This window comes from Peromyscus maniculatus, chromosome 7 (assembly GCF_049852395.1).
Source record: "Peromyscus maniculatus bairdii isolate BWxNUB_F1_BW_parent chromosome 7, HU_Pman_BW_mat_3.1, whole genome shotgun sequence".
NCBI lineage: Eukaryota > Metazoa > Chordata > Mammalia > Rodentia > Cricetidae > Peromyscus > Peromyscus maniculatus.
In genome coordinates this window covers 25,363,666-25,422,483 of record NC_134858.1, presented here as the reverse complement: position 1 = coordinate 25,422,483, position 58,818 = coordinate 25,363,666, and the positions used below count along the sequence as shown (strand labels likewise).

General features: G+C 42.7%; 1 pseudogene; it reads right to left on the bottom strand.

The window, feature by feature from the left end:
• Positions 1–6,839: 6,839 nt before the first annotated feature.
• On the bottom strand, positions 6,840–52,777 carry LOC121831040 (non-selective voltage-gated ion channel VDAC1-like; annotated as a pseudogene).
• Positions 52,778–58,818: the final 6,041 nt, after the last annotated feature.

Here is a 58,818-nt window from a genome sequence, read left to right as displayed (position 1 = left end):
TCCTGTGAGTCGATGGATAGAACCCAGGACTTCTCACCATCAGGCAAATGTTCGGCCACTGAGCTCTCAATAAAATTTTCAACATGCAAAATTTATGTCCTTCAACTCCGGGGATTTTCATTCAATTTCTGTATTGTCTTTGAAATGTTCTCCTCTCTATATTTACTAGTTCTTTGTGGGATTCCTGTTAAAGTGGAGGCAGTCATGTGGTTTGATTTTCATATACTTTCTGCTTTCCTTTTCATCAAGATTTTCTTGACTTACACTTTTTACTGACTTAAAAATTATACTTTCAAATTGTTAATTTCAAACAGTCTTCCCTGTTGCCTGATCTTCATAGTGTCCTATTCTTGTTCCTGGCTACAGTATCTTCTCCCATCTTTCTGAAGATGTTAATTAGGTTTTCTAAGTTTCCTTTGGCTGCCGGCACAGTCCCCGCCTCTCTCGGGGCCCCTTTTTCAGCTCATCTGTGTTAGTCTTTGTGTTTTATGCAGGAAGGCTGCCTCAACTCTCTCGTGATCTTTGGCCTTCCGGTTATATTTCAAGAAAGGCAGTGAAAGGCTGACTGGAATCTCTGTTCTTCCTTGGAGCCCATCTACTGCTGGGCCCTTGAAAGATGAGCAGGCAAGGAGCTGTCCTTCGGCTCTTTGCCTGAATGACCAAGGGCTGTTGCTAGAGGTCTTTTTATCTTGAGCCAGGCAAGTTTCTCCAGGCAGGAGTCCTTCCTTCTCTTGCCAGGAGGCTCCAGTCTTGGCTGCCACAGTTCTGGAGAAGGCCCAGTGAGCATCACCTTTGGGCTCTACCTTTCTGTCTTCAATCACTGTGTCAACTCTCTCCTTTGGTGGATCCTGGGGGCCTCTTTTCAATTCTTTCAAATACTGAATCTCTCCTTCATGCCAAAGTGGCAGAACTGGAGGGTTCTGGGGTCAGAAATGTCTCACAGAGAATTTCCTCCAATGCATTGCTTTCAGCACTCCTGATTTCTGTCCTCTAAGATACCCTGTATCTCTCTTTCCTGGGGCCGCCCTATGGTAACAGCTATGGTAAGAGTCGTGGGGATAAATCTATCCAGCTCATGTCCTTCTGCAGACAATCACAGCAACCTTTACTAAACTGTCACCTGCTCTTGCTCCTTTTCCAGAGAAAGGCCCACCTCCTGCCCACTTTTATTTCCTCTTAATAGATTTCAAATCCTTGAAGCTTATGTCTTTCAAACCCTTTGCTGTCCTTCCTAAGAGGTTTCTGAAGACACTAGAGGTCAGGCCTCCACGTGAACTGCGTATTAGTCACATTCCTAGTTGTCATTAAGCAGAAGAGATGACAAACACAATCATATGAATACCTGGAACACCAGGCTTCCAGGGGTACAGTGACTGTCTGACCGATGGGTGTCGCCGGCACATGAGCGAGCTACAGCTGCTGAGGTGTGCAGCAAAGATGTGGATGGCAAGGGTCTCATCTATTTGCTTCCCCCACATGAAGCAACACAGAGGAAGGGTTAATGAGGCCCCCTTCCCAAAAGGCAAAGCAAAGAGAAAAGTACACCCCAGAAGCCAACAAGTCAAAGATTCAAGTGAGGACAAAAGCCTGAATTCCAACAACTTCCTCCACTCACTACCCCAACATAAGTATTCCCTTTGATTATTGCTACAGAGGTTACTGACCACATTAGCAGTATCCCAGTTCATGGATGGTCCAGAAACCAGGTAGACTTGCTCTAGCAAAAATTATAACTAAGCTTATACCTTCATATAATCTTTCAGTTGATATGTGAGCCTGACACAAGTTTAGGTAAATACAATCAGCCCTCCAGACCCAAGGCTTCACTTCCCCAGAACAGAAAACTTCAGGAGGAAAAAAAAAAAAAAAAAAAAAAAAACTACGACTATGTGAACACGTGCAGACTTTCTTTCTTCTTGTTCTTATTCCCTAAGCAGCATAGCATAACAACTATTTGCATAACATTTACATTGTATTAAGTGTTTTAAGTAATCTAGAGATGATTTGAAATCTACGGTAGGTAGATAACATATGCAAATGCTCTCCCATTTTATATCAGGGACTTGAGTATCTGGGATCTTAACATCCACTGGGGTCCTGGAACCCAGCCCAGTGGATACTAAGGGGCAACTGAATTAAAGAAAATCACACTAGGTTTTCATCTTTGTGTGAATCCCCACTGCCAATAGTTCTTAAGAAAATTTAAAATATTTTATCAAGTAGAGAGATGGCCACTCCCCATTTCCCATGGTGAAGAGGGAGGGAGAGGGAGGGTAGATGAAGGAACACATACAGCTGGCAGTGAGGGAGCAGGCAAGGCCCAGCCCAAGCAGGCTCCTGCCCCTGGTGCTTCTGTAGCTTCCTGATTGGCTTGCTCCTCCCACTCCTTCTCAGCCTCTTAAACTGCCCTCATGTTTCCTGCCCTCCTCCCCTCCCTGTGTGGAGCTGCCTCTCTCTACCCTTCTCCCCCTTCTGGAATGAAAAGGCTACTCTTCTCTCCTTGACTGTCTTGTTAGACAGTGAATACATGTCTATTGATTTGCATTAGGCTGCAGAAAAAGGAAAGGGAGGGGGAGGGGAGAAGAAAAAGAAGACTACACAGTCACTCACTCCCTGACTTCATGTCTCCCCAGGGGGCATGTTCAATCAGTAGCAGAAAATTTCAACTGAGTCCCTTCCTTTCTTCCCAATCCCATTCTGCCCCTGCAGGATACCAGCTGCTGCCAGGGCTTTATCAACCCAGGCCCAAGTCCTCCATAGAACCAAAGTGCTTTGCCTACTGCTCACTTACCCCTCTCTGTCTTTGTGGCTGGCACATCCCCACGGACAGTGACCCTTTGTGCAAGGCACTGGACCACTGTAGCAGAGCAGAATGACAGGGGATGCAGGAGAGCTTGCTATTGGCAAGAGCTGTCCCTAGAGGCTGAGTGACAATGATTTTAGTATACTGACTGCTTTTGCCAATTTTAAAAGAAAGCTTGAATGATTCGAGAAACCTGCAGTGAGGACCACACACCTCTGTTTTTGTTTAAGTTCTGCTATTCTCTAGCCCCACTGCCAAGAGCAGCAGGGAGTCACATGTTCCTTAAAGAATTATGTCTGCATCTGTCCCCAAGCTCCACAGAAGCAGGAGGGACTCTGCCTGGTCCCTAGCATTGCTGGGACTAGAGTAATCTTCAGTGTTATTGAAAGGGGCTGAGTAGTTTTAGAGGATCTCACTCCAACTCAATATGTATCTTTGTACATGGGAAATTAAGTCAGCACCTGTCCTTGTGCCACTTACCTTATTTTCAAGCAATGTTTGCTGAGCAGTGTATCTGTGCCTGAGTGCCCGTTATGCTCAGAATAACATTTCATTCAGTGCGAGTAGACAGAATGAAAACTTAAGAAGGGAGACAGTGGTCCGGATACTGATTCCAGGTTGTCAGAGAAAGGAAGGAGAAAGCCAGGAGCTCTTGGGTCAGTGCAAATGGCCATGCAAATCCCCACTTCTCTGTTGTAAGAGCTACAAAGAAAACCTCCAGCCCAATCATATCTGAGTATTTATTGAGAATACACTGACTATTTGGCAAAGATATTGGGGCCATTTAAATGAAATCAACCAGGACTGTCTTTTAAATAATCCATGCTCTGGTTCAGTCCACATGCACACTTTTTAAAACAGAAACACTGGATCGGGCAGTAATGATGGGGGAAAAACAAACTCAAGCTGTATCTATTTGTACTGAAATCATGGGAAGCTGCACATTGAAATGAATCTGATTTCCCTCCTCAGCGAAGAGAGGGTTTCCTTGCTACACCGTGGAGGCTGCACTTACATGAAGATGCCCTCCTGCAAAATTAGATTCTTCAAGCTTCACTAGGTACCCGTGTTTGACACACTCGCTTTTGCTTTTGATGTTTCCTTGAAGGATGTAAGAGCCTCCAAGGCCTCCAAAGTCCAGTTCAACTAAAGACGCACAAGCTGGGCTGTTAACCCAAAGACTCCAACCATTAAACTGAAATCTCAGAAATAAAGTGACTGTTTGCTTTTTCTTCAGGACTTAATTCCTCTCTCTTGATTTTTTTTAAATGTGGGGGTTATGCTATGTGCTCCGGGGAATGAAAGGGTCTCCCCAAGAACACAGATACTGATGCAAAATGAAAAAAGGGAGTTCAAGTAGGTTGCCTGCACTTTGAGCCAGTAGATCTCAGAGCAGCTTTGAGTGGACTTCTGCTCATTTCTTTAAGTCTTCAACATGAAATCTGAGGAGCTCCCTATTTCTACTACCAAAAAAGGTTTCAAATGGGCCAAGAATGTTGGGACTGAGGCCCTGGCAACTGTGGAACAAGGAAGATTATTAAGCCAATCAGTTTATTGACCCTCATACCCTTTCCAGATGAAGCTCTTGTTGCCTGGCACCAATAATTGCAAACTGCATATATTCCTACTGAGATGTGTGGGTGGAGAAAACAGCATGGTTAATACTGTGGCACAATACCAAAATAGGCAGTCAGGGGGAGCTTGTAGCTAAGTATACACACAAACACACACACATACACACACACTCACATATGCACACAAACAGCCTCTGCAAGCATCCCTTGCCACCAACATACCCAGGACACCTCAAGATGTCACTGCTGCATGTCCCTTGATAATTATTTGCTATCACAGTCCAATCTGAACCCCCTAACAACACTAGTCCTGAATTAGGACTCTTGTGGCCTGCTTCCTCCCTGCTATCCTTTCCAGCATAGCATCATGTTAAGATGGATTTCAGGTAATGAAGTATTTTGTCAGGACCCGTGGTGTCAGCAATGAGGAATACAGACATAGACACTTTAGAGCAGAGGGTATAGCTGTGCTTTGGGGTCCCCATGCCCCTGCCTCTCCCTGGCTGCAACTTTTGACCCATAATTTGGAATATGGGTGCCACATGGTGCCTACATTCTGAGGTTTGACAGCAGCAGTGACATGGATTTTTTTTTTAACCACTGGAGTCTCCACAGGTACCTTGAGTAACCTCTTCAGTCACCTTCCTTTTAAGAGGCCTTCAATCAAGGTCTACAGCTTCAATCAAGGTCTACAGCTGGGGTCTGTCTGTCTATAGCGTGTGCACCAAGGGCTGCCAATAGGCAGCCTGAGTGATGGATTTGCCCCTGTGCCATGTGGTTTTTGTCCACAAGCATTTTGTAGATGGAGTATCCTGCCGGTATTTAAACATCTGCTCATCCAGATTTTTAGTTTCTCTGAAAAAAAAAATAGGAAAAAAGCAGAAGATCTGTTTCAGCTGGTTCTTCCCTCTATGTGAATAAAAACCACATGATCTCTACTTGTAACCCCATCAGACCCACTTCATTCATATACATTCATTCATATACATAGTTGTCCTTCCCTGGACCTGCCATTTGCTCTGCCTTCTTGATCCAAGAAAACACTACTGGAGTATTTGTGTTTGTCTGTTTTCAGTTGCTATACCAAAATACCTGAGACTGGGGGCTCTGTAAAGACAAGAGGTTTAGTTAGTTTAGTTGGGCTGAAAATCCAAATTGGGTAGTCCCATATGTTGCACCTCTAGAAAGAACTGGATCTATTAACTGGGTTGCAACATGGTGTATGGCATTGCGGCAGGAGGATGTGGGAAACTGAAGGATCATTGGTGAGTCTGGGAGCTGGACTGATTCAGGAGCCAGGCTTAAGCGTTTTGTTTCGGGGTTTTTTATTTTTCAATATTCTATTCAAGTCTTATTTTGAATTATGTTAATTACAGCATTTAAAGGGGAGACCTAATTCCATCCAAAACGGAGGGCTCTAAAATGTACCCATTGGATTGCTAACAATCAGTGGCAAGAAAGTAATGGAAGTCCAGTTCTGATCCCTAGTGCTGCCACCAAGTGGATACCAGCTTGGAGCCATAGACCCTGGAAGCTGTCTTACACTCCCATGCAACGGCAGGAAGAAAAGGAAAGAAGGAAAATACCCATTACATCATGAAGAGGAACTATGTCCTAAACTATTGGCATCGTCACACCATCCACTCTCACCCCAAAACGGTGCAACAGAAACAGCTAACCACGCCCTCCAGACTATTTTTGGTGTAAAACTGGTGCTAATGTGGTCAAAGAGAAATACAGCATGGCAATCGTTCTAAAACATTCCTTTCAGATGGGTGGTACAAACTACCAAGCTTGGAGCTTCTTAGCAATTAGAGTTAGGTCACCAATGTTTGATGCTCACAGTGCAGATGTATGAAGGGCCTATATACTATCAGCTTTCTCTTGAAGCCATTTAAAAAACAACCAATAAAAAAGAATGAAAGATGCCTGGCATCTCTTGAAGTACTTCCCTCCCCCACCAGCTGTATAGGTGAAAAGATAATTTGGGGAATTGGATTTCTTCTGTACCTTTGAAAATTTAATGCCTTAGAGCTAAGTTATCCTTAACCTGGAGGCCTAACATTGCTTAGCAATTCCTCCATCCTTGAAATATAACATTAAAAGGTACACTAAATTCTGAAGGTAGGTGTGAGGCAAAATAGCTTAAAATTAACTATTGTACTATATTCAATTATGCTTGAAATTCCGGTCTAGAACAAGTTTGTGGTCCTCTGGAGTGTGGCTCTTGCTGACCAGCAGAGCTAGCGGTGTCACGTTGATTCTTGGCTTTAGGGTCTGGAGGAGACCTCAGTCAATCAGGCTGGAGTCATTCACTTGACCTGAAAGGCAGACACAAGGTCAGTTGGTTGTTATTCCAAAGGAGTATCATTTTTTTTCATGTTATCCAGGTGAGGCTGACAACAGTGTCCAGCTTTGTTTTTACTACTGGTAAATGGAGCCACCAAACTCTATCCTGCCATTCATCTGTAGTCAACTGCAATGTTGTTGCTCTGGGTAACTCTGGTCTCAAAACCCATCTGGTAGCCAGCCAACCAGCTATCATAGTCTAGCACCAGACAGAAAGCCCAGAGCTGTAAAGGTCCATGTTACAACCAGATATTTTCTCTCTCTTGTATCCTGTCTTGATTTTAGCATTGTTCCCCCACCTCCATCTCCACCACCCAGTGTTAGAGCAGATAAATCAAAAGTCAGATTCAGTCTTTGCTCAAGCAGGTCTTCCATATTGGTCTTGGTGCCTAGAGTGTTGTAGGTCCACTTCTCCATAGATGGGCGATGGCAGACTGTATTTGGCCCACCTGCATTTGGTTTTCAGGCTGCCATTCACTTAGGTAGTCTCCATGGTGGCTGAATTCTCAGACTTTGTTTTTACAACATATATTATTAAGCCAAATCTATATCTCTTGGTGATGATGATACCCCCGGATGGATTTGCCTAAATTAGCACACACAGGCAGCACCTACCTGATGGGGATTGCTTTGAGGGGGGAGGAAGTGCCCAGCTTGAGTGTTTATGATATCCATCCTCAAGTGAGCTAACAGGAGTCCCATGAGAACCATACTATTCTTTCCCTGGGGCATTACCGTCAATGATCTAACTATTCATCAGTTGAGCTCATGTCATAAAAATTCTATGATGTTGGCTACACTAACCTGGCCACCCAGCTTTCGGCCATCCTAGTAAGCTTGTTTTGCAAGAGCTTGAGGTTATCCATCCGAATATCAAAGTACACTCATCATAAAGCTTTCATTGAAATTCTACACACATTTTTAGATAATACTGGCCTCCCTAGAGGTTAATTCATGTTCCCTATAACTTGTAAAAAGACACATGGATAGGTCAAAAGTCCCCTGTGACCTATAAAGGCATCTGTTCATCAAGGGCCCAGCTGGAAGACATAATTTCTATGCCTCTTTCAGGGCAAGCCAATGAGTTTCAGTAGTAGCCAAGGCAAGGAAGCAGTATGGTCTGATACCAACACCATGCTCTAGAATGCAGACAAAAAAAATGAAAGAATAAAATTCTTCAATGGCATATACAAATCCTTGTACAAAGAGCTGAGCTGGTAAACTCTACAGAGTGCCTTCCACTTATTCTCTATGGTGTTTCATCTACCTCATGGGCTTGGAGGAAGGAACAAGAAGGGCTCCCCTCGCCTTCCCATCTAACTTCAGATGGCTTTTTTTTCTTTCTTTCTTTCTTTTTTCTGAGCTCCAGATCTGTATCTTGGTCCTTAATGTTCAAACAGGGCTCTGGATTGTTGTTGACCCCATGTTATCCGGATTGTCTCTTTGTCTTCTCCGATGCATGAAAACAAAGCAAAAAAAAAAAAAAAAAAAAAAAGTAAGTACGACAACATGCATCTACTTCAGTCAGAGATAAACTTTTATCTTAATAAGTGAGAATTACACTCCAAATGCCACCATAGAAATTAGGCCATTTTGGACAAATGGGCCAGGTGTTGGTACTGCAGAAATGGTAGGGTCTCATCAGAGACACCCAAACAGGCCTGGATCTAAAATCAAGCTCTGATATTTAGTGCCTCCAGGTATGGTTCTTGCTTCTCTCCTTTTCAGTTGCTTCACTATGTGACCGAGATAAGCAAGGTCATTATCTCCTGTGGTTGTTAGAATGCAATGACAATTCATGTTTACTACTGAACAGTATCTGCTACCTAGAAAGGCCCAACTGGTGTGAGCCTCTGCCATCACCGGAATAGTATCCAGGGCTGAGAAGATGGCTCTGTCAGTAGGTAAAGGTGTGTTCCACCAAACCCATTGACCTGAGCTCAACCTACAAGGAGCCCATGGTGGGAGTGGAAACCTATAGCAAGTTGTTCCCAACCTCTGCCCTTATCCCATGTCATGAATACACATGGGGGCTGGGGGGTGGGAAGGAATGTCCAATTAGCATCTACTAAACCTCTCTAGAACTAAACTTAGCCCTTGAGATAAAACAGAGATTAGCACCAGATGAGGCCTCTGGCTTCCAGAATTTATGGTCTTAGGGGAGTTAAACAACTATTAAGTAACCAATCAGACAAACAACCAAAGTCATAAAGGTAACAACTGCCTAGATATAAAGATGCATTGTGATAAGAAATGAGAAATGGGAGGCTTGGCCTGGTTTGATGGGATAAAGAAGGCTTCTCTGGTAAGGAATGATTCCATCTGAGACCCAAAGAATGAGCCAGTGCTGAAGGGCCATGGCACTGATAGAAAATGATCATGATCCATTTCAGAAAGTGAAATAAGGTCACCCAGTCCAGAGACAAAACATGCCAGCCCAGCAGACACAGTAGAGGAGTTGAAGGATACCTGATCCTCAGACATTGCAGGTTCTGCTGATTAGCTCTTCTCTCTATGGGATGCTCTATGGGTACACAGGACCACTCTAGGTACTGGATACAGTACAGTGTGGAAGGCGTGAACTGGATCTGGAGGAACACTGTAGTCATCCAGGTAAAAGAGAGGAGCTCAGCCTGTAGATTTCAATGATGGTGATGGGCTTGGAGAGGTTCAGTTAATACCGTCTTCAGGATTCAGTGGCAATGAGGGGTTTGAAAAACTGACACCGTGAGTGCTTGTTATATTCCTGGATGCTAATGATGTTAGTGACTGAGGAAGGATGCACTCAGTTCCAACCCAGCTGGAGAGAACAGCTGTGGTCTAGGCTGAGAAGTCAGCACAGTATTGCAGCTAACAGATGTGGAGTCAGGCTGCTGGCTGGCCACAGATCCTCATTTTACCACTTGATTTCACCCATGACCCTCATCATCGACCTCAAAGCGCCAACAGGAAGGTCTGATGTTAGAGCTCACATGGGGCTGCTATACAGTCCCTGACACACAGGACAAACTCAGTGCTAGGCTGTGCCTTCAGGACAACCTGGCTGGTGATTACATTTGAGACATCCAATCAACAAGTTCCATCTATAAAACTAGGGCTCAGAAAAGAGTTTTAACTAAGGATAGCTTTGTCAGTGTGGGTAGTAACGGGGGGAGTTGCCTTCACTTGGCTCCAGATTTCTCTAGCTTTGTGTAATAACATCTGTCCCTTCTCAGAAAACGTTTTGAAATAAAAATTTTGTCCTGCTTGCCTTCACTATCCTAAGCACCACTGAAACACACAGAGAAAGGGGGGATGGGGAGAGATGGAGAGGGTGAGAGAAAAGGGATGCTATATAATACATGCCATGAAAAAGACAAGGTGGCTACCTACTTTCTCCAGAGAGAAGAAGAAGACAGATTCATTTGACTGGAGAAATGATAGAAGTCTGAAATGCCTAAGCCCTTGTTTCTCTATTAGGCAGGGTTAATGCAGTTTTCCATTATCTGTAGTCATGTGTATTTATTCTTTTGTTCCCCCCCCCCTTTGTTCCCTCTTCTTCTCTGTCATGTTACCTTGTTGTTTTTTTTCCAATGGTCCATGTGTGATTGCTTCCCTGGACGGTCCAATCTGCTGAGTAAGACAACAACTACAGCTGACAGGTCAGCTGGCCTGTGGCTGAGTGAAGACAGCCATTTGGGAGAAAGAAAGACATGAAATAAAACACTCTTGGTGGGTACATTGGACATGAACCACTGTTCCCCTTCATAAACTTCATAGTTATACATCCATTTGACTTGGTTTTTCTCAACTGCTTCAGGACTTGGTGGGGAGAGAAACTGTAATCATGCCCATTAAATCAAATGGTCATGGGAGCTATCACTAATGTTCATGAAACGAGTTCCCAAAAAGTGAACCCAGGAATAAGAGAACAGAGAAGTGAACCTGAAAGAACTCTCTGAAGAAACCAAGGATAGAGGGAGGGTGATAAAGAGACTGCTTTGTCACCAAATCCACATGGAAAAAGTCCCCAAGAGGATGACAACACAGGCAGCCACCAAAACCCAAGGAAAATATATTTTAACGTTCTTCCAGGAGATGACTGTCAGTGGGAGAGCATTACAGGCTATAGTCAAAATCAGGATATCAAAGCCAGATTTCTGTGGCTTGGGACATAAATGTAAAGTGAAGAAGGAAGAAGTACAGAAAGAGACTCACCTATGAAGAGACAGGGTGGTACCTACTCTCTCCAGACAACAAGCCAGATCTCTGTCTCTGGGAGCCTTCATGCCAGCATTGCAGCTGGTTGGAAAAGCTGGGTCCTGAGAATGCCATTCTCCTACCCCACACTCCCTTCTAATCACTGATCCCTAGGAATGGTACTCACAGAACTGTTGAAACACAACCTCCTGCATTAACGGACATCCCAATTCAATGGACAAATTTACCATGAAGCCCATCCCATTGAACTTCTGCCATACAGTGTGAATTGGGCTGTTGTGGTTTGCTGGTAAGGATCATTAAGAGTTGTCTACTTCTTTTCCAGGATGTGGGATATCCTTCACCTGCTGTATTTCCTGTTAGAGCACATACTAAAAAAAAGAAAAGAAAAAAGAAAAAAAAAGCTGTATTTCTTTATGTTTCTCTGTATACACTCTCAGCTAGCAAACTTCTCCAGAGCAGGACATTTAGTCATTTGCACTTATCTCACAGTAGGGACTCAGTAAATGTTTGACAATAGTGACAAACAGGACATCATCCTCACTCATGTTCGTGGTCATGCTTGTTTACAGAACTGTACTTCTGCTTGAGACCCAGTCCAGGGAAAACTATAGAAATGTGGTGATGAAATTCCCATGATGTCTATGGTGGTTGCCTGGACCAGGAGAGACTTGGAGAAAAGTGATGAATGCACTCAGGTGACCCACCCAAAAGTGCTGACTTCTGCTTGTATGTGTCTGAGCTCTTATTTTCTAGGAAAGGTCAAGATCTACAATCCTCTCCTTCAAGGCACTCCAGGACAACAGCATGAAAGGAGACAACTCCTTTACTATCTCCCAGTGAAACAAGCCAAGCACTTAAAAAAAAAATAACATTTAGGAGGAGTCCCCCTCATCTCTAGGATTCCTACCTAGTTTTCCTTCATAGAAGATTATTTAAACATGAGAAGGTTTGAGTTTGGCCTCCTGTTCAGAATTTCCTTCTCATTTCTCAGTGTTGCTGTGAAGAATTTATTCATCAGTATGGCAGAGAAGGTTACGTGAAATACCTTCAGTGAAATAACCTTTGTTATAAGCACATGTATCTACCATGCCTGTGTACAAATAAAAGTCTCCCAGGAAACTATTTGCACGGGAGCAGGTGAATCCTGCAGCAAGAACACACACACACACACACACACACATACACACACACACAGCAGAGAGGGAAGCGGCAGCAGAAGAAATCCTTAGGTGGTGCTAGAAAGTAATAGAAGATCCTGTTAAATTCTGATACTAAACATATGCTCATGTCCAAATGCAGGTTTCAGTGGCTTGCAAAGCTCACAATAGGAACACAATGGCAGTGGCAATTTTAATGCACAGTGTTTACTCATCATTTGATATGCAGTAGATATTGAGTAAAACATACTGTGTTCTATCATTGCAACCTAACTGTGGCCCTGTGGGTTGGTGCTAGTGTTATCATCATTTTAAAGGTGAAGACAAAGAGGATTAAAGAGATTGAGTAATTTGTTCAAGAATATTAAGTGGCTAAGAAGAAACATGCTTAGTTTTGAATACCAATCTGGCTAGAATGTACAATCTTGGGCATTTTGTCATATCACACCTAAGCTTGTAAAGCTAGCCAGGTACATAATCTAAGTCCTGGAGTCCACAGGGAGCAGCCACACAGCAGGAGTGGCCCTTTGTGGTGATCTGAACTAAAATGGCCCATAGCCTCATATGTATGAATACTTGGTCCCCAGTTGTTTGAATTGTTTGGGACTGATTTGGAGATGTGGACTTTTTGGAGGAGGTATATTACTGGAAGTGGGCTTTGGGGTTTCAAAAGTTCATGCCATTCCCTGTTAGTTTTCTCTGCCTTGAACTTAGGGATCAAGACATAAGCAAGCTCTCAGCTACCACTCCAGCACCATGCCTGCCTGCTTGCTAACACCACGTCCCTAGCCATAATGGCCATGGACTCACCCTCTGAAACCCCCAATAAACTTTCTTCTGTAAGTTGCCTTGGTCAGGGTATCTAATGGAAACAGAAGAACAGTAACTAAGACACTCTCTGTGCTGTTCACTTAGCTCACCATATGCGTGTTATGGAGGAGGTGGCAACCTATACCAGTGTGAATGCTCAATGCCGCTCCATCACACCCCACCTCCCTTCCTGACCAAATCCAGAACCCTGGGCCTCCAGAATCCTCAAAAATTCTTCTGGGTAGAATCTTGCTACCCACATGTTTCTTGAATTATCCTGAATCTGAGGCATTCTACTTCCAGAAAAACTTACTTGACTAGTAATGTCACCCCAAATCCTTATTTGCAAAAAGCTATATAGACATAGCAAAAAAAAAAAAATTATATAATCATATTTGTCAGGCAACATGTTAAATAGTGGGGATACAAAGATGATAAGCCCTGCTCTCTTATAGTAAATTGATGCACTAATTAACATTAATAGCTTAATTGCTAATGATGGCTTAAAGCTTTACACCATCTAGTTATGATGTTATCATTTTCACAGAGCCATTCAATGGTAAAGTTCAAAGAAACAACTTCATGTGGTTTTTCAGCACCCTTGCTAGATTACAGGAGAGAAGACAAAAGCATTCTAATCCTGTTGTGTTATGAACACGTCTGAGTAGAGGAACCTGGGAGACACCTCTCACCCTGCTTGTGTGCAGTTTCTCTACCTCAGAGTCGAGAGAGCTGAGGGCCACAAGTAGTCACACGCACTTAGTAACCCCAATTCGCTCAGACAGACATGCCCATTAGAGGAAGTCCTGGAGAACGGGGATTCCCAGACTCTAAAGTGCACACTGCACTTGGAGATCTTGCCCGAATTCAAACTGATTCCTTCGATCTCAGTGGAGCCCAGAATCACATTTCTAACAAGCCTCCAAGGACTTCTACTGCAGCTGGTTGACTGCACTTGGCAAAGCAAGTCTCTAGTGTCCTACTGTCACCAAGTGTAGCATGCTTGGATATAGCCCCATGGGTTCCTCCACTCACGGGCATCTACTACCTCTTGAGGGAGCTTTTCATTCTCTGAACTATTTCTATCACTAGAAGATCCTCCTCAGACCAAGCGAAGGTATTATCTCCTCCCATTAAAATTGATCTGCCCAAAGATCGATGGTTTCCTTATAGTCAAATTCTCAAGTACCTGTGATGGACAGGAGTTGGGGAAATCATTTCTTATCAGAAGGTTAAATGCAAACACTCACCAGTTATTTCCACGAGCTGGGGCTGCTTCTTCAGGCATTTGACTCAGGAAAGGCTGAATCATGAAAGACTTCACCTTCAGGCAAAGAGGGTCTCCAACAGGCATGTGTGGCTCCTTATGCCTATATTGTTCTACATGAGGGTCTGAAAACGTATTGCTGAATGTTATAGCGTCTTCAGTAATATGGAAAAGGCAACTGGAGTGAGGAGAATAGAGCCACTTGTAGAATGTGGGTTGTGTGAGCACTTACACAAATGTTGGCCTGTCCAAATTAGTGAACCGTTTTGCTCAGTGTGAGAGGAGTTGAGCTCCAGAGTAGCATGTGAGTCACCTGGTCTGATTTCACATTAAACCCCAGTTCACAAGGAACTGCTGAGGGTCAGTGATATCACAAAACGCATTGGCTTTGGATGAGGGAAAAAAAAACAGCAGTCAAACTCGGGGTCAAAACATAACTCACATCTGTCCAGAAACATCCAGCATAACTGCTGTGCTCTATCTGAAGGCTTAAAAACTTAGCTGAGCTCTCAGTGAACAGATGATCACGTGGGAGATAAATGTACATGCAAACAGGATTGATATCGGACAGGCAGGCAGTATCTAAGCCATAACTTGGGTTCATAGGTCACATCTCTACTATCCAGCTAATGGAGACACTGGGGTGCATGCAATCAGTGAATCAGCAAGGCTGGACTTGAGGCTCCTAGGCATGGGCAGCTTCTCATCTCCATTTTTCCCCAAAATAAGCTTTGAGAGGATAAAGAAACAGAGACACTCCAACCCTATCCCTTAACACTTACACTCTCATCACCAGCCTGCACCAAATGGGAACATTTTCAGGCCCCAGTTATGATTGAAACGAAGCACACCGCACCAATATTGTGTGGTGCCATCTGTTATTTTATATTTCATGAAATTTGGCCAGTTTTGAAATATTATAATTATATCTCCTCTATTACGTATGCAACGCAGACATTTTCTGAAACATAAATACAGTATGTGGGAAATGTGACTGTATTTATAGCCATTGGCTGGTGGGAAGCAAAGGGCAGCTGGCACCATGAAGATTCTGGAGAACATAGCCTGCCAAAGGAGCAGGGCTGGGCCTGGGAAGTTCACCTCTCTATACCACATCCCCTAGGGACTCTCTGATGCTCACATGACCCAGGCCCATATGTACTTCCCAAGCAAAGCCAAATACGCCATACTTCAAATGCTGCAAGGTCAAATGTGTCTTTCTCCCTTAGGCTGTAGTGACTGGACACAGATGTAGTCGATGACACTGAGTCCAGAAACAGGCGCAGAAGGCATGTATCCCTGCAGTGCTGTGTGGGAAGAGAAACATGGTAGAATGACGGCAGGGACTTCATACATAAGGACCAGCAGGCTGGATGGAAGCAATCCCTGTCCAAGGAACCATCATGCCCAAGTCCTTGGACTCTCTCCTTGTTTCTTTGAAGACAAATTTACAGCATAATGGCTCATTTAGTTTATGTGTCAAGGGGTGTGGAGAAAATGGTCAGATGTACTCAGAGCCTCAAAGGGTGTGTTCTGGGATTGATTTCATCTTCAAAGAAAATAGTGTTGTTTACTTGAGTGTTGTTTTCTTCAAAATGCTGCAAAGTGCTTTGCAATAGCAAAGAGAAGAAAGCAAATGACAAGTATTTGAGATTCCCTTTCTGTCTCTGCAAAACAAAGGCATTATTCAGTGATGGGAGCTGTTGGGTAACTCCAGGTACTTCCGCTCCTGTCTTTACACTCTTCCTTAGGACTCGCACCGATCTGCCTCTGAGAGCATCCTTCTACTACCCAGACAATCTGGCCAGTGAGAGTTTCACCGGCACTGCATTTTTTTTTAATTATTTAAGTTAGTTGTAAGAATTTAAAAATCAGAGATTTCACATAATATCCAGTTTCTCTTGAAAAACCGTAAGAGCTGGCATCACGGGCTGTGTATTTATGCCCAGCAGCAATCTGCCTGCTCTGAGTAGCAGCTGCCCCCTTTGGAACACAGCGTTCCTCCATTTACCCACTCTCCACCCCTCCTACATGCCCCCCACTCACTCATGTCAGCCGCCCAGCCCATAGGCTCTTGTACTTGTGACTTCCTAAAATAAGCAATTAACTCTTATGGAGAAGCATAGGAAAAGAAATGAAGACAACTTTTTCTTGATACGGGTTTGGTAAAGTATTACAATATACCTAGAAATGCTCTAGCAGGAAATTAAAGTGAAATTTACACGCCTCTATTTTACCATGCTTTACTCCTCTGTTTACTTATCACTCTTTACCAACAAGCTGTTGGCATTTTGTAGCAGGAGACACGTTCATTTCTCTTTGCACACCAGTGTAGATGGCAAGTTGGTACCCAGTAGACCATGCTCTCTGGAAGAACGAAAAGAAGAGTCATCAAAGCCAGTGGTCCTAAGGGGCCTGGGTCACCTGAAGCTTCCACACCCACAGTCTGGGTTCTCCTGATTCTCTAAGCTCTCCAACACAGGGAAGTACATACCCTGTTGCCCCACAATTGAGATAAGACTCTCTCCCACCAATAAGCTTGGCTGATCCTTAGTGACAATCATGGAAGGCAGACAAATGCCTACCTGGAAGCAAACTCCAGCCTATGGTTTGATGTGTAGACAGCAGCTTCTTTACTAATCACCACCTGTCAGATTCCGACTTGGTCTCAGTAAGAAAGAAACAGCTCTGAGTGAAATAACCCTAAGTACATGAACCCTGAGGATTACATGGGTTGAGAGAGGTGACTGGATACTCCATGCTGCTTCAATGAAGTAGCCCCAGGAGGCAATAATAAAAATGTTCTTGGAAAGTCCCTGAACTCCCACTGATCTCCCCTGGGAATCTAGCAAGCAATGAGAGAGTAAACTGAGAGTCTTCACACCCTTGACTCTTATAGCCAGGGGGAGACACTAAATGTAATCTATTAATACATATTTTAAAGCATCCGGTTATTCAGTGTATGGATACATGTAAGGCTTCACAAACTATATCAAGAATAGAAATGAAGACAGACAGAGGAGATGGCTTGAAAAGCACTTGCTGCTCTTGCAGAGAACCTGGATTTGGTTCCCACATGGTGACTTACAACCATCCATAATTCCAATTCCAGGGGATTCCATGTCTTCTTATGACTTCCAAGGGCACTAGACTTGCACATGGGGTACACATGCATATGTGAAGGCAAACCACCACTCATGCACATAAAATAAATAAATCTAAAATTTTTAAAGAATAAAAATATTCTCCAATAAGAGTTTTGATAAATAGGGTAAACTTGGCCATACTCTCAACATACTATTTTTGTACAAACCCAAGAGTAACATTGAGGAGAAAGAAGAAACTTTCCCCCACGGATCCTACCTGCTCCAGCTTAATCTTCTCAGTTGGATTTCTGGAGCTTGGAGCCTGACTTCTATTCTTGTTTCCAATACTGTGCCACTGCAAACAAGGTCTTCATCTTACCATTAGATTAAACATCCGTAAGACATCAGTCTGATTATATTTTCACCTTCCCACTTAAAACTATTCACTGTTCAAGCACCCTCTCCACCATTGCTATGAGTCTTAGCTGGGGACAATCTTGTGAATTCCTGGGGTTTTCCTTTTCTGCAGATTTTTCCCTATCCCCTTAAAATGGTACACTCTGTCAAGATATCTCTTCGATTGCTCTCCCTCCCCATCTCTCTCCCAACATAGCCATCTCGAACCTTCATGTTTCCACTACCCATCACTAGCCTTCCCCTACACTTGGATTGGTATCTTCCCTAATTGTCATCATAGAACCTACATCCAGTGACGGATGGAAGCAGATGCAGAGACCCACAGCCTAGCACTTGGCCAAGATCCTGAAGTTCAGTTGAAGAGAGGGAGGAAGGATTACAGGAGCAAGGAGGGTCAGAATCATGATGGGAAAAACCATAGAGAGAGCTGACCCAAGATAGTAGGAGCTCCTAGACCCTGGACTGACAGCCGGGGAGCCTGCATGGGACTGACCTAGGCCCTCTGAATGTGGGTGAAAGTAGCATGGCTTGATGTGTTTGTGGATCCCCTAGCAATGGGACCAGGACTTATCTCAGGTTCATGAACTGGCTTTTTAGAGCCCATTCCCTATGGTGGGATGCCTTACTCAGCCTTGATGCAAGGAGGAGGGGTTAGTTCCAGCCCTAACTTGGTATGCCAGCCTATGTTGACTACCCAACCTCTATGAGGAGGGGATGGGAGTGGGATGGGGGTAGGTAGGGGGAGCAGGAAAAGGGGAGGGAGTTGGAATAGGGGTTGATATGTAAAAGAAAAGAAAAAAATTTTAAATAAAAAGTAAAAATAAACAAATAAATAAATATTCACTGTTGCCCAGAGCCTGACATTCATAGAGCCAACAAACATTTATACCTAGTGCATGCTAGACATTAAGAGCAAATGCCCACATTCTTTAGTTTAGGATCTTTGGCCATTGCCTGTCTCTTCTACGTGACCTTCCAATTCTTACCTACATTGCTTTATGCATTCTTGTCAAGCCAAACTACTTATACTCTCACAAATCATCAGCTGCCCTTGAGCCTCTACACATGCTGTTACTTTACCTGAAATATGTCTGCCTGGCATCTTTCTCTACCACATTCACACTTCTTAATCTTAGAAACTGGGTGTAAAAATTTCATGTACACACAGAATCACATGTTCAAAAAAGGACAAGTATGTCACTTTTCTTAGGTTCTTCCAAATGCCTAGTACATTGTACTCATCCTGAATTGGAGACAAGAAAGTTACACTTGTCTTCAACCCAATTATCTTTTGTTTTTGTTTTTGTTTTTGTTTTTCATCCTGCTTATAATCTTTTGGTCTCATATGTGATAGATGATGTCAACCAATCTTGAACTTTTTTTGTACCTGTTCTCAAGTCAGTCCCTAACTGTCCTGTTGTGTTTGCTTAGAATGGGCATCACAGTTGCTTCCCAGACTTGGAGTAACCAATGTGTAATATCTTTCTTTTAAAAAGACTTATGTACTTTTATTTTATGTATATTTTATATACCCCTACAGAACATGGTGTTTGCCTGCATGTGTGTCGGAGCATGGCATGCATGCAATGCCCACTGAGTCCAGAAGAGGGCATAAGAGTCCCTAAAACTCAAGTTGCAGACAGTTGTAAGACGCCATAAAGGTGCTGCAAACTAATCTCAGGTCCACAGCATAAATAGATAGATAGATAGATAGATAGATAGATAGATAGATAGATAGATAGATAGATAGATAGATAGATAGATGGATGGATGGATGGATGGATGGATGGATGGATGGATGGATGGATGGATGGATGGATGGATGGATAGATAGATAGATAGATAGATAGATAGATAGATAGATAGATAGATAGATAGATAGATAGATAGACAGATAAAAACAGCAAGTGCTTTTAACCATTGAGCCATTTCTCCAGCCCCTATAATGTCTCTTTTTAGAGATAGCTTTCCATTTTTTTTTTCAGAAACTTTGACCTAATCCAATCCATAGAACTGTGTGACACTTGTCTTCACACCCATCCAAGGGATAGACTCTACCTCCTGGCTCAGCTGAACTGTACCTTCTAAGCTTGTACCTTTTAGTCCTGACCAAGCTATTTAAAATAGTAGGCATTGCAGCTTTATTACTCTCTAGCCCTTCATTAGGTTTTACTTTTCTTCATGGTGTTTATTAGTTTCTCACATAATATGTTCTCCTTCTGACTGTGTGGCTTCCCCACTAGGACAATTTCCCTTCTGCATGGAGCATCTTTGTAGTAGGAATCTTAAAAAGTTCTTATTAATAAAATCAAACCTGAGCCAGGTATTGAGGTGAACACTGGAAGATCGGAGAGACAGAACAAGCCACAGCCACCTCACCTGGCCAACTTCTCAGCTGATCTTGTTTCCTTAGACTGGAAGCCTCTGTGTCCTCATCACAATGGCTCTCAGCTGAACTGTGCTGCTCGAAAGCCTGAAGCTTAACCAGCCAAATGCTTAACCAGCCAAATGCTTCTAGTTTCTGGTCCTCACGCCTTATATACCTTTCTGCTTTCTACCACCACTCCCTGGGATTAAAGGCTCGCTTTTTGGGATTAATGGCGTGAGTCACCATGCCTGACTCCTTGAACAGATGGTTGTCTGCCTCTGGAATACTAGGATTAAAGGCGTGTGCTACCACTGCCTATCCTCATGTTTAATATTGCGGCTGTTCTGTCTCTGACCCCAGATAAGTTTATTAGGGTGCACAATATTTTGGGGAACACAATACCACCACACATCTTCTACCCATAGAAGATACCCAAGAACAGTTGCTGAATTAATCAGTTGACATGAGCACAAGGTGAGGTACTGACAATTTGATGGAGGTATTCTACAGAAATCATCTCTGCCAGTGTGTATGGTATTCTTACTATAAAAAGACTCCTTTTCATTAAAAATAATACATCTTCCACTTAACTAATTTAAATGATATATGGTTGGGATGGTTATTTGTACTTTCTGTAAATATTTAACAGGAAAGAGAAAGCCTCATGATCTGCAGAGAATCAGTTCACTGAACAAGGCATAATGGTTCACACTCATAATCCTAGTACCTGAGAGGCCAAAGCAAGAGGATTATCTTGAGTTTGAAGATGACATGAATGACAGTGAGTTTCAGGCCAGCCTGGGCTACAGAGTGGAGCCCTGTCTCAGCAAAAAAAATCAAAATGACAATAAAAAGCTAAGCTTTGATCCTCAGCCAATACACAAACGATACACACCCTCATTCAGAAGTCTCTCATCAGTCCTGTTGACCTGGATTATGAAGTCCTTCTGGAAGCCTGCACAACCTCATGGAAATATCTCTATAGAATGTGATATTTCCTCCATGTTCTTCCTTCCCCATTCCCATGGTGGCCAGAGATGCTTGGGTAGAGGGGATGGCTCTTTCCTTTTCATTGCTAGCCAGCTGTTGGTGACTAAGAAATGCACTGAACTGGAAAACCCTGAAGCTTGAGTTAAAGTTGATGCAATAGAAAGAATATCCAGCTGAACAGATTTATGCTCATATCTTCTAGCTTGCTTCACTTGCTCCAGGGAATGCTGAAAGGTCTTTCTTCTCTGATAAGGTAAATTAGAGTGCATTTCCTATTCCTGTACCTTTACTTCCAGGTGTGGTGGCATGACTTCAGGCTGGCAAACTCGGGCCTAGGGAAATGGCTTAGTGGGTAAGAATGCTTGCTATACAGGCATGAGAGCCTGAATTCAGATCCCGGGCACCCATATAAAAAGCTGTGTATAGCCAAGGACCTGTTATCCCAACACTGAATGAAGGGTATGCGAGCAGGGAGACAGGAAGGTAATGGGCTTGATGGCTATAGAAACTGCAAACTCCGGGTTTACTGGAGACTTCTCCAAAAGAACAAGTGAAAGAGCAATAGAGGGCACTCAGTGTCTTTCTCTAGCCTCTGTGCATGCCATGTACACACACACACACACCCCACTGGATAATTGGATGCATACGCTTGGAACTTTAACCATTAAAGGAGGGAAGCAAGGCTGAGGTTGTAACTCGGTGGAGAATGCCTGCCTAGGACAGGCAAAGCCCTGGGTTTGAGCCTCAGACCTTACAAAGTGAAATAATATACAGAGACAGAGGTTAGCCACACAGGAACAGAACAACAGTCCAGTTAAGACAAATCCCAATGTGCACAGTTGCTCTGTGGTGGAATTGGGGAGTCCCCATGCTATAGCCTAAAGTGGTCCCAGCATGCTTATTCATCCCCTTAGTGTCTACTTTGTGTGTTCACCTTCCTATTGACACTGTACTGCACGTGTCTCAGTGGGAGTTCCCACAGTTAGTTTCCATGACACGCAATCTTTCTGGATCTCAACTTCTCAGCACAGTCAGAATCAATAATTCGACCTCCTGAGGTGGTGGAGAGTTAAGTGACGTGAAGTATTCAGATGAGGCCCTTCAGCAAGTGGGGGAGACACATAGCGAACTGCTGTATGTTTGAATTCCTGAACTGTTAAAAAAAAAAAAAACTGTTCAAGAGCCAACCAGCCAGAGGAAATGGGTTGAATCAGTTGCAGTTAAAAAAGATTGCTTGAATGTTTGTGAATGGTAAAACAATGTTTACCCCTCTGCTGGCAGCACAGGCTTAATTAGTGTTTGCAAACTACTTGACATCCTTGAAAGAAAGGTGCTACCCAAGCACAGGCCATTATCATAATCAGCTGGTGGCACACAGGCCTGCAACAAGAAGACAGACAGAGACACTCAAGATAGAATGGACTGTGAAGAGGCCCAAGGGACAGATTTATTGAGACAGAATTCAATGGCCATCAATATATTCATTTAAGATGTGCAAGTCCAATGAAGCTTGGTATATACACAAGTGCATGTGGCCATTGCTATAGTCAATTTTAGAGCATTTTCATCACCTTGAAAAGAATGCATACCTTTCCCACTAGCACCGTCTCTGTCCTATGTCTTCCCAGCTTAAACACTTTCTATTTCCCATCTTCCTAGATGGGCAGCAAGCCTAGGTTGTTCATATAAATGAAATAATACGTTTGCTAGTTTCTTTTTTTAAATCAATTTGACATAAACTGGGGTTAGTTGGGAAGAAGGAACATCAATTAAGGAACAGCATCCATTATATTGACCTGTGGGCAAGTCTGTGGGGCATTTTCATGATTGATTGATGTAGGAGGGCCCAGCTCACTGTGCATGGTTTCACCCCGGGCAGGTGGCCCTGAGAGATATGAGAAAGGTGTTTAAACACAGACCAAAAGTACAAGGCAGCTCTCTCTGTTGGTTCCCATCTCTCTCCTGCTTGAGCTCCTTTCCCTGACTTCCACCAAGGATGGACTCACTAGTCATGGAAGCCGAATAAACCCTGTCCTTCTCAAGTTGCTTTTGGCTGCAGTGTTTACCATAGCAACAGGAAGCAGAACTAGGACAGGATGTTATCTTGCCTCCTGTGCTCTGTTCGCTTAGCTAACATTTGCCAGGTTGACTCCTGTTGCAGGGAACACGGGTGTGCATAGCCCTTTCCTATCTTTTTGTCATTAATATTTTGAGACAGGGTCCCACAATGTAAGGGAGACTGGCTTGGACTCCTGAGCCTTCTGTTGCAGTATGGCAGGCATATGCCAGCATACAGCTGGTGCTTTGTATCTTTGAGGGGGCCAAATGATGTCCCTTTCCATGATGCCCACTATATGAGTACACATGGGATAAACACACCTGTCTATACCATTTTGATATTATGAATAACGATGTTATGAACTTTTGTGTACAAGCTTCTGTTCAAACACATTTTTTACTTCTTTTAAGTGCAAACCTAAGAGTAGAATTTCCAGGTCTTATAGGCACTCTACATCTAACTTTTGAGCAACCACTAGAACGTTTTCCATAGGGGTGGCACAGGTTACAATTCCATAAGGCTACTGTCTCTTTGATCCTGTAAGATGTGAGCATTTCCTTGCACTTGCAAGTATTTGAGTCTCTTGGATTTTTTTTTTCATTTTCCAGGAAACTGTATACATTGCTACACTAATGCATCTAGTCTCGTGTGACTATTTTGCTGCTCATGCAGCTGGCACACTGACACACTGAGACAAACATTTTGACTCTGGTTGTATGAATATTGGGGGCTATTTTGTCCAATCTCACTCTTTCCACTCTGAGCTTTGCTGCATACTCCATGACTCAACATGCACCCTGGTATGATGTGCCTCTTCTCTAAGCCAGCCAACACCAGACTGGAACTCTCATGGTCCATTGCTATCATACCTAACTAATGTCACTCTTCTGGGCTACAATAAAAGAAGAAACGGCATCTCTAATTTGGCCTCAACTAGTCCACCCATATCTAAGACTCTGGTTTGTAGTTTAACTTTTACCATATATGCTGGATAAGATGCATATGGCAATTTATACATTCCTTACTGGGATAAGAGAACATTGCTTACAGACATGTTGCAAAGGGCCATGAAGTGGCATTAAAGGCATTGATTCTGCAGTGTCTAATAGGACAGGCTGCTCCAGTTCTCTCTAGGCCCTACAGCTCTCCATTACCATTCACTCTGCTCAGTTCACACTTTAAAGTTCCTGGTTTTCCATTGCTGTGATAAAGACCATGATCAAAAGCTGCTTGGGAGAAAAGGACCTATTTGCCTTTATGTCATGACTCTAAACATCATTGAGGAAAGTCAAGGCAGGAACTCAAGCAGGACAATAAATGAAACAGATCATGGAAGAATGCTGCATACTATCTTGCTCCTTGTGGCTCACTCAGTTTGTGTTCTTATACATCCTAGGATCACCTGCCCAGAAACAGGCCACCTTCAGTGGACTGGGCCCTTGTGCATTAATGATTTGCCCAAAGACCAATCCAATGGAAGCAAATCCTCAAATGAGGCTCCTTCTTCCCAGATAACTCCAGTTGGAAACACAAAACAAAATAAAAGCCAAAAAAACCTTCCCAATGCTGGATACTGTGGAATTGGAATAAGGGGTCTCCTAGACTGTGTTTCACTTCTTAGAAAAATGTAACACATCTGTGCCTCACCAGGCCCTTTAGAAGCATTAGGTTCAGAGCATTTTACATGCTAATTACAAATTCTTCCTTAGGGACACGATCAATGAACAGGCAGCCACACTCATTCAGTCAGATATGCATTTTAAACCTTCTTTTCATCCCCATAGCTGCATGAGCTCAAAAAATTACTTTGCATCTTTGAGAATCTGTTCCTTCATGTGGGATATTGGGATATAATAGTAGAAACTGCAATGGGGTCATACGATTAACTAAAACAGGAGATATTTAAATTATATCCCTTTAGTACCTTTGGTCTCCTAAAGATTCTTACAAGGAGAGATGTAGCCATACATACATGAAAACAACCAACATGGAGAAAAAGAAAAGAGATAGGAGTATGGATTCCTGGCTGAACAATGAAATACTGCTTAGCCTCTATTAGGATATTCCAACCCTTTATAAGTCTATTCCCTTTCATTATAACATCTAACACAGATTCACACCATGTAGAATGGCATTTATTAGATAGATGAAACTGTTGATGGGGAAGGAAAGTGAGATGGCCCCAGTGGTCTACCTGACTTTGCTCAATGGCAATGTGTCACAGGGGAGTTAGTCCACCACTGCAATGGGCTTAGCTGGTCCTGCCAATGGTAATGGTGAAAATTAAAAATATTGCTTCCTTTGTAACAGCAGGTAGCATCCCCCCCCAAAAAAAATATTGCTTCAATTTTTAATGTCATTTCTAGATTTCTTTTTGTTTATTATTTTGTGTGTATGAATTTTTCCCATGCAAGTATGTATACACATTACATGTATGTCTAGTGCCTACAGGTCAGAAGAGAACACTAGGTCCCTAGACCTGGGAGAAATGTAGTTGTTAGCCAAGATATATGTCTAAGAACCAAACACAGGTCTTCTGTAAGAGCAAGTATTCTTAACCACTGAGCCATCTCTCCAGCTCTGAAACTTCTGGTTTTGTTTTGTTTTGTTTTGTTTTTGATGTAATAGAGACTTTACATGATCCATTAATTCGCACTGGAATTAGAGTGATCTTTACCACAGTTGCCAGATATTTAGGGAGTTCTATTATTTATTTATAAGTACTCTGAAAATTAAAAAAAAAACTGTAAAATCGAAGATGTGCACTAGTAGTAACAGGTGCTTTTAAAAACAATGATACTATACTTTTTGCATAAAATCTGTGACAGGCTTTTGCTAGAGAACTCAGATCGTCTGTGTTGAATGCTCAAAGCAGGCACCAGCTGTCTTCTATTCCAAGGGGATCTCTCCAGTGGAAAGCACAGGATTCTGCCACCTGGTGAGAGATGGGCCTCAATGTAGTCACTGAGGATGGACAGCCCAAATGACTTATCCCCTGCTAGGGAAAATGCCAAACCTCCATTTCCAGAAGCAAGTGATGCTCGTGGATGTGTACATATTAGACTTAATCAGAAAATGGCTCTTGGGACATGCAAACCAAAAGTGCATCTGGTGGACCACAGTTCGAACCACAAAGCATCAGATTCTTGCAAAAACTTGGGGAAACTGAGGCTCTACAATGCCTCTGCTCCATTAAGCATCTTGTAAGCAACAGCCTTCCAAGACAATAAATACATCAAAGGAGTCGAGCATCATGTGAGCTTTCTGTTTGGGTCTGCCTCTCGATATCTCTCTTTGCAGTGCCCTGCCATTGAATTAAATTTCCTACAACCTAATGTGTGACCTTGTCATTGCTCACACCCCTTCAGTGGCCCACGGAGTTTTCAGCCTTACTTTAAAAACACCTAGCACTGGACCCAACAGATGTCCCTCACTTATTTATGGCCCCACACAAATCTTCAACCCTTAGGTCTTACCACTTCCAACCTTTATTTATAGCTGCCTGAGAGAGCAGCTGTAGCTCTATGTCATCTGCCATGTACACCAGCCCCAGTTCTTCAGCTTTAGTGGTACCCGCTCCAGCCACCTATCTTCAGCATTTCCTAGAAGCTCATAATATATTGCCTGTTATCCTCCAGTGATGCCCGATGATCAAGTGATCCTATCCCTGGTGTCTGAATGAGACAATAAGAACCATAAAGACAAAAACCTGACTTCTTTTTAGTTTTATTCCAACTAGGAAATAAATACATATGGTATGGTTAACTGTTCCCGGAGGGAGGAAATAGCAGGAGTGTTTGTTGAGAAGAAAGAACAGGAAAGTCTCTTACACAGCCCTAGCACCTTTCCCTTGTAACAGTCAAATAATTCTTCCCCTGTCCCTTATGCTCTTCTCTGTGGCCATCGCCAAGATGCTCTGGCCTTCTCTGCCTTCCTCAGAACATTAGTGGGTAGGAGATGGGAGCCACACAAAGGAACTGAGAGCTGTCATGTAGATGATGCTCCCAGGAGGTGGGACATTGCCAAATCCACTTTTCCCTTTCAAAACATCTGGCTGGAGCCACAAATCTGGTGGTCAAAGCCCATCAGAGAAGCAACCATTTCAAGCAAAGGTCCAGATCTCTGAGAGGGGAGTTTGATAAACCCTAGTTGTCACGGTAACCAGGCTCCCAGCTTCAACATTTCCTGCTTTTGTTTTTTAGTGTGGGGTTTATATTTTGGAAAGGTTTTTTTTTTTCCTATCTTTTTAACCTACAAATTTGTGAGAAAATGTCTGCCATGGGAATTAAGAGAACACACTGCTTAGAACTGAGTAGGAACCATGGGGATTTAAAGGTCTCTCTGACTGAAAAATATCACACACAGGACTTGGAATCTAAGCAACAGAATATTAGGACTGGGTTGGAGTCTGTCTCCCAGGCTTCCTGTGTAGCCTCCTTCTTTATTCAAGCAATCCTTCTTATACCACAAAGATCACATAGCATTAAAAAAATGAGCACCTTGCATTTGGGGGTGTGTGGCAGCACTTTGAAGAGCAATGAGCTTAAGTCACATTCAGTACAGTCATTTACCCCATGTTTAGTCCCCCGTTCCTTCCACTCTTACACACCAACCTTAAAATACTATCAGTCATCCACCAGATCCCTGAAGCCAGCTCTCCCCATAATTCTTGAGGACAAATAAAAAGAGGTGAGACCAGAGGACCTGGGGACCCAGGAGTATCTGTGGGAAAGGTGAGTCCTCCTGGCAGACCTTTCATTTTCCAGCTGAGAGCTCCTGCCCTGGCTCTGAATGGCTAGTCAGGACGAAGCCAACAATTCAGATGAAATCCTACCAGATAAGGTTTTGTCCCGCATTTCTGTGCCAGCAGGGCAGTTTGGGCAGATTTAAAGTTGTAATAAAAATGGAGTGCCTAACTTTGCCAATTACAGGAAGAATGCTGCTTATCTCTCCAGTTAGCTGCTAAGATGCCTTAAGGGTTTAGATCAGAAGACACAGACAGAAGGAGACAAGAGTTATTAAATTTTGAATCTGACACAGAAAAAAATTAGAGATAAACAGATGAGAAATAGAACATCTTAAATCGAAGCTAAGAGATCAAGGTGATGAAATCATCAGCAACCATAGGCTACATAAATAGCAAGCTCAAGTGTATTGTGTGTGTATGTGTATAAAATAAGCTCAATATAAATATATGTTACAAATAATTATACATATATGTATGACCATTGTACATGTAATATGAACACATGTTGTCATGTACTGAAGTAGCTATATGCAGATGAAGACTTCAAACAATGTTCTTCTCACAGCACAAAGTTGCACACGCATGACATGCATCATTTCTGGAGAACATAATAATAACCTATGCATTTGAGAAGCTGCATGGAGCTCAGAAATAGTCATCTCAAACATACAATGACAAACACATCAAGATGGAATAGGAGAAACACTTTCCTTTAAGAAGAATGGCAACATGATGGGACTTGTTCTCCCGTGGTAGATGAACAGCACAGACATAATCAATATTCCATAATAAATTGTCTCTTAATTTGAGCTCATATACATTGGCCTGAGAGATACCTCTGATAGACTCATGAATTTGTAAGTGCAATTCTGACTTTTAAAATAAATGTTTGGTTCTTCAGGCCTTAAGGGTTTATAGATGAGTTCTCTGAGTCTTAGCAAAGATGTTCCTTATCCTACCACCATGTGTTGGCATCATCTTTACCATTGTGTTTTATCCTACACTTGATGATGTTTAGGAAAGATCATCTCAGGTTTTAAATAGAGATGAATTTTAATATCTCAGAGAGAGTTTGACATCAAGCTATTTCTCCTGATGGCTTCCTTTAAGTTATTACTACTGCCAAAAGGTTAAAAAAATTCAACTCCTTATTGTTTTATGTTCTGTGAATAAATGGGGCAATTTATAATGATATTACAGTGGAATTATTTGAAAACAGAAGAAAAGAAACTGGTGGCACATAACTATAATCTCAGCACTCTGAAGTTGAGTCGGTAGAATTGCAAGATTGAGATTAGCCTGAGTTATATACTAAAATGATGTGAGTGCATGTATGTGTGTGTGTGTTTGTGTGTGTGTTTGTGTTTTTGTGTCTGTCTGTCTGAGAGACAGAGAGAGAGAGGGAGGGAAGGAGGGAGAGAGAGAGAAGAAAAGTACTGGATGCTTGCAATTTTTTTTGATAAACTCTATTGGCTTTAACACAATTTATCAATACTATATTGGGTTTATATTACATCAAGTTTTAATGGAGGCAGATGAAAATTTAAGCTGCAGTTTTGACATATTTGCCTTTCATGTCTCTTAAAATGAAGATAGGAAGATGGTAACAGGTGCCTGAGACTCAGTGAATTAATTTGGAGACTCTATAGATGTGAAGACCTCAACACTTATTTCAAAATTCTAGTTCTACTCCCAAATTTGTGATCTTATTGCCAGGTATCTCCTGGATTAACTCAGATTAGCCCAAGTAAAAGACTTTTTTTTGAAGGTTGGGAGAACTTTTTCCACCCACTCCAGTGGTTAGTTGTAACTGTCAACTTGACACAATCTAGAATTCCCTAGGAAGAAAGTCTCAATGAAGGATTAGCCTGTGGGAATACCTGTTAGGGGCTGTCTTGATTATGTTAGCTGATGCAGGAAGACTCAGCCCTGGGCAGGGCAGTACCATTCTCTGGGTTTGGATTCTGAACTGGAGAAAGGTAGAGGAAGTAAGCTGAGAAGTCAGAATGGTGCATCCATTCTCTCTCGGTCCTCAACGGTGGATGTGGCTAACCGCATCAGACACCTGCCTTGCCTTTCACCACAATGATAGACAGCAACCTGGAATTGTAAGCTGAACAGATCCTTTCCTCCCTTGCTTTTGTCAGGGTATTTAATCACAGCAACAGGAAACAAAACGAGGATGCTGATCATAGAACCAAGAAAATAGTTTTATTTATGTTCACTTCATTGTCTTGTCATGCTAATAGTGTCATGAAACCATCTGTGCCATGACAATACAGTATATGAAAACCATGTTCATTCCTTCAGTACTTGCATTTCATTTATCAAAAGATGCTGTCAGCCTTTGTCTTTTATGGAAAGAGAAAAGTTTAGAGTAAGCAAAAAAATGACCAGATCTCAGGAGCTCTCCCGTAGAGGCCTTGCCAGGGGCGAAAATTATATCAAATTAGCTCTCCTTTGCTGGCACTAGGCCTCTGACTTCTAGACACTGATCAGTTCAAAGCGGAATGCACAGTGGTTTGCATCGGGAATGCAAGTTGTTTCCAAGAAGCGGGATGTGCTGTGTTGTCCTTCCAAAACGCCCTGTGCTCTTCCTTGTCAGTGCTTGTCATATGTTTGTGGGTTTTTATTTACACTTTTGTTTCACTTAGGGGAACTTTTCTTTCTTTTAGTGCCTTCTTTCCCTTTTAACCATTATCTCCTTCTTCCCTCTTCTCTACATCAGGTATTTTTAATTTTACCTTACTTCTTTTCTAATCTTTAAAACTTTTTGGAGATTTTAATAAATTACAGCTTTTTCTCCTTTCTTTTCCTTCCTCCAACCCCCCTTTCTCTCTTTTAAATTCATGGCCTCCTTTTTTTTGTAATTGCTGGTGTGTGTGTGTGTGTGTGTGTGTGTGTGTGTGTGTGTGTGTGTGTTTTCCTAGATAATTAAATGCAACCAGCCCACTCTAAACAATGTTACTGACATGTGTGTTTTCAGGACTGACCATTTGTCATTGGATAACCGATTGGTGTGCTCTTCCCTGGGGAGGACCATTTCTCCCACTCTCAGCATTCTTTAGTTCTGAATACTTTTATTCTTTCCTTTTTTGTCCCTCTTCTTAAGTTTATTTAAAATTTGGTTTTGAGCTTTTACATCATTTAGAATTTTTGGTTTTGACTTTTTCCCTAATCTCTCTCTCTCTCTCTCTCTCTCTCTCTCTCTCTCTCTCTCTTTCTCTCTCTCTCCTCTCATCTTCTTCTGTTCCTTTCCATAACATTCTTCTTCTTTCTTTTATTGAACATTTATTCTCCTGTTTCTCCCTTTCCTCATTTCCTCAATTTATCTCACTTACTCACTCTTTCTACACTTACCCTAAATAACTGTCACCTTCCTCTCATAACCAATGTTAGCTTTGCCAGTTTCCGTGGTGTCGCTGATGATGCACTACTGGGCTATTAACTGATTTTTAAGTATTTTCTATGCTTTCTATTGTGGGATGTTATTTATACTATAGAAGTTTGTTTTCTCCTCACTATATTGGAGATCAATCCTTTAAGCACAGGTTACTCAATAAGAACACCTATCCCCCAAAATGAGAAAAAAATATACAAATAATGGATGCACAGTGACAGCAGAGAAACCTAAGAAGAACCAGAAGAAAGTAAGATGGTACAGCTGTTCCACATGACCGTCGTTCCTCAACTACTGAACCCAAAGACATCGAAAGAGGTAGCATGCCAGATGAAGGCTTCAGAAGTTGTCTAGTAAAAATTATCAATGGCCTGATAATATAAACAAGCAGATGATTTGAATCCAGGACTGGAGAGGGAAATCAACAAATCAATGAGAAAATCAGCAATATGCATAAGAAAGTCAATGGAATGGAAGAAAAGATCAGCAAGAAAATTGAAAATTTGAATAGGGAATTTCAGAAATGTTAAGAATTAAAACTCAATCAAATAAAAAGTCAGAAGAAAGTGTCACCAACAGACATGAGAAGCAGAGAGAAGAACATCAGGGAAATGTTGAGGAATTTACATCAAACACAAACACAGGAAAATGAGATGAACGAGTATGACCACAGCCTCCTGCAGTACACAATGAAGAGAGACTTATGAATCCATGAGATAAAAGAGAAGCTGAAGGAAACTGTCAAGAAAATTACAGTAGAAACCTACCCAGGTCCAGAGAAAGAAACAGACATACAAATACAAGAGACATTCAGGACTCCAAATCAACATGACCAGAGAAGACCCTTTCCACAACATATAATAGTCCAAATACCAAAAATAACTATAAACCAAGACTGCTATATATAGCAAATTTATCTTATAAAAGTGATAGAGAAATAAGGACACAGACTAAGCCATGAAGCTGGCTCTGTGGAAGATTTTTAAAGGAATAGTATATACAGAGGATGAAGAAGTACAGTCTTAATCATGGTGATGCAGTAAAGAATACATTCCTAGCTGTAGTGGGTAGCCATTCCAGCTTGGTTCTGGAAGTTCCAACCCCCATTGAGACTCTGGCAACTGTCACGCCTACAAGGCGGGGCGAGGGGAGGCGCCTGGGGAACCGAGAGCTGGATGGGCCAGCGCTCTCGCTGGGCGCTCTCTCGGTGCCGGGACGCTGACCGGTGCAGATTGACTGTGCAGAGCTCCGGAGAACACGGCTGGACTGCGTTACACCTTCCCCAGACCCTGCGACCTACCCATTACTTAATTTGTGAGTTACACCATTAAATAAATATCCTTTTAACTACGTGGAGTGGCCAAAATAATTTCTCCAATACCTAGCTGAACAAAGGATAACTAGGAAGAAATCTATTAGGTCCAAAAAGTAAACAGGCAAGTCTTTAATAACAATAGAGGAATAAGAATAATAACCCAGCCAAGTGTGAAGATGATCATAAAAATTATAGGAATAAGGAAATAGCTCTCAATAATAATCTACATTAGAAACAGTTTCAACTTCCAATAAGTATCCAGACTGACTTACTAGATTAAAAAAACTAGATGCAACTATCTATCATCACAAAAAAAACACACCTCACAGGCAAAGAAACTCACAGACACTTAGAAAGTGAATGTAAACAAAAAGCAACCTGGTATAGCTATTCTAATACCGTATAAAAGAGACTTCAAACCAAAATTAGTCCAAAGAGAGAAGAGGGCCACTAAATGCATGAATAAAGAAAAAAATCACCTAGAAATGACTGTAAATGCACAGGTAACAAAGTCTAGGTCCCAATTTGTAAATAAATATACAAGTAACAAAGCCGAGGTCCCAATTTTATAAAAATACAATATTAATCAACATAAACATCAGATGGGTCTTGATACAACAATAATGGGTGTTTCAATACCCCACTCATGTTTAGATAGGTCACACAAACTAAAAGTCAACAAAGAAACCTCAGACTTAAACTACATCCTATATCAAATGCACTCCACAGATATACCCAGAACAATCCTTCTAACTAATACAGACTTATACATTCATCTCAGCAGCCTATGGAACCATCTCTAAAATAATTCATTTTTTAGACCACAAATAAAGTCTTACAAAATACAAAAGAATTGAGATAACCTCTTGTATCTTATCAGATCATTGTGTAATAAAACCAGTATCTACACAAACACATGGAGTGAACAGCATACTCTTGAATGACAGTGGGTTATTGAAAAAAGAAAATTAGGAAGAAATTTAAAAGTTCTTAGAATAAATGAAGATGAAATAAAAACTTCCCAGAACCTTTAGGATACAGTTAAAGTAATCCTAAGAGGGGAATTTATAGATATAAGTGCTTCCATTAAAAATTCAGAAATATTTCTAATAAATAGTATAATAAAGAATCTCAGCATCCTAGACAAACAGGAACAACCCAAACCTGAAATGGTAGACAATAAAAAATGATAAATATCAGGAGAGACATTAATAAAATGAAGATTAAAAGAGCAATGCACAGAATTGATCAAAAAGTTGGTTCTTTAGAAAAATAAGATTGACAATCCCCAATCAAAACCAATCAAAAGAAAAAGAAAACCAAAATCCAGAAAATTCAAAATGAATAAAAGTTTACCATAGATTCCAATGAAATGCAGAGAATCACTAAGGGAGTACTTTAGAGACTTACATTCCATAAAACTGGAAAATCTAGAAACAATGGATACATCTTCAGATCCATGTGACCTGCCAAGATTAAACCAAAAAAATATAAACAACTTGTCTGTAAAATTTCGCCAGCTGGGTAGGTTCTTGGTTCTATCACCACAGTCAGGATTCAGATTCTTTCCACCCCTCTAAACAATCTCTCATGTCACCATGGTACATTGCTTGCCCCCCACTTCTCCCTTTCCCCAGGCATTTTCCTAGACATTGGCAATGACCAAATTCCTAAATTCATTCCTAAAATCTTATCATCTCAAAATGTTACATAAATAGAAGCATGCATTTAAAACAGAGCAAAAAATGAAGGAAAGGAGATAAGCAAACCCTCAGGGACTCTTGGGACAATGTTAAACCTTCTAACATACATAGAACAGGTATTAGAAAAGAAAAGAGGGGGCAGGGGCACGGACAATAGTCCATGCATAGAAATGCAGTAGCTGAAGGCTTGCAGAATTTGATGGGAGAAAAAAAATGCTTTCAGATGCAAAGTTTCCTAAGCCCAAGCAAGACAAATAGAACAAAGGCCTCGGTGAGCAGTTAGATGGAAACTGCTAGAAACCGAAGTCAAAGACAACATCATGACACAGCTCTGGGCAGTGGAGGAGGGAAGGGACATGGTGCATATAGGGGCACAGCAAGGAGGATTATTGAATTTATTTCTGATTTGTCAGAAACAAGGGAGGCCAGAAAACAATGCAGCATCTTTAAAGATGCTAGAAGAAAATAGCTCTCAGTCTAGAGTGCTGTAACCAGATATATACATATCCTTCAGAAACAAGGCACATTTGGAAGAACTAAACTCGAATGTATTTTTCACCAGTAGATGTTTAGTCCATGGTGCTGATGACTGACAGCAAACTGTAGAGGGACACTCTTCTACCCATGTGATATCACACCATGACCAAGGCAGCTTATAGAAGGAAGGGTTTATTTGGGACTCACAGTTCCAGAGGGTTGGAGTCCATCACCGTCATGTTGGAGAGTATGGTAGCAGACACCAAGCATGGTAGCAGAAAGAGCTGAGTGCTCACATCTGGAACTGTGAACAAGATACAGAGAGCAAGCCAGGAATGACACAAACGCCTGCATCCCGTCCCCCCCCCCCCCCCGGAGAAATACTTCCTCTGGCATAACCAAATAGGCATCAACTGAGGACCAAGTGTTCAAATATGAGAGAGTAGAGGAGCTAGATCAAACCACCAGAGAAATGTATTGGCTTTCTCCCCCCTCTAATTATTTATTCAAAGAACAAATCTTTCAGACTGTTAGTAGTCCTCACTGCCACCGTTATGTGAGATCAGGAAACTGGACACATGAAGCCACAGAGGGAACTAAATATTCCATGTCAAATGGTGGCTGTTCTGTTCTCTAACGTTTTTCTCTAAATGTCGACTCTTCTTATTGATTACATGAATATATAAGAAAATGAATGATAAAATTAACATTTATTTGATTTACTTTAATTTAAGGTGTTAGAAATGTTGGGAATGCAAGTTCTCCTATTATGAAAGTCAAATTATTGGGCATAACTTTACAGGTGTTTGCCTTCTTTTCATGTTTTTTGACACACATTCTAAGGCATATTATCTGTCCTTAGAAAATGTATATTCTCTTTCCTAAGCACTAGCTGGTTTTTGTATCTGATCCTCTATGTGTTCAATGTCAAGAACTATTTGAGAGTTCTTTTGTCATGTGGGAAGGTATCTAAGATAGTAATGTCAACATTCCCATGTTCCAGGCTTTCTTTTGGGCCGCCGACCAGCTCCCAAATCATGACATGGAGACTTATTAATTATGAATGTTTGACCTTATCTTATGCTTGTCCCACTAGGTCTTATATGTAGCATGAATCTTAGAAGGTCTTATTAATGAAAATAAACCTGAAGCCAGGTATTGGGATCAATGCTGGAAGATCAGAGAAGCAGAACAAGTCACAGCTTCTTCACCTCACCAATTCCTCAGCTGATCCTGTTTCCTCAGACTAGAAGCTTCTGAATCCTCATCCAGAATGAATCTCAGATGAACTGCTGCTGCTAAAAGCCTAAAAGCTTATCCAGGCTTAGTTCCTCGTCCTCATGCCTTAAATACCTTTCTGCTTCTGCCATCACTTCCTGGGATTAAAGGCATGAGTCACCATGCCTGGCTATTTCCAGTGTGGCTTTAAACTCACAGAGATCCAGATGGATCTCTTCCTCCCAAGTGATAGGATTAAAGGCGTGTGTGCCACCATTTTCTGGCCTCTATGTCTATCTAGTGGCTGTTCTGGACTCTGACCCCAAATAAGTTTATTAGGGTGCACAATATTTTGGGGAACACAATATCACCACACTTACAACTTAATTTAACCTGTTTCTCTTCATTGACATTTTGCCTCGGGACTTTTTACCTTTCTTTGCATCTGTATGTCCTATTTTCCTGCTTGTGTCTAGCTGGCTGGTTGCTGCCTGACTGGCTGGTCCCTGAAATCTCCCTCTCTTTCTCCCTTGTTCTCTCTTCCTTCTTCTCTCTTGAGCCAAGATTTCTCCTCTTACTTATTCTCTCTGCTCACCAGCCCTGCCTATCCCTCTCCTGCCTAGCTATTGGCTGTTCAGCTTTTTAGTAGACCAATCAGGCAGGCAAGATGAAACAAATGCAACACATCTTTACATAATTAAACAAGTGCAGCAGAAACAAATGTAACACATCCTTATCTAGTTAAAATAATGTTCCACAACATTCCTACAGTGGTGTTCCTTCTGCAGTTCCACTGAGGTTCTTCCGAGTCTTACTTCCACCATTATGTCTTTTTCCTTTCTTACTTCCCTTTTGTCGTGAACTATTTTTGTAAAGGGTGAAATGTGAATTTGTCCATAGAAAACAAGGAGGTAACAACAAGCTTTGGTGTCTGTGCATTCACTTAGATAAGACTTGCAAAGCACAGGACTCCGAACCTTGAAGGGAGGCGGCATGATTGCCACAGGTTGGGATGTGCTGCATGTGTCATTGATGTTTTGATCTGTGGACAAATGACCAGAAACTTTGTATCTTGTACAGTTACTCACCACGGATAAATACTCTGTAGGAATGAAGCAGATGAGCATGCCCACCTCTCCCTAGGGCCCTGGGCATGTGTTAAGCACTGTTAAAACACTCTTCAAATCTGTTTAGTAATCACTATTTAGTGTTAGTGATGAGTTATTTCAGTTTGTACTGTAAGCACTCCTGCTGTTAATTTTGCTGTAAATAAGAAGAGATATTGGGGGTGGGGCAGCTTGACTCCCTAAACAGCCACTATTTTGCTTGTCTTTGCTGCCCTGAGTGCCTTGAGTAAAAGGACGATTTGTCTAATGTCAGCCAGGAAGCCCTTATATCAGCACCAGCCTTCTGGAACACGCCACAGATGTGAGGAGAAAGCTAGGCCAAGACTGGCCGGGATGGCCTGGGTTCCTGAAGGTTGCCGCCTCAGCCAGGGCTGTCTGAGCCAGACTGTGATAGTCATTTTACTGTTGCGAGTCTTAAGAAACTCTAAATGACGCTGCAACTGTTTCCACCTTGGCCAGAGGGAGATCACTGGCCCTGGTAGAGGGATCACGTTACTGTCTCTGAGAGACAGGGCCATCATCTTCCAAAACGTGTCGCAGTGACAGTGACTGGTGATCAGAGGCAGTCTGTGGTTGATCCAAACAAATGGCTGTGGTGGATCTACGCGTCCCTTCTTGGGCTACACAAGCAGGCTGCAGCTCCTTGGGGGCACCCTCCTGTGCCTCGTCCCCACCCTCCTGCCCAGCCCCACAGCACTCAGTCCGACAAAAGGTCTTGCTGGAGTGGGTTGTTTGTTTTTGTTTTTTTTTTTCTTGCTTCCTGTCAGTAACGGTGAGCTGGTACCAGGAAGGAGAGCCTTGTAGAGATAGCAGAGAGCGGTAATGGGGAGGCGGCAAAAAGGTGACAGTCCCTGTCCATGTCCTCCTTGCACCTGGCACCCAGTTTCCAAGCTGCAGGCCCCAGCCCCTGAGCGAACCCTGACAGTGTTAGCAACGGCCGGGCCTGCTTGACAACTACAGACGCAAGGCTGAGGCTAATCCTCTAGCAATCCCACCTGCTCCCTGCCCACCCCTGAGTGATGCCAGCTGTGCCTGGGGCCCAGGTCCTGAGTGACCCCCTGTGCTCTCTGGCTCCGGAGCAGCAGTGGGTACTCAGGTCCACAACCCTGGCTCCCAGGTGCTGTCCCAGCAGAAGCAGGAATTCCCGAGTCAGCCTGGCAGCAGCCACGGGGTTGAGAGAGCCCAGCTGTTTCACAGCTCAAGAAGCAGCTGGAGCTGAGGAGCTGAGATGTTGGAGGAAGTGGAGACAAGAGAGCAGAAGGACAGATCAAGGCTGCAAGGAATGCAGACAAGAGACTGCAGGTTCGAGACCCTGGTTCCTGAGAGCTATGAGTCTTCAAGTCCATGTTCCTCATAATGCAGGCCGCCACAGAACGGCAGCACTAGAGGGCGCCCCTTGCCATTGCTTCCAGCTGCCTCCAGCTGCCTCTGCTGCAGTCCAACACTAAGGGACATGAAGAACGGCTTGCCGACCCAGATGTCTATACAGGTAGAGAAAGAGACTCTTCAGCCAGCTGCTTGCCAACAGTAACAGAGATACTAAATCACACTGTTGGAAAAGGAATGCTGCATTTTAGATCCAAACGTCCTCCAAAGGCCCAGGTATCCAAAGGCTTGGTAACAAACAACTCAGTGCTCTTGGAAGGTGACAGAAACTTGAAAAGGTGGTGCTGGCTGGGACATCTTTGGTTCATTGATGGCATGTCCTTAAAGGGGATTATGGGAAAGTGGCCTCTTTCCTCTCCCTCTCAACACCCAGCCATGAGGTGTTTTTCCTACCTCAGCTTGCAAAATGTCCCACAGGCCTGAATGCCACAATGCAATCAAAGCACAGACCAGAACATCTTGAAACATTGAGCTAAAACATGTCTCTACACATAGTGAGGAACAGTACGGAGAGATCTCATAGATTCCCTTACTTATTAGTTTCCCATGTAATGGATTATAAAACTTTATATCAGAAGCAGGATATTGACATTCTTATAATCAGATATTTTTACTCAGGTTCCCTTACTTGTATGTATGGGTCTATACAATTTTATCACACGTGTAACTGTGTGCTTCTATTACCACTGTCAAGATATAGAACCACTAGGATAGTGTGTGCTGCCCATTTAAAGCCACACTTAACACTCTCTTCCTGCTCTCTAATCTCCAGTGACCATCTGTTGGGTCTCTACTTCTAAAATACTGCCATTAAAAGTTTATGTAAACACAAATAGACAGTATATAACCTTATGAGGTTGGCTTTTCTACTCAGAATATCCACTGAAGAATCACATGATTGCATATGTCAATAATCTGCTCCCTTTTCTTTGCCAAGTAGTATTCCATGGCATAGATATACCACAATTTAAGAATTCATCCATTTAAATATATATTTGCTGTATTCAGATATATTTCAGATGTATCTCAAATATATTATATTTGAGAATATAATAAACAAACCCACTATGAACATTTGTGCCCAGATTTTTATGTAAGCATAAGTTTTTATTTATGTGGAACTTAGAAGTTAAGAAGGTATATTGTTATTCTTGAAAAAAAACACTAAAAGGAATAAAAAGTATTATTTTACACTTGATATTAGCCAAAAGGCCAAGAAGCGATAAAAGTATTATTTTAATGAGTATATTGAGGAAATAAATTAAGATAACACTCAACATTTGAGTTACCCAAAAGAAGGCAGAAGAGCAGCATCAAAAACAGGATAGACAAATAAAAACAGAAGCAGAAAAAAAAACAATCTATTTAAACCAAATTGTATAAACTATTACATTAGATATAAACCAGACTTGAGATAATACCAAGAGATATACAGTATAATACAAGCAATGTGTTGTGGTTAATATGGTCTCTGGTGGCATCTTGTGCCCCCTCCTCCAGATGTCTATGTCATCCCAGCATTTGTGGAGGCACATTCTGGGAGATGCATGTCACACGGACATCTGTTGCACAAAAGGAGGCATTCCAGTCAGGAGTTGTCTCCATTCTATGTTCCAGTTTTGCCTAGACATTTCCTAGGTACACAGACACTCTCTAGCAGGAAGACAGACTCCAGATTTAGTTATCATGAACTACCACAGACAGACAAGGTAGGCCTAACTTCTCCAAAGCTTCTGCACAGACAAGGCCTCATACAGAAGCAATAACTGTCAGGAGCTCCAATTACTGTGTTTCCATATCACATGATTTGAGCTGAATGTTCCTCCCTCAGGCATTCTAACAGAGCCACACCATTTGTTTTGAAACCTACCCTCTCCCCCACCACATGACTGTGAAGACTTCATTAAATGACTACCATGAGTGTGTAGATCTATTAGAGAACTTTTCTTTTTTTTCCCTTTAATCTCTAAACTATATGACCACTTGCAATCCACTTAACCTTTTCCAGCCCCAGAGTCCTAATCCCTAAAATGGCTATAACAATATGTTATTAATTAGCTTACTGTGATAATGAAATGTGGGGTACCAGGTATATTAAAAATGTTCCCGAAGCGATGTTATTGTGGTGGGAATATTATCTGTATTCAAATTAAGCTGTGTAGACTGACATAACATTGTTCTTTTTCTCTAATTAACACTATAAACATGTAAAATCATAGAAAAACACAATAAAATTTACTTTATTTAATCACTTTATAAGAATATAATTTCAAAAATTAGATTGCACACATAACCACAATGATTTGGAAAATATCATTGGCCATAAATATGCAGCATCTAAAATACATATGTGTATGTACACAGTTAATAAATGGTATCATCATTGCTGATGGTAAATCATGTGTTCCAAAGCTGTGTAATGTGTCCCCTGCCAAACCAATCTTCAGCCTTTGACGGGCAAGCAAGCTTCTATTCATCCTTCCAAGCGCATAAGCTTCCACTTCCAGCTGCCTCTGGTGTCTTTCCTTCCCACCTTATAAGTATCTATACCATTTTGCTCACTAGACATTGAGACCCTTGAAAGTATAGACAGAGCCTCCCTCTGCCTTATTAACTGTCTCCACATGCTCTCCAAACACATATAACTCAGTGCTCTGCACAAAGTTGGTGTTTTTGATAGTTGCTGAATAGCCTAAGCTAGCCTCCTCTGTGCGATTTCTTGTCCTTAAGGAGATATATCTGTAAGTGGCTCTGTGTGTGCGCTACATTATTCAAGTGTAAACATTTCAATCCCATCCAGATGTCGACATGCGGCTGATTCCTCCGATTCGGTTCCTCCTGGGACTATGGCGTTGAGATGGTGAAGCATGTCCTATTAATGAGGCGTGGAAGAAGCACCTGGAGCCCATTAGCAAAGGAGATGCTGTCACAACTGTAATGTGACTGGGGACGTCTGTCCTGCATAACTCAGGATGGGATGGGAGATGGAGTCTACACTTGCTATGGCTTCACCATCTCATCTGTCTCCGTCACTGTAGGTGGTTTCTTGTCATTATTCAGGGAACCGGGACAAATCCAAGTTTCACTGCCAAAGAACTGACTTCCGCTGGGTAAATCACGGTGCCTGGTCCAATCTGGATCAAGGCAATTCCACATTCAGGGCCTTCACAATGAACTCAACTAAGTACCAGCTTGTGGTAGGATAGCAAAGTATGATTGAAAGCAATATAGACTAGCAAAGGAAGGGAAGGAAATGGCTTAAGCCAAAACAAGCTAAGTTCAGGAGAACCCTGAGTCTGGTTTTCAAGGAGAGCTTTGATACCCAAGATATTAGAGGCAGGTCACCAACTAAACTCAGAAGAAACCAAAGTAGGTGAGGGCCCCATGAGAATAAAGTTCCCATCAATCCTTCATTCTCTTTCTTCAACCTCAACACTTTCTTAGTAGGAAGGGGAAAACAAAGAAACAAAAACCCTCTGAGTAATCAACTTTGAAAGTTTCAATAATGAAGTCATTAGGCCTAAAGCACTCAGAGAGCAATTTCATTTAATTTGCCCTGCAGTAGTAGGGGGAGACCTCTCTCCATCGTGTGGCACCATTACACCCCACATCCATTCTAACAGCACCAGCTCCACTGCAAGCCCTAGTCTCACACAGAGCTTTTAGCTCACCCACCTGAAGCAGCAAGCACAAGATCCAGGTCAAGAAGATTGTTCCTGAAGTGCTCAGGTATGGCTCCTTCCTGTCCCTGTCCATGACTCCTAAGTCACCATCCTCATCTGGTTCAAGACAGAGAAGAAATGCATGGGCGTAAAGGTGCAATTTTATGAATGAAGCTGACCTGAAAGTAGCAGAAGTTCCCCACACTCTGTTCCCCAGAACAGAACTACCCATCTGGCCCCAGCTGAAAGGAAAGGAAAGAAATGGCCTTACCTGGAAAGATACCAACAGCCCCTGAGTCTGTCACCACATCTACCTTCCTTTATTTCTCAGATGGTCAAGGGGGTAGGGAGGACACTTCTACCTCGAAATGATGAAATCTGAATTTAAGTCAGCACTTCCAGCTCATTTGTCATCTAAAAGTGTAGTTACACTACCTTGGAATAACACTCCTGGGGTTTAATAATTTCCCAGTTGGGCAAACTGGGTAGGCAGAATTAGAATCGCTCCCAGTACCTATCTTTGATATACCAACAAGAAAAGTTCCCCTATGGTTTTATTCATTTGTGCATTCATCAAAACATTCAATATTTATTCAACTGCTCTGGGGTAGACAGCAGTGTTCTGGGGAGAAAGAAAGAGACAAACATTCCCTCTTCCTAGGAAAGGGGATGACCCGTCGGGTGGGCTGTGCTCAAGTCATACCTTGTCATAGCTGGCATCCGGTCGAGAGTAGGGCTCAGCCAAGGGAAAGGGGTTCCCTAAGCAGCAATGCCCACTCCCAACCTCAGAGTCCGTGTTGAGCCACCTCTGGCTTCTTCCCACCTCTATATTACTTCCTGTGTTATAGGAATCTGCCCGTTTACACTGTAGTTATCTAATTTTCTGTTATAAAGTTTTAGCCAATGTGAATAAACTTGCCATGTCTATAAGCCACTGAAACACAACACCCTGTGCATGTCACACACATACCAAGAGATAATGAAGAGTTTGAGAACAAGAACCTGTGTGGATAAGAGTTTCTCCTCTAAGAAAGGACAACAGAGCAGAGCAGAGACCCCTCCCCTGACCCAGAGCCCATCTCTGCTCCACAGCTCAAGGTTGGGCCTGGCTTTAGGAGTCCAGACCTGTATTCCATCCACAGCCATCAGATCAACTGCTCTGTCACCAGCCACTCCTCAGTTACTGACCTCTTCTCCTTCCCCTCCAGAACTGTTGGCTATCCATCTCTGAGCTCATAAAGTGCTAGTGAACATCTATAGAAAATGCAGGATGGAAGAGGAGAGATGTTTGAAGGAATAATCCTACTCATTGCCTTTGTAGTCAGGACTCATGGGATTCCTCAAGGAGTGGTGAGCTGGTGGATTTCACTGGAACCAAGGAACAGACTGAGGCATAAAATGGAGGCAATGGCTTCAGTATCTTACCTGTTAGATACCAAAGGAGCCCCATTTCTGGATTTGTAAGGCTGCAAAAATATGCACATATTTGGAGGGGATGCAAAATGAAGTGATAAATGATATTCTTGTTTGAATTTACACCCTAGGCATTCTGGTCTTAGATGCTAGAATAATGCTGGTACATGAAGAATAAATGGCAGAAACAATCTTGAAGATGTAGAGGCATGTGTATAAGTACATGTAGAAGACAGGTCACACATATGAGGGTGGGCCCTTGCATGATACTGGAGTAAAGTCTCAAGACTTTGTGGAGGCAGAGGCAGGTGGATATCTGAATCCAAAGCCAATCTCTTTTACAAGGCAGATTCCATATATAAAGGGCTGCACAGTGAGAAAACAAACAGTGCCTTTCCACAGCTGGTCTTTCCTGCGTGTCTTGGAACCTCAAGAGGCCAAGGTGAGGGGCTGACATCCAGACCACGTGTTTGTATAGCTCCATGATGTTCACACAAGAGGAACTCATCTAACAATGAGGTTCTCAGAACCTGCCACCATCAGAAGAAGTCACAGAGTGCCATATTCAAAAGAGATCCCAATGTCTGGCCATGCAAATGACACATAAAAGGAGGCTGAACCCAGGGATGGGCAGAGGAACATTCAGGAAGGAAACTAACACTGGAGTGTGGCATACAGCCTAGGCCTAGCTCGATGTAGAATTCCTATCAATTCTAGATAGATTCAGTAAAGGACTTGGGCCCCTTTAACCAGTGGATGGGAAGGGTAGGAGCATCACAAACCATTTAGAAAGGCTGGAAAACTTTTTCTAGGAACTTTCAGTTACATAGGTTATAATTTAGTGGAAGGACAACTTGCTTAGCGTGTGCAATTCCCTGGGTTCAAGACTCAGTACAACAAAGAATAATAGAAGAAAATAAAAGCTTATCTATAAGATTTACTTTTGGAGTCAAGAAAGGAGCAGAGATTTAGAGATTTAGGTTTTTTGTTTGTTTGTTGTCTTTATTTTTTCTATATGGAGAAAGTAAAGTGACATGGCCTCTGCAGGAGCCACACTCACCGCCCACTCAGCAGGTGTTAACTGAAGCCTCCTGGGGGTAGTGTGGTCTTCCCCCACTCAGCAGGTGTTAACTGAAGCCTACTGGGGGTAGTGTGGTCTTCACCTACTCAGCAGGTGTTAACTGAAGCCTACTGGGGATGGTCTTCACTCACTCAACAGGTGTTAACAAAGGCCTGCTGGGGGTAGTCTTCACCCACTCAGCAGGTGTTAACTAAAGCCTGCTGGATGGAAAGCCTGCTGGGGGTGGTCTTCACCCATCCAGCAGGTGTTAACTGAAGCCTTCTGGGGGTGGTCTTCACCTACTCAACAGGTGTTAACAAAGGCCTGCTGGAGAGGGGTGGTCTTCATCCACTCAGCTGATGTTAACTAAAGGCCTGCTGGGGGTCGTCTTCACCCACTCAGCAGGTGTTAACAAAGGCCTGCTGGGGGTGGTCTTCATCCACTCAGCAGGTGTTAAATAAAGGCTTGATCAGGGTGGTCTTCACCTCCTCAACAGGTGTTAACAAAGCCCTGTTTGGAGGAGAGATCTTTGTTTTTGCAAACTACTAAAAGAGTCCCTACTACATTTTCATTCTGTATTATAAGATGACTCTCACCTCATCAGGATTTCCCAGCTTCTCTTCCACTCTTCTCTCCTGGTATCTCAGACATGGGTTCATTCGATAATTGAGGGAAGATCTGGGTGGTGGAGAGTGAGCATCAGACAATCCTATTGATGCAATTGGAAATACAGCCTTTTGTTTCCCTGAGCAAAGCAGCTAAAGAACATGATGCTAAGCCCTATACTTTCAAAAGGAGGAGTAGATATGTCCACCCACACATAGCCTTGGAAACCGCTCCCACCAAAGTAGAGAGCTGAGAGTGGAGAACACATTTGTTGGAGAGGAGGTGGGCCAATTTTCCTATGATTAAAAGGTGCCTGGGTGCTTGCCTTCTCTCACACAGAATCTACTAATGTGTGTGTGTGTGTGTGTGTGTGTGTGTGTGTGTGTGTGTGTGTGTGTGTGTGTTGTACTCTGCAATGGGTTCTGGGAGTACCCAGAAAATGCAAAATGTGGCCCCTATCCTACAGGATCTGACAATAGAGCTTAATGAAACCACTGGGTAACAACTCAAGGCAACATCTGATTAAGTTCTGTATGAGTGGTCCCCACAACACATACAGGAAAATAGCACAATTGTAGAAAATGGAACAAAACTCCTCAGAGGTTGGAATGGTGAGATTGGTGGGTGCTAATGTAGAAGAGGAGACAAAGAAATTTTTATTGAATCTGTAGATTGCATTTGAGAAGATTGGTATTTTTACTATGTAATCCTATCTATCCATGTACATGGGAGATCTTTCTATTTTCTGATATCTTCTTCAATTTCTTTCTTCAAAGACTTCAAGTTCTTATCATACAGATCTTTCACTTGTTTGGTTAGAGTTACCCTAAGATATTTTATATTATTTGTGGCTATTGAAAAGAGTGTTATTTCTCCGTGTTTTTTTTTTCCTCAGCCTGCTTATCATTTGTATATAAGAAGGCTACTGACTTTTTTTCAGTTAATCTTGTATCCCACCATATTACTGAAGGGGTTTATCAGCTGTAGGAGTTACGTGTTAGAATTTGGGGGGCCATTTATGTATACTATCATATCATCTGCAAATAGGGAAAGTTTGCTTTCTTCCTTTCCAATTTGTATCCCCTTAACCTCCTTTTGGTGTCTTATTGTTCTAGCTAGAACTTCCAGTATTATATTGAATAGATATGGAGAGAGTGGACTGCCTTGTCTTGTTCCTGATTTTAGTGGAATCACTTTGAGTTTCTCTTCATTTAATTTGATGTTGGCTGTTGATTGATGTACATTGCTTTTATTATGTTTAGGTATGTTCCTTGTATACATGATCTCCCCAAGACCTTCATCATGAAGGGGTGTTGGATTTTGTCAAAGGCTTTTTCAGTATCTAATGAGATGATCATGTGGGTTTTTTTTTTCTTTCAGTTTGTTGATATTGTGGATTACATTGACAGATTTTCCTATGTTGAACCATCCCTGCATCTCTGGGATGAAGCCTTGTTGCTGGAGGGCTTCTCTCCAGGTTCCCCAAGCCCCGCAGTCCCACAATCCACTTATAAAATAATCACTCAGACGCTTATATCACTTATAAACTGTATGGCCATGGCAGGCTTCTTGCTAACTGTTCTTTTATCTTAAAATTAACCCATTTTTATAAATCTATACCTTGCCACGTGGTTGGTGGCTTACCAGAGTCTTTATATGCTGCTTGTCCTGGTGGTGGCTGCAGTGTCTCTCCCCTCAGCCTTCCGGTTCCCAGAATTCTCCTCTCTCCTTGTCCCACCTACTTCCTGCCTGGCAACCTACTTCCTGCCTGGTCATTGGCCATCAGTGTTTTATTTATATAGAGCGATATCCACAGCAAAGCCTGCTTAATAATGGTGGATAATTTTTTTAATGTGTTCTTGGATTCAGTTTGTCAGTATTTAATTGACTTTTCTTGCATCAATGTTTATAAGGGAGATTGGTCTGTAATTCTTTTTCTTTGTTGCATTTTTGTGTGGTTTGCGTATCAGGGTAACTGTAGCCTCATTGAAAAAAAGTTGGCAATGTTCCTTCTGTTTCTATTGTGTGGAACAATTTGAAGAGTATTGGTATTAGCTCTTCTTTACAGTGAAATCAAAACAAAGACCCTAACATAAACCCACACACCTATGAACACTTGATTTTTGATAAAGAAGCCAAAATTATACAATGGGAAAAAGAAAGCATCTTCAACAAATGGTGCTGGCACAAGAGGGTGTTGGCATATAGAAGAACACAAATAGATCCATGTCTATCACCCTGTACAAAACTCAAGTCCAAGTGGATCAAAGACCTTAACATAAATCCAGTTACACTGAACCTGATAGAAGAGAAAGTGGGAAGTAGCCTTGAATGCACTGACACAGGAAGACTACTTCCTGAATATAACACCAGTAGCACAGATACTGAGATTGACTATTAATAAATGGGACCTCTTGAAACTGAAAAACTCCCGTAAGCCAAAGAACATGGTCAATAAGACAAAACAGCAACCTATAGAATGGGAAAGATCTTCATCAACCCCACATCTGACAGTGGATTTATCTTCAAAATAGATAAAGAACTCAAGAAACTAGACATCAAAATACCAAATAAACCAATTTAAAAATGGGATTCATATCTAAACAGGGAATTTTCAACAGAAGAATCTCAAATGTTTGAAATACACTTAAAGAACTGTTCAACATCCTTAGTCATGAGGGAAATGCAAATCAAAATGACTCTGAGATGGCATCTGACTCTGTCAGAATGGCTAAGATCAAAAACACTGATGACAGCTTATGTTGGATAAGATACGGAGTAAGGGGAGCACTCCTCCACTGCAGGTGGGAGTGCAAACTTGTACAGCCACTTTGGAAATAAATATAGCAGTTTCTTAGGGAAAAATGGGAATTGATTTATCTCAAGACTCAGCTATACCAATCTTGGGCATATACCACAAAGACTTTTGTTCATTTACATTCATAGTAGCATTGTTCATAATAACCAAAACCTAGAAACAACCCAGATGCCTCTTAACCAAAGAATAGATAAGAAAAATGATGAACTTTTACACAATGAAGTATTAATCAACTGTTAAAAAAAAAAACAAAAACAAAACACAATGACCTCATGAAATTTTGCAGGCAAATTGATAGAACTAGAAAAAGTCATTCTGAGTAAGGTAACCCAGACCCAGAAAGACAAACATAGTATGTACTCATTCGTAAGTGGATATTAGGAGTAAAGTACAGGATAACCAACCTACAGTCCACAGCCCCAGATAACAAAGAGGGCCCAAGGAGAGATGAAAGTGGGGGTGGCAGGGGATGGTGACATGGGTACTTGAGGGAGTGGGTTGGGCAGACTAGGTGCAGAAGGTGGGTTGGTGGCAGGACAGAGGAGGAGTGTAATGAAAGAGATGTCTTGATATGGGGGGGGCACAGAATTTCAGGGTTATGGAGAAACCTGGATCCAGGGAATCTCCCAGGAATCTATAATGATGACCCCAGCTAAGATTCCTAGCAATAGTGGAAAGGGTGCCTGAACTGGCCTTCTCCTATAATCAGATTTGTGGCTACCCTAATTGTCATTAGACTCTTTATCCAGTAACTGATGGAAGCAGATGCAGAGATTCACAGCCAAGCACTTGACTGAGCTCCGGGTATCCTCCTAAAGAAAGGGAGGAGGGATTGTACAAACTGGGGGGGGGAGGGGTTCAAGGTCATGATAGGAGGAACCCACAGAGACAAATGACCTGAGATCTTGTGAATACATGGACCACGAACCAACAGTTAGGAAGCCTGCATGGGACTGCCCTAGGCCCTCTGCATGTGTGTTACAGTTGTATAGCTTGGTCTGTTTGTTGGGCTCCTAGCACTGAGATCAGGACCTGTCTCGGGTGCTTAGTTGGCTTCTGGGAACATGTTCCCCATGCTGGATTACCTTGCCCAGCCTTGATGCAGGGGGAGGAGCTTGGTCCTCCCTCAACTTGATGTGCCATGCTTTGGTCAAGCCCATGGCAGGCCTGCCCCTTTCTGAAGAGAGATGGAGGAGGAATGAATTGGGAGGAGGGGTAGATGGGAATTGGTGGGGGAGGTTAGACAGGAGGAGAAGAAGGAGGGGAAACTGTAGTTGGTATGGAAAGTAAATGGTAAGTATTAATTAAATAAAATAATTTTTTTTAAAAGAAGTTGATAGATGGACATTATCTGGGAGAAGTCACTAGGACAAGGGCACAATGAAATGTGGCAGAACCTTCCAGGAATGGGAAACAATTAAAATAAGGATTCAGCAAAAAACATAAAGCAAACTATAGTTCCAATTGTTCAGGAGGCTGTGATAGGGGGATTTCTTGACCATAGGAATTCAAAATCAGCCTAGGCAACATAGGTAGACTATATCTCAGATAGACAGATAGATAGATGATAGATAGATAGATAGATAGATAGATAGATAGATAGATAGATAGATAGATAGATAGACAGAGAGATACCCAATAAAGCAAGAAAATCCATTAAGTAAGGATGGGTAGCCGGTGATACATGGGTAAAATCATTGCAACAGAATTGATGCCAAAGCTATATAATATTTTAAAGAATAAAAACAGACAAATGATCAACTCAAAAAACTATCTAAGATTATAAATAGAGAATGTCACAGAGGAAAATATGCATGATTCATAAACACATGTAGGAATACTGGACCTCTCCTAGACTGGGGTCCAGGATACTGTCATGGTGTATATTTGGGGGCCACTCCTGGCAAGGTCCTGTGAGACCTGGTTCCTGGTCATTTAAGCTCATTTCCATGATACATAAAGTGGAAATAACAGCACCAGGGGTGCCATGAAAGGACTGTAATGGGGGTGAGTGAGTCCATCTATGTCCACTGCTCAGAGTGTGTATGGCACGGAGGAAGATCTGCATAATCTTGGGCTATTATTAATAACAGGAAAACAAATGGAAGCAACAATGAGACATAATTTCTCACTCACAGACTGTCATAAAATTTAAAGCATGACAATATCAAGTGTTGACAAGAATTTTGGTGGAATGGTAATCCTATAAAAAATTATCATTGATATGTAAATCGGTATATCCACTTTGGGAAAGAGTGGTGTATCTTATAAAATTGAAAGTAGCATTTTTTATGGCCCAGCAGCTTTACCTCTGTGTACCTCAGGGAAAACTCCTGCATATGTGTGCAAGAAAACTCATGAAATGATATTAAAAATAATTATCTATTAAAATATATGTAATATATAGCCATATTTACATAATATATATATATAATATATGCATGTGTATACCACACATGCACAAGTATCATTGAAGGCCAGAAAAGGCCATTGGATCCCCTGAAGCTGGATTTACAAGTAGTTGTAGTCCACTAGCCTCGGTTCTGGCAATAGAACTCAACTCTGGTCCTCTAAACAAGCAGCAAGTGCTCTTAACTACTGAGCCATCTCTGGATACATTTCATTTCATTTCATTTCATTCATAGTAACACATTGATAAAAATGAAAATATGTATAAGTATGTGAACATATCACAAAGACAACTTAACAAATTTAATAATACATTAACAATACACCAATGTTTAACAATTAAGGAGATCTAAGTATGGCCAGAGATGACCCCTAGAGATAATGTGAGGTCTGTGTGTCACTTGTGAGGTCTGTGTGTCACTTGTGAGGTCTGTGTGTTACTTGTGAGGTCTGTGGGTCACTTGTGAGGTCTGTGTGTCACTTGTGAGGTCTGTGGGTCACTTGTGAGGTCTGTGTGTCACTTGTGAGGTCTGTGGGTCACTTGTGAGGTCTGTGTGTCCCTTGTGAGGTCTGTGTGTCACTTGTGAGGTCTGTGGGTCACTTGTGAGGTCTGTGGGTCACTTGTGAGGTCTGTGTGTCACTTGTGAGGTCTGTGGGTCACTTGTGAGGTATGTGTGTCACTCATAGACACAAGCACACTTAGAATCATAAACAATGACTGTAATGTCTGTCTTGGGGACACAAAGAAGGCAACAGTAAAGAGGATATGGGTTGAAGGGAACTTTTTTCTGTAACTTTTCATCTTCCAAAAGAAAAACAAATACTACAAAGATGATAAGATGCTAATAATTGTTGATTTGGGGGCGGGGGAAGGTATGCATTTGAGTTGTATTGTTCTTGGTAATGTCCTGTGTTTTTAAAATTGGAAAATTTTTAAAGTGTTCCTAGAGCAGATGTTCTGGGTATCATCTAACGTATTTCATGAAGGCGAGGGAAATGGAAGAAAAGCACTAAAAACAAGACAAAGAACTGGGTTTTCCCACAGTACACTTAAGGGGGAAGTCACCAGGGCACCTGGAGGACTCAGCACCAGGGATCTCTTCACCACAGTAGACATTCTGTCCATCCCTTCTTGTCCTGCCAAGAGCCCAGAGTTTCTCACTGGGGAAGATAGGAGACATTGGTTCAAGATCTCCAAACCCCTGTTTCCTGGAACCCAAGTGTCACAGTTAGCTTCAGCTGTCAACTTGACATACCCTAGAGTCACCTGGAAAGAGGACACCCCAACTGAAGAATTGCCTAGATCTGACTGGCCTGTGGCCATGTCCATAAGGCATGTTTGTTTGTTTGTTTGTTTGTTTGTTTGTTTTGAGAAGGTGTTTCTCTGTGTAGTTTTGGTGCCTGTCCAGGATCTCACACTGTCAACCAGGCTGGCCTCGAACTCAGAGATCCTCTTGGCTCTGCCTTCCAAGTGCTGGGATTAAAGGCGTGCACCACCACCTCTGGGCCCATGAAGCATATTTCAAATTGCTGATCGATACAGGAGTTCCCAGGACACTGTGGTCGGCATCATCTCTAGGCAGGTGGTCCAGAGCTGTATAAGAAAGGTAACCTAACCGAGCAAGCCAGAGGGAGCAGGCAGTAAGCAGATTTCTTCATGGTCTCTGTTTCCGTTCCTGCCTTCAGAGTTCCACCTTCAGCTCCTCCTCTTTCCTGTAAGTAAATAAACCATTTCCTCCCAAATTTGGTCTGGGTCAGTGATTTGTCTCAGCCGCAAAAAGCAAACAGGACACCTGGGGCAAAAACTGAACAAGGCATTATCAGTGTTTGAGAGAAAGAGACCCAGAGGAACAGATCTCCCTAGGACCCTCAGGTTCGTGTGGAATCACATCTTGACCCACAGAGTGTGTACAGGCTTGAGAAGCACCCCCATGCCCACGGACGTACTTCTGCCTCCAGGAATCGCTTGCAAAGCCTCTGCCGGCTTGGATAGCTGGAGGAGTTTGTGTGCAGGCCAGGCCACCCACAAGGAAAGCTGGCAGCCTTCCCCCGGGGTGGAGGCTGCATAACAGATGCAGCTTTCTCATTAAGTGACTTGCATATGGAATGAAGACACCTTCCCCCTCGCTCAGCCCGACTCCCAGTCCTCACGTGCTCCTGGAGCTGCCAGCTTCCCCAGCTCCCTCTCACACAAGAGCCAGTGCAGCCAAGGCATCAGAGCCTTGCAGGGGAGGACACCAAGAGCGCTCGGAGAAGGAGCCAGAGCCAAGCAGGGGGAGATGCTCGCTCTGCGCCAGAGCATGCAGGGTCGCTGTCGGATGTGAAGGGAACAGTCACAGACAAGGGGCCTCATTATTTCGCTTTCACTGCTCAGTGATCTCTGCTTCCACCTAGAATCCTCCAGGGACACAGCCCCTAGCCAGCAGGAGCGGGAAGGAGGTCTCAGCACTGGAAGATTTTCACTGGGCTCAGCGCCCCTATAGTTGTTAGGTCTGTTTCCTTCCTTTGGCTGAATGGTTGTGTGGAAGCTGACTTTGCAGACAGGGAAAATACTAAGTGGTAGGTATCTTTCTCTCCTCCTCTTAGGATAGGACGGGTTCAAGGACTAAATTATAAATAATTAACTAAATAAGATGGCCCTATCACCAATTAAGATTGAACAAAAACATAATATTGAGCCTCAAAAGAAAAAAAATGAAAGCACATTAAAATTAAAACAGCTTTCTTTCTAGCTTTTGTAAATTGCAGTGTTTGGAGGTTATCAAAGCTGAATTTTCCATCCATTTTGGTGTCTCTGTTTTGCATATGGCCTACGCACATTCTGGGTCTGCATTAATTACGCCATCCTGACACCGATATGCACACTTGCACATGCATACCCACAGGAAGCTCTCACCTATGTTCAGAAGCAAACTCTCTGTCTCTCTGTCTCTGTCTTTGTCTTTCTCTCTCAGCTTCAGTCTCTACTTCTCTGTTCCACTTTCTCACTGTTCTCTTCCAAATACCCCTCCCCAGACAACGTCCTTTGATAACTCCATGGCAGTAAGATGTCAAGATTCCAATCCTGTTCTCACTCCCTAAATACTGGAGTATAGGGAAACCTCTGGACATCCTTTAGGTAGATGTGGGTCTGGTTAGTTTAGTTGTGTGATATTTTTATTTGCAAGGGTTTTTATAACAAAGCCTATAAAGCTTTTAAAAAGACAGGCTTAAAAAATCTAAATATAAGAAAAAACCATTGAACAAGTTCAGTGAGATAGCAGAAATCTGTACAATTTAAGTCCCCAAATCAGGGGGAAAAGATGCCAAGATGGAATTAAATATGGAAGAGATTATTGGAGAAAACACCCATGAGGAAAACCAAGGATCCTGTGGAGACCCTCTGGCAGGAGAAGGAGTGAAGCTGAGATAACAGGGAAGCAGCCCAGGGCTGTCAGGAAGCCAGTGACACTCCAAAGTATCTGGTAGTGACAATTCACTGGCTTGGAGAAGGTGCTCAGGCCAAGAAGGAAATGAAACATGTATCTGAGAGGTGCTGCTGAGAAGCATCTTAAATAGAAGCCTGCCCTCTACACTGGAAACACCCAACCGGGTTCTCAGCATACTGCCCTCTACACTGGGAATACCCAACCTGGTTCTCTGCACACTGCCCTCTACACTGGGAATACCCAACCTGGTTCTCAGCACACTGCCCTCTACACTGGAAACACCCAACCTGGTTCTCAGCACACTGCCCTCTACACTGGAAACACTTGACCTGGTTCTCAGCACACTGCTCTCTCTACACTGGAAATACCCAACTTGGTTCTCAGCACACAACTCTCTCTATACTGAAAACACCCAACTGGTTCTCAGCATACTGCCCTCTCTATACTAGAAATACCCAACCTGGTTCTCAGCACATGCTCTCTATGCTGGAAACACCCAACCTGGTTCTCAATACACTGCTCTCTCTACATTAGAAATGTCCAACCTGGTTCTCAGCACACTGTTTTCTCTACACTGGAAATGCCCAACCTGGTTCTCAGCACAATGCCCTCTACCCTGGAAACACTGGACCTGGTTCTCAGCATACTGCCCTCTCTAGCCTGGGAACACCCAACTTGGTTCTCTGCACACTGCTCTCTCTACACTGGGAACACCCAACTTGGTTCTCTGCACACTGTTTTCTCTACACTGGGAATACCCAGTTTGGTTCTCAGCACACTGCTCTGTCCACACTGGAAATGCCCAATTTGATACTAGAAGTTAATGAAGAAATAAAGAAGCTTAAAGAAGTGAGCCTACTAAATTGCAAACATTTTCATTAAGGGAGGCCAGGAGACCCAGAGGAGGCTCTGAGGACACATGTTCCTAAGGTCATTGGAAAGACACTGGATCCACATCACGGAAAAGTTCAGCGATGCCTTCCTCAAAGCCAAGGGTAGGAGGCCTGGTGACAGACCTGAGCTGGATAGTTTCCACTGGATAGTGGAGCTCAGACTACAGAGGCCAGGTGGTCCTGCTTAATTGCCACAATTCATTAAGACTTCAAAGGTCAGAGAGCCAACCAAAGAACCTGGACTCACAGGGGATCGTGAAGATGGTTAAGGGATTATAGCAGGCCCAGGGACAAAATTGATGAACCACAACAGGATGCTACTTAACATTCAGGGACTTGCAACCAGGCAAGCAAGGAGGAGCAGGTGCAAAGTGTGAGCACACCAAGTCACAAGATCCTGCTCAGCTGTCCATCCTGGGCCAGTTTCAGCCCCAAGCCCACTGAGTGATGAATTGGCTGCAGTACTATAGAGACATAATGATCTCCAAATCCTTTCCCAAAGGATCTGTGCACGCATGAAAGAGAAATGCTCACACATTTCGAGGACTGATGGTCACACAGTCCAAGTTGATTCTGAAATTCAGAGACTCAGAACATGAGCATGCTTGTCAGGGTGGAAATGTGTAGAGCCAACTAACAGCTGGAGTCATAGATAAAACTTCCTTCGTGGAGGACCACAGTGGGCCCACAGATTCAGCAAAAAGCTATTTCCCCCAACCCTAAAAAAATGCTCAACATAGATAAGCTTAATAATTGTATGAAACCAATTCTTAATATCACTTATATTAACTTGGGTTCCCCAAGAGGAAGTCATAAAGTTCGTAGGCACAGGTTGTGAAGGAAGACAAGGAGGGAAGGGACGTGCTGGAGAGGTATCATATCTGGATGAAGATCAGATCCCTGAGAAGAAAGCTAACAGAAGGGAAGAAAAGGTGCAGACTATTTTGCAGTCCTAAGAGAATGCAACACGGCAAACAAGATGACCTTGAGTCAAAGTCACATGTCTGAGGAGTAAGGCATCCTCTAGAGACAGCCTTGTCTTGGTTTATATGCTACACTCTCTCATAGGCTAGGAGCAGCCATTAGAAGGGTTACCTGGGATAAGAGTAGTCATGGGCCTCTAAGTCCTGTAGCTGAGACTGTCAATTCCTTACCATCCTTGCTCAAGACTGAGACTTTCCAGGGCCACTACCATGCTACGACTAGTCCCCACACAGTGTCAAGTGCAGGAGACTGGCTCTCCTTTTCAGCTGGAGTCTCAACAGCCAACCTCTGCATTTGTATGTCTGTTTACTATTTGAAACTCAAGAATTCTGACAGCATTTACTAAGTGCCAAGTAATGTCCTGTGCACCCAAAAAGGGGGGGAAAATTGAAGTACATGATCATGAGGAGTTGGCAATCTAGCCAAAGGAGACACATGAGGGCAAAAGGTATTAAATTTCTTTGTCCCTGTCATCAAAGGGCTGTGGATGCACTGGAGAAAGTGTCTGTCATATGTGTTTAGTAAGGGGCTGCCAAGAGAAGGATCTCTCAGGGAGAATGGTGCATTGAGGTGATGTCTAGAAAAATGTAGAGTCCACAGTGACATGTTAGCAGAGGTGTCTGAGGATCAGGGCACATCATGAAAACCATGAAGAAAGCAACATGCTGGAGCTCCCAGTGCCAAGAGGGATGAGACTGTCCTCAAGCTAGATAACATCAGCCTCACTAAAACACCAGGATCTTCTCCTGTGGCCTATGAGACATGACTAGTACCTGTAAGAGGTCACTCCACTATCAGACTTGTATTCCTAGGACTAAAACAGTGACATTTTGGCAGAGGATAGATACCCAGGAAGAAGATGTGTTTAGACAGGCATTTTGGTGGTCCACGATGCAAGATTAAGGGACTGCTGAATGTGGCTCACCTGGAAATAGAGATGAATAGGCAGATAAAATATGGATGTGCATTGCACCAAAATGCATTTTAGCTATGATACCTTTAGATGGGAGCAAAGAGAAGTAAGGAATAGGCAGTGATGATGTCAGTTTGCAAAATGCTGAGTTTGAAGGGCTTTTGTCTCATCAAATTGGAGTCAATTAGCTCTACAACCAGAAATCTTAAAAAATGGGAAGCTTTCCAACTGCTTAAAAAATATTTGAATGTTTATTATGTGCCAAGTGTGGCATGAAGTACTCAAGAGAGAGAGAGGTGAGTGGGACCATTTAGTAACTATGTAAGAGGTGTCCTTTTCTGAAAGCAGAAGTGTGGGGATGAGAGAACCCTTCTAATGGATGCTGCATTTCAGTTCAGAGAAAAGCAGTCAGATGGCGAAATGGGCAAGAGACAGCCTGCTATAGACTGAAATAAAAACAGCAATTAAAAGAAAGGACAGAAGATATGTGAGTCCTTGAAGCACTCTTATCACCTCCTATCATTTGGTGAGTAAGAAACTCTAGACTAGACATAGAAAATGATCAGGGAGGTCAGACATCCTTCTGTCCAGATTCTTGGTATCCTAGATGGAAGAATTTGTAGATGGGCACAGCAAACCAGCAAGTTAAAGTTTTATTCAGGAGAGGAAGCTACACAGGTAACCTGAACCACTTGGGTGGGAAAGAGGATTGAACACATTAAAACTATCTGCACTTGGGTGGTGACCTTTGAGTTATGCAATTCTGTCCCCAGGAGGGAAAGGGTCATATGCACTACACAGATCTTCCAGGCCATGGACATGCTCATCTTAACCATTGCCACTGCAGCTGAGTGTCCTAGCAGAAATCATATAGCGGTTATCTGGTGAGCTTTTAAGGCTCTGCCCGTGTTCTCTGTTTTGTGGTTAGCAGTGGTTTGGGAGCAGGGTAGTCCTCCCTTTTGATTAGACAAGAGGAATAGGAAGTTGGTCTCATTAAAAGACAAGCAAGGGTGCTGGAGAAATGCCTCAAACATTATAGGCTAGGCTCACAACCAAAAAGAAACAAATAAGGAAATAGAATGGACATTGTCAGTGGAAGGGGGAGGGGTCTGGAAGAGGGAATGGGGATGAGAATAGGAGGGACTAGGTGAAGAGAGGATGGAGGAAGAGAGTACTAGGAGAGACAACTAGAATGGGGGGCATCTCTGGGATAAGCTAGAAACCTAGAGCAATGGAAACTCCCAGGAATCAATGAGGATGAACTTAGCTAAGACTCCTGGCAATAAGGAATACAAAGCCTGAACCGGCCATCTCCTGTGATCAGTCAAGACTTCCAGAGGAGGGATTAGGACACTCACAAAGACACAAACTTTTCAACCTACAATTTGTCCTACCTACAAGATGTGCTGCTGTAAAGGTGATGCAGAAATTGTGGGACTGACCACCTAATGACTGGCACATCTAGAGACCCATACTCTGAGAGGGAGCTCACCCCTAAGGACCAGGACCCAGAGGCAGGATACCCCAGAGACCTAGGATAGAACCAAACACAAATGTAAAAAAAAAAAGTCAATGTAATAATTCCTAATGATATTCTGCTATACGTGTAGATTGATGCCTAGCCCAACTGTCATCACCAGCAACTGATGGAAACAGATAAGGAGACCTATGGCTAAACATTAGGCAGAGCTCAGGAAATCCTGTGGAAGAGGGTGAGGAAGGATTGTAGGACCCAGTGGTGACAAGGGCACCACAAGAAAACACACAGAACCAGCTCACAGGTGTTCACAGAGACTGAACCGAGAACCAGGGAGCATGCATGGGACTGACCTAGGCCCTCTGTGTATATGTAACCATTGTGTGACATGGTCTTCTTGTGAGACTTCTAACAGTGAGAGCAGGGTTATCTCTGACTCTGATGCCTGCTTTTGGGACCCATTCCTCCTACCAGATTGCCTCATCAGCCTTAATAGAAGAAGAGGTGCCTTATCTCAGTACAACTTGATATACCATTGCTGGTCGATATCCGTGGGATGCCCGCCTGTATCCGAAGAGAAACAGTGGAGGAGGGGTGGATTAGGGTGGGGGTAAGATGGGGAATGAGAAGGGGGGACTTTGGGATGTGAAAAATAAATAAACAAAATATATAGATTTAAAAAAAGACAAATAAGGGGGC